The sequence below is a fragment of the Nicotiana sylvestris genome, chromosome 1, assembly GCF_000393655.2.
Source record: "Nicotiana sylvestris chromosome 1, ASM39365v2, whole genome shotgun sequence".
NCBI lineage: Eukaryota > Viridiplantae > Streptophyta > Magnoliopsida > Solanales > Solanaceae > Nicotiana > Nicotiana sylvestris.
The window spans coordinates 85,539,336-85,611,424 of record NC_091057.1 but is presented as its reverse complement, the minus strand read 5'-3'; the positions used below and the strand labels follow the sequence as shown (position 1 = coordinate 85,611,424).

At 41.6% G+C, this 72,089-nt stretch overlaps 1 protein-coding gene across 1 annotated transcript; it reads right to left on the bottom strand.

Annotated features, from left to right (window-relative positions):
• Positions 1–46,414: 46,414 nt before the first annotated feature.
• LOC138872064 (uncharacterized) lies at positions 46,415–47,332 on the bottom strand. The gene has a single exon (XM_070150025.1). It carries the CDS (start codon positions 47,330–47,332, stop codon positions 46,415–46,417), a length of 918 nt encoding a protein of 305 aa, XP_070006126.1.
• Between the last annotated feature and the right edge of the window lie 24,757 nt (positions 47,333–72,089).

Here is a 72,089-nt window from a genome sequence, read left to right as displayed (position 1 = left end):
TCGGATTAATCGGCCCAATCTGTCCAACCAATCGACTTTCAGTTGTCGTACTTCATTGCCCCAGAATTTCCATGACCTGATTACTTTACCTAAACCTTGACCTTGTTCATCCTGCAGTGCCTTGAAAGGTTTTCACTAGCAGATCTCTTTCATTCGTTCATCTCTCAACTCACTTTCGCCTTACGGTGCCCGTGAGGGTCTTCACCAATAAGACTCTCTCATTTTAATTCCTCTCAACTCCCATCGCCTTACGATGCCCGTGAGAGTTTTCACCAATAAGACTCTCTCCTTTTATTTCTCTCAACTCCCATCGCCTTATGGTGCCCGTGAGGGTTTTCACCAATAAGACTCTCTCATTTTATTTCCCTCCTTTCTTGAACCAAAGTGTTGCCCCCGACATGAATTACCTTTACCTTCTTTACTTGGCATTTCTCAAATACTGATCGGAAGGTCTTTCTTTGGACCGTAATGTGGGCTTTTGGACAGGGTTAAAAGAAAGGGTATAAAAGGCTCAAAACAATTCAAATGGGTTAGAATTACAACTTTCGTAATCAGGTTTCTTACAACAACCACAACTTCTGCCCCAATTTCTTGCTTGGGGACTTTTGGATTGATTTTTTTTTATGAGACCGAGCCGTGAGGCTGCCTACGTATCCTTAAAAGGAATCAGGTCGGACGTAGTTCATGTCATAGAAATTACTTCGTTGTTGTGATTTTTCTTTTCTCTCTTTCTTTTCTTTCTCTCTTTTTCTTCTGTTATTCTTCTTTTCTTCTTGTTTTTTTTCTTTTCTTTTTTTTTCTTTTTTCTTTTCTCTTTTCTTTTCTTTTCTTTCTCTTTCTTCTCTCTTTTCATTTTTCTTCTCCTTTTCCTTTCTTGTCCACTCTTTCTTTTTCCTTTCACTTACTTATCCTGCGCACTTGCGTTTCTGAATTGTGCCGTTGATCCCGAAAGAGGGGTATGAAAGAAAATAAATAAGGCTCAAAAAGGGGTGATAAGGGATAAAGTGTTTAGATAGTAGAACAAAACGCCTTCGTCTTTTCAATCTTCAAAATATGCCAAATACAAACAAGTATAATTAAAGAAAGAAATCATACATAATATCTTTTGACTGCATCGGAATTAATAGCCATTTCTACACATTTCCCTTCCACATCTGTCAAATATAACGCGACATTGGACAACACTCTAGTTACAACAAATGGCCCCTGCCAGTTTGGGGCAAACTTTCCCTTTGCTTCAGCCTGATGAGGCAAGATACGTCTCAACACTAACTGACCCACTTCAAACTTCCGTGGACGTACCTTCTTGTTATATGCCCTCGCCATTCTCTGTTGGTATAATCGGTCGTGACACACTGCTGCCAATCTCTTTTCATTGATCAGACTTAATTGTTCCAAGCGGGTTTTGACCCATTCAACGTCAACAATATCTACCTCAGCGACAATCCGAAGGGATGGGATTTTGATTTCTGCGAGTATCACCGCCTCCGTGCCATACACCAACAAATAAGGAGTGGCCCCTACCGAGGTACGAACAGTAGTACGATAACCCAGCGATGCAAACAACAGCTTTTCATGCCACTGTCTAGAACCTTCCACCATTTTTCGAAGTATCTTCTTTATATTCTTGTTGGCTACCTCGACCGCTCCATTCGCCTTATGGCGGTATGGGGTGGAATTGTGATGCATAATCTTAAACTGCTGACATGTCTCTGTTATTAGATGACTGTTGAGATTAGCGCCATTGTTCGTGATGATTACCTTCGGAATCCCAAACCGACAGATGATATTTGAATGCACAAAGTCAACCACGGCTTTCTTGGTCACAGATTTGAACGTTTTCGCTTCAACCCACTTAGTGAAATAATCAATGGCTACCAGGATAAACCTGTGTCCGTTCGATGCTGCCAGCTTGATTGGCCCAATGACATCCATGCCCCAAGCAACAAAAGGCCATGGTGTAGACATTGTATGTAATTCAGATAGTGGAGAATGAATCAAATCTCCATGCACTTGGCACTGATGGCATTTACGCACAAAATTGATGCAATCCCGCTCCATAATGAGCCAGTAGTAACCTGGTCGGAGAATCTTCTTTGCTAGAACGTACCCACTCATATGTGGTCCACAAACTCCGGAGTGTACCTCAGTCATGATGATTGTGGCTTGTCTGGCATCTATGCATCTTAGCAATCCAAAATCTGGAGTTCTTTTGTATAACACCCCTCCACTGAAGAAAAATCCGTTTGCCAATCGTCGAATTGTTCTTTTCTGATCACCTATGGCCTGTACCGGATATACCCCCATCCGGAGGTATTCTTTGATATCATGGAACCATGTTTCCCCATCAAGTTCTTCTTCTACCATATTACAGTAAGCATGCTGATCACGGACCTGAATCTGCAAAGGGTCCACAAAAGCCTTATTTGGATGATGTAATATTGACGCCAGAGTAACCAAAGCATTGACGACTTCATTATGGATCCTTGGGATATGCCTAAATGCTATCGACTGAAACCGCTGACAAAGATCATGCAAACATTGTCTGTACGGTATGAGTTTCAAATCCCGTGTTTCCCACTCTCCCTAAATCTGGTGCACCAAGAGGTCCGAGTCACCCAAGACCAAGACTTCCTGGACACCCATATCCACATCTAACCTCAAATCCAGAATACAAGCCTCGTACTCAACCATGTTATTGGTACAGTAAAAATAAAGCTGAGCCGTAACAGGGTAGTGGTGCCCTATTTCAGAAATAAGTACCGCTCATATGCCCACACCCTTCATGTTTACAGCCCCATCAAAGAAAAGTTTCCATCCTAGCTTCTCGACTTGTTCCAACTCATCAATGTGCATCACCTCTTCATCAGGGAAATAAGTTTTCAAAGGTTCATAATCTTTATCAACCGGGTTCTCGGCCAAATGGTCCGCCAAGGCCTGTGCTTTCATTGCAGTTCGAGTCACGTAGACAATGTCAAATTCTATGAACAGGATCTGCCACTTTGCAAGCCTCCCTGTGGGCATAGGCTTCTGAAATATATACTTCAATGGATCCAAGCGAGATATGAGATAGCTAGTGTAAGATGACAAATAATGTTTCAGTTTCTGCGCCACCCAGGTTAGGGCGCAACATGTCCCCTCAAGATAAGTGTACTTGACCTCGTACGGTGTGAATTTTTTGCTAAGATAATATATGGCTTGCTCTTTCTGCCAGTGATATCATGTTGACTCAATACACAGCCGAATGAATTGTCCAATACCGTCAAATATAGAATCAAAGGTCGCCCTTATTCTGGCGGGACCAACACGGGTGGATTTGACAAATACCCCTTTATCTTATCAAATGCCTCCTGATATTCATCTGTCCACTTGACCGCAACGTCTTTCTTTAACTGCTTGAAGATAGGCTCACAAGTTGTCGTGAGCTGAGCGATGAACCTACTGATATAATTCAATCTCCCCAACAAACTCATCACTTCGGTTTTGTTCTTCGGAGGTGGCAATTCCTATATGGCCTGGATTTTTGATGGGTCCAATTCAATACCCCGACAGCTGACTACGAACCCCAACAACTTTCCAGACGGAACCCCGAACGCACATTTGGCAGGATTAAGGTTGAGACTGTACCTGCAAAGCCTTTGGAAGAACTTTCTCAGATCCCTAACATGGTCAGACTGCTTTCTAGACTTCACGATCACATCGTCCACGTACACCTCAATTTCCCGGTGTATCATATCGTGGAATATTGTTGTTATTATCCTCATGTAGGTGGCCCAAGCATTTTTCAAATTGAATGGCATGACCCGATAGTAGTACGTTCCCTATGGCGTGATGAATGCCGTATTTTCGGCATCTTCCTCGTCCATTAAGATCTGATGATAACCCGCGTAACAATCCACAAAAGAACCAATCTCATGTTTGGCACAATTATCAATCATGATATGGATGTTCGGCAATGGGAAATTGTCTTTTGGACTTGCCTTGTTGAGGTCTCGATAATCAACACACACCCTGGTTTTGCCATCATTCTTCGGCACAGGCACTACATTGGCTAACCAGGTGGGATACCGGGTGACCCAAATGACTTTGGCATCGAACTGCTTGGTGACCTCTTCTTTAATCTTTACACTCATATCCGTTTTGAACTTTCACAGCTTTTGTTTGATCGGAGGGAATGCCGGGTCAGTGGGCAATTTGTGAACCACTAAATCAGTGCTTAGACCGCGCATGTCGTCATAGGACCATGCAAAAACATCTTTGTATTCAAACAGTGCTTTAATTATCTCCTCCCTGAGTTGAGGTTCCAGATGGACACTTATTTTAGTTTCACGGACATTATCTGGATCCCCTAGATTAACTACTTCTATATCGTTCAAATTAGGTTTGGGCTTTTCCTCAAAATGACTTAACTCTTTACTAATTTCTTCATAGGCCTCATCATCATCAAATTCCAACTCGTCATCGCACTCAATTTCTTGTATTATTATTTCAGAGTTAGATTGGCTTTTAAAACTGGGCCGAAGATTCCTCATACATGTCATGTCATTGATATCAGCATAAAAAGAACTGTACAAAAGAAGAAAACAAAAATAAAATTAGAAGGAATGAAGGAAAAGGGACAATTGCATTTCATTGAATTTAAAGATAACAGGGTTTTAACACATCCAATTGGACGGAACATAATATCTGAATTACAGACCCTGATATAATCCAGACAACTAAAAAAAATCAAAACCTACTACCAAGACTCCATCCGGAAAGGAAGAGGAGTAGCTTCCCAGTTGTTGACTTTTGCACATGGTCCCATGAATTGCACATCTGCCTTGCTTGACCCTTCCCCAGCCTCAACCACGTTAACCTCGGCGAATAACCTTTCGAGCCCCTTCTCCAAGTCTCCATCAGCACCGATCAATGATCCATGAACTTTTGACAACAGCTGCTTGCTGGTACCCGGCCTGACGAATGATCTGGACAGACGCGGGATTGGCTTTGGCAATGCCCATGCTTTCTGTTTCATTTTGCGGGCTCGTCTCACATCTGCAACTGTAGGCTTGAACCCCAAACCAAAAGTATCCCGATTCTTTGGAAGATAAACTAGCTGCACAATACCTTGCAGAGATGCACCTAAACCCTTGCCCGGTACAAAACCATTTTTCAACATTTCAACGGCTACCATGACTGACGCCACAGCCATTTTAGAAGTTGGAATGCACTTTCCTTCCGGAATTTTCTCTACCGATACTGTGTCAAAAACCTGATAAACCCACGACCCCTTGTCATCTTCAACCTCTATGAGCGGAACAATGGCATTATTGGGCACACACAAATTATCTTCACCGTGTACAACAATTTCCTGTCGATCCAATTCAAACTTGACAACTTGATGCAGAGTAGACGGGACTGCCTTGGCAGCATGAATCCAAGGTCGTCCCAACAGCAGATTGTAAGAAACAGCCACATCGAGTACCTAGAATTCCATAGTAAAATCAACTGGCCCTATGGTGAGCTCAAGCACTATGTCCCCAATTGAATCTTTCCCTCCACCGTCGAATCCCCGAGCGCAGATACTATTCTTGTGAATTCTTTCATCATCCACCTTCAACTTATTCAGGGTGGAGCGAGGACAAATGTTTGCACTAGACCCATTATCAACCAGTACCCGAGTAACCACGGAATCTTTGCATTTCACCATCAGGTAGAGGGCTCTATTGTGCTCAGTACCCTCCACGAGCAACTCATCATCAGAAAAAATGACTATGTTTACCCCAAATATCTTGTTAGCTATCTTTTCCAAGTGGTTTACTGAGCTTTTTTTAGGAACGTGAGCCTCGTTTAAGATCTTCATCAAAGCCCGGCGGTTCTCATCGGAATTGATCAACAATGACAATAATAAAATCTGAGCCGGTATTTTCCTCAACTGCTCCACAATGGAATAGTCTTGCACTTTCATCTTTTTCAAAAATTCCTCTGCTTCTTCCTTGGTCACAACTTTCTTCACCAACACTGGGTTGTCTTTGGAAGTTTTAGCTTTTCTCAACTCTTCGGGGGCAAAGCATCTCCCCGATCGAGTCAAGTGATGGGTCTCACACACTTCTTCTCTAACCTCTTTCCCCTGGTAAGTTACTGTTACTCGTTCATAATTCCACGGGACTGTCTTGCTGTTGACTATCGGTAATTGAGTTGCTGGTTTGATGATAACAGGCTTTGTGCGAGCACCCTTCACGACCACAACAGGTTTACTTATAACCCCTGGTACCACCACTTTAGCTTTCTCCGGTTTCACTGCAACAGTACTTGATGACCCTTTCTCGGCTACCACAGCTAGCTTGTTGTCTACCTCTTTCCACTGGACCACTGATTTCCCACTAGTTACCTTTTCCTTTGAACTGGTTTCACTGGAACAGATCATCATCACCGTCTGCAAAGGTTTCTTAGGCTCCCTCCCTTGTGTATCAACTCAATCATATGGGTCTCATGGTGAGCTGGCAGCGGATTCTGGTTGATATTTGGTGTTTCTTGGGCCTGAACCTCGATCCGACGAGTATCAATAAGCTCTTGCACAACTATTTTCAGTTTCCAACATTTCTCTGTGTCATGGCCCAGGGTCCCTGAACAATACTCACAATTCACCGAGCGATCAAGATTTCTAGGAAGGGGATTTGACATTTTGGCCTCGATCGGATTCAACATACCCAACTGTCTCAATCTGTGGAATAGGCTGGTATATGATTCTCCCAATGGAGTGAAAGTCTTCTGCTTCTACAACCTCTCATTCTTAAAGGCTCGATTAGGTCGAAAACCTGTTCTAGGAGGGTTTTTGTAGGCTTTTGGGGGTGGATGGGTATTTTGTGGAGCTTGGTAGGGACTCTGTGGAGCTGGTGCACGCCATTGTGCGTGAGTGAGAGGTTGGGTATAGGTTTGTATGTGATAGACAAAAAAATGGGGATCTGGCGGTGGGTAGTAGTGTTGTGGTGGGCTATATGGAGTGTGGGGGTATGTTTGGGGATAGGGTCGAGGCTTGTTGTAGAATGGTGGAAGGTTCCTAGATCCACCCCAAGCTGCCGACTCGATCGTTGCAACATCCTCTTTCTTCTTCTTTCCGAGTACACCCCCAATACCGTTTTGAATGGTCTGGGTGGTTGCTTTGATTGTTGAGTAACTCATGATCTTATTGGAATTGAGTCCCTCCTCAACCATGCCTCCCATTTTCACAACTTCATTAAAGGACTTGCCCACTACTGACACCAAATGACCAAAATAAGTGGGCTCCAAAGCCTGCAAAAAATAATCAACCATCTCGCTTTCTTTCATCGGAGGGTCAACCCTCGCCGCTTGCTCTCTCCAACGGAATCTATATTCCCTGAAGCTCATACCGGGCTTCTTCTCAAGTTTTGTCAACGACAGAAGATCTGGGATGATTTCAAGATTATACTGAAAATGACAGGCGAAGGCTTGGGCCAAATCATCCCATGTGTACCACTTGCTATGATCTTGTCTGGTGTACCATTCTAGTGCCGACCCACTCAAACTTTGGCTGAAATATTCCGCCTGCTCCTCTCATTTTGCTACAAAATCCTCTTAAGTGTGCCACCGGGTCACCATGCCCATCGTACAGATCAAACTTGGGCATTTTGAACCCTGCTGGCAACTGAACATCTGGGAACAAACACAAATCCTTATAGGCTACACTCACTTGACCTCCCAGCCCCCTCATATCTCGGAACGATTGCTCTAAGCTTTTGACCTTTCTGATCATTTCTTCATGCTCGGGATTTTTGGGCGGTTTCTCGGCCTCTGCCAGGATATCAAGATGAGGAGTGTAAGGATATGGTTCTGGAACTTTGAAGGTGGGTTCAGGGGATAGTACTGGTTATCGTGAGTTTGGAACAGGGGTTCACTGGAAGATCGGTGTAATGTAGCAGGTGGAGGTGCCTCAAAAACATGTGTAATTGGTGGGGGAGGGTACGAGACTTTTTTGGGTGGTGGAGCTTGAGAAGTATGGGAAGTGGTGCCTTGGCATTGTTGGTAGAGGGGAAAGGCTGGAGATGAGTTCACAGTGGGAGGTTTCTGAGGTTGAGCTAATGGTGGGATACAAGCGGGGTTAGTGGGATAGACTGGCGGTGGATGCCCCTTCGCCCAAGCTTGGTACATTTCAGCCATCTACTATTTTAGCTTATACATTTCTTCCCTCATTGCATTAACGCCCATTTCTTCCACCTCTTTTGATGGGTCGATAATACTTGTTTCTGGTTCCTGGTCGACCATATTCAGCCTGTCTTTCGATTGGGTATTGTAGGAGTGAGTTTCCAGAATGCCAACCAGCTAACCACCTGCCTGAACTGAATACATCAAACAGACAACCTAGTTAGCGATTACGCTTTAACAGATTGGTAACCGCACATTGGGCATGAATGCACCTAAACAGTTAACTGTCTCTATTATGTATTTGATCAGTTGCATGCGTCATCCCGGCCTTTTCTTTCTTCTAGTTGCAAACATCCCCTTTTCTTTTCTTTTATTTCCTTTCCTTTCATTCTGGCCTCTGTTCTCTCCTTATTTTTACTCTCTCTTATTTTCTCTTTTTTCTTTCTTGTTTTTTCGCTCTTTCCTTTTCTTTACTCTCTTATTTTTCCTCTTATTTTCTTTCCCTTTCTTTTTGTTTCTTTTGGTTATGGTCGAATCCTATGGAGATTGCCTACGTATCATGACCCAGCATGAATCAAACCGAGCATATTTCTGGAAGATAAGTGTGAAAGTAAAATAAAACATTTTTTTGGGATTTTCAGTTTTATAAACACAGATGCCTCGAATACAGAGGCTCAATACTTAAAAAATTTCAAAAGACGAGCAGACTCTGATGTAAAGACCAAATACCGACTCCGAAATTAAGTTGTCATACTCCAAAAAAATACAGACTCAAAACAGAAAGAAAATACAAACCCAACATGACTTATAGACTCTGACAGAAAAGGAAATACAGACTCAACGGAAAATCATGAGTACATCAATGCTACTGGTGCCCGCGGGACATCATTCGGTCTCGCCACGGGCCTATGTGCAAGCTCCCTTTAAAGTCGATCCAAGTCGTTCATTATCTATTTAACAAATGTCATTACTGCTGCAAAGAAGGTAGTGCGAGTCATATCTTCACAAATCTGGCACTTCAAAATGATGTAGTCGGCAATGCTTCTAATATTCTCTCTTATGGCGCCCTTTTCCTGTAATAGACGCCCATTCTGCTGGGCCCTGGCCTCCAAAGTTTGCTCAGCAACATAATTTTGTTCCTGAAGCTGATGCAAATCTATTTCTAACTGCGCCAGTGCTGTATAACAATGTTCCCTTTCAACTTTGAAGTCTTTTGCCTGCTTGATCATTTTGTTTTCTGTGGGGATGGCCTTTTCTTTAACCCTGCGACCTCATCATCGTACCTTTCTCTCAACTGCTTAACCAGGCGTACCCGTTCGTCTGCATTTTTAGCCCATTATTTTTTAGCCTTGGCTAGTTCACTTTCTGCTTTGTTCAAATCGAAACTATAGTCACTCACTTTCTGCCTTAGGTTAGCTATGCGTTTTTCATCCCTGTCGCTTCGGGATGGATTTTCCACCGCTACTTTCATCTTCTGAATTTGAGCCCGAAGAACTTCATTTTCCTTGGCTAGCCTTTTCTTTTCCCCTTCATCCACCGCAATCTGCAAGCTACTCTCGAATTGAAGCTCCCTAATTTGTTTTTCCAATTTTCCTATTGTGGCCCTGTACTCACTCGCCTTAGCCACCCAAGCCCACTATTCTTGTGACGCTTCAACGAATTTCTGAACGTGAGGCTTTTTGGCTAGTCTTTCTGGTTCAGCCCTTGTAGTGTTCTTATTTCTATACCAAGCAAGATAGGCGGGTGAGACTTCGCCTCTAGATAAATCATGCACTCGAGTGTTTAGTGTCAAGTGCTAGCATTCATTCCAAATAGAACGAACTGTCTCTTCATGAAATTGACCGTCAGAACTAACCTCGACCGCATGCGTACTAATATCTTCATCTGGATGCATCACCTGACATCTTCCCAACTGTCTCATCGCCCGGTAAGGAGCGTAAGGCTGAATACCTCGCAGACCCATCAGGAGAAAATAAGGACCAGTGGCGGTCATATACACAATTTCTTCAACAAGAAGCCAACCCAATGTCCACTCTATTTGCCATGCAGTAATGGAGCGAAGGCAGGATACTCATTCTTCAAAACCCTCTGGCAACTTAAACCCTGCAATTCTTGTGCCAAACTCTTCAATACAACTTTTCTCTGTGGATCCATAACTCATATACTGAGGGTGATGGCACAAGTGCTCGATCGTCCACATCTGTAATAGCAAATTGCACCTCTCAAAGAAATCTGCCCCAGCTTTACATGTTGTGAGAGCTCGGTATATCTCAGACACTATCATAGGGGCAAGAATGCTCTTGGCATTGGTAATCAGGACCTTGACGACTCCAGCCACCCGTAAATCGATATTCTCGTCTTTTCGGGGAAATACCACAAGGCCTAAAAAAGCTACCATGAAGGAGAAACGCCTATGATCACATTTTGTTCGGTTTCCTTTGCTACAAACCCCGCTTGTCGGATCATTGAACCCTCCTACTCGGAGTACGGTACTCCCTTGCTTATCTTTAGCAAATCCATGAACTTGTGAGAGTTAACGGCTCTTGGAGCGATCAGATACTTATGCCTCAGCCCTTCAGTACTTCCCATATAACCTGCTATCTCTTCCAAGGTTGGGGTGAGTTCAAAATCCGAAAAGTGAAACACGTTATGGGCCGGGTCCCAAAACGTAACCAAAGCCTTTATGACATCTCCTCTGGGCTTGATTTTTAACAAACCGGTGAGACCTCCCAAACGTATATTAACCTTATCTTGCTCCGACTTTCCTAGATCTTCCCACCACATATGTAACTCCAAAGGGATCTTGTTGATGACTGCTATCGACAAACTTGGACTCGTGCTCATTCTGCACATTTGTTAGGGTGATTAAGCAAAAATCAAGACTCATTTGACTCAAAGACAAAATTGACACACTTTTTCTTTTCCCTTTTTTTCAAAAAATAAAATCCGGTTTTGCAAATACATCCTTTCAGCACCTCGAAGACGAAGATTTTAAGGCTGTGTTGGCTAACCGGTGAAAACCTTGAAAAATGACCACAGGCAACTGTTCTTGCAAAAACAGCCTTCCGGCGCCCTTTTAGGGACATTCGGCTATTTCTGACAAGAATGGCATCACCCTAACTATTTTCAAATAAAAGTAAAATTTTTGTTCTTTTGGATTATTTTTGCAAAAAGGAAGTTGGACCAGATGGGGGTTGCCTACGTATCTCACACCCTGTGAGAATCAAACTGGCGTAGTTCGGGCAGATAAAACAAACTATTTTTGAAATTAAAACTTTTTTTTTCATTGGCAAATAAAACAAACTATTTTTTAAAACAAAAACTTTTTTTTCATTGGCAAATAAAGCAAATTATTTTTGGAAACAAAACTTTTTTTTCATTGGCAAATAAAACAAACTATTTTTGGAAACAAAAACTTTTTTTTTTCTTCTCTTTTTTTTCATTTTCTTAAAACATTCGGCAGAGTTTAGACGCTATTTGGACATTGTTTTTTTTATAAAACAGGAGATTAACTCTCTATAAACCTCATACTGCTATTTTTCTTTCCTCAACTTTTTAAATATTTAAAAGCCGGTCAGCATGCAAGTCGGAAGCGAATAAATGCACAAGTAGCAAGTAAGATGAATCAGGATGGTCATTTTCCATTTTTGGTACACCTGTCCTAGACAGACCCAACCCCTGTGTTGAGCCTCCAAAGTCAAATGCACATGATGCAAACAAAAGTTCCTACTAGGGATCCGGCATGAAGCTGAGTTATTCTAGGTTCAAAACCTGGTATTTGTTCTAGACTGTGTACCCGAGCGGACAACTCGAGCCGAGGAGGGGGCTACGTACCGGGAACCAAAAGGCCATCCGGCTTAGTAACTTGTCCCAACCTCTTTCTTATTTCAAGGTATGACACTAACAGAATAGGGAGTCTCGACCAGCGAGCACATCCCCGAAGATGAGAAGAGAAGGGTTTCGTAGCCGTTTATATACAGTTCCAGATAATATCAAAGCGGTAAAAGCAACATTTTGCACATTTAGGCCAAAACATGTAATAAAATTAGATAATAAATAAAGCCAAATAATAACAATTATTCTAAGCTCGAATTCTTGCACCCTGAACCAGAGATTCTGGGTTCGATCGCCGTCAGAGTCGCCAGAGCTGTCACACCTCCTTTTTCACCTACACCCCCGGGAAGGGTGTATATAAGGGAGTTTTTTCCAACTTAAAGTGACAATCGAAACGGGATTATTTCATTTAAAGATTCAAAGTCGCCACTTGGGAGATTTATCGTGTCCCAAGTCACCGGTTCCAATCCCGAATCGAGGAAAAGATTTACTCTGTTTAACAGTTCGCGAACCAGAAAATCGGGTAAGGAATTCTGTTAACGCGGGAGAAGGTGTTAGGCACTCCCGAGTTTTGTGGTTCTAGCACTGTCGCTAAACTGTTATATTCGGCTTAATTATCTGATTTTAAACAATTATGAACCTATATGCCAATTTTAACTTTAATCGCTTTTATTTATTCTTTAAAGAAAATTGCAACGTTATTAAAACACGTCTCGAACCACGTCACATAAATGCACCCGTGGTTTTGACATATTTTAACATCGTTGAGATTTGGATTTGGGTCACATAAATGCGCACCCGAGTTTAGGAAGGTAAATTATTAAAATAACGTGCCTAAAGCAACTACGCGTTTGCAACTTTGCGAGGGTCATGAAAAATTCGCTAAATGGCGCGCCTCAATTTCTAAGGATTGTCCTCAACTAAATCAAGCTAGAGAAGTTCATATTTAAAACTAATTTGATGTTTCAATAAGGCTATTAATTATACACATGCTTAGGGTGATACACTAGGCGTTATCCAACTCTATCTAGATAATGAAAATTTATGAAACTATAACAACTTAAAATGAGGTAAAGCTATAAGACCAAAACAGATAATAACTCCATATTAGTACATCTCTTTTAGTTAGCCAGAGATGGCCTAGAGACTCACGATTTTCCCAGTTGCTTCAGTGATCAGTTTTGACAAAAATTTCATTTTCTCCACAAGACAGTATTGAGCAACATTCGATTTCCTTCTTTGGAGTACTAATCGTGGCAGTGTTGCTCAATTACATTCCTATTTTTCATAATGTTTCCCAAGTAAGACCACAATTCCATGGAATCAAAATGACAGATGTACGCCTACTCCAATTAAAAGAAGTGAACTGGCATGCTGGAAAATTCAACAATAGGTTACTGTTAATAGTATATAAAGATAACATCACAAACAAAAGCGCTTCTAATGAAAAATTAACCCGAGCATGATGATGACAAAGGTCACTGATCAGCAAGGTTCAATTAAGTCAAATTGTCCGCTGACCAGCGAATCTGTTGGGGTAAGGAACATACAGGAGTGTGAGGGTAAACAACTCAAAGCTGTTTAGCAAATGGCTGAAGAAAAACTTATCTTACACAACTAGCAGTCAAAGTTAAAACCTCAATTAGATACTAAACTATCCAGCCACCAAACCAATGAGAGCCAAGAGTGCAGAATTTGCACCCAAAAGACTGTGCATCTGCTGCTCAAACAGCGCAAAACAGGGCAAATTTTCAGCAGGGATAACAGTCTGGACAAATGTCCAAAATGCTGCACGTTATCAGCTTGAATTACTGCTTAAATCGACCTCTTCAGTAGCTCGAAAAAGCAGAATTCTTATAGAAGGAACAAAGAAGATACGTTTTCGAGCAAGAGTAAAAAAAAACAGAGCAAAACTGAACATATACAATTCGCAAAACAATTTATCTTCAACACCACTTTAGACCATGATCCAATAAGAATGAATCGTCGAGCAACATACCAAATTCACAAGTTTTTGTAGGAAACAAAGAATCCTACTGCTCGTACCATTTAACATGAAGAAACCAAGAAAAACCAACATGGGTCTAACTCAATACAACACGAACCAATGCAGCTTTGCGCCGAGTTTTAAATCAAACATAACATGATACTACGTGGATCGCTAAGACTCAACCCATACACTATTACGATCTTAAGAACGTAAGAAGAATTATCAAGACTTAGTTTTAGGATTCAAGTAACTCATTTCAAGTACAACCTCAAGAAAATAGGCAAAATGCTCAACGTAACTGCTTCATGAGTACAACAGATGCATACTTTTTACAGCATGAAGATCAGAATGCCCTTCGACATGAAACAAAGAAGCAGTTTGATGCAAAGTAAGATCATGCTCTTTTTGAAGGAAGTAGGATCATATTCTCAACCAGCGGTCATGGTCGGACTCAAATCTCACCGCGAAGATGCTACCAATGCAAATATTCAACTCAAATTTCTCAGGTAAAAACACTCGATGAATTAAGACTAAAGTAGAAACGAGAAACTATTTTCCAATTCCCAGAACTTCAAGGTTGAGCTCAACTCACACAACTGGACCTCAGCCTCTAGTTTTAAGTCCAATTAATGTCAAACAAACAGACACGAACCAAGTTCTCAGTCACAACACATCAAAGAAAATCGACATAGCTCAATAGACTTTACAAAAAAAAAATCTCAGCTAGTCACAAATCAATAAGAAACTAAACTCGAATTCACTGATTCGATCCCACAAAAACTTAAATGACAACAATATAGAGATGCAAACTCAGAAATTCTATAGCTCAAGAATAGCTAAAACCAGAGTTATATGTGAGAAAGAAAACCAAAATTGAAGATACGAACTTCTTTTAACAATTAATGCCTTAATAATACACCTCTTGCCTTCGAATACTAGCGAAGTTCAGCAGCAAATCAACAGAACAACCATAGAAATCCAAGCCTGAACTTCAACTTTTATCACCTTGAAACTCAAATTCGGATTCAGAAAAATAGAAAAATTTGTACCTATACCTCTGTTAAACCTTGAAAGGACTCTTCAAAGAAGAATATAAACCCCGAAAACCATCAGTTCAATAAGCTTTTTAACCCTTTTTTTTTCAGAAAATTCTTTTTGAGTCCCCCCTCACAAAATCGGATAAGGCTTCTTTTGAAGACCAATCCTTGATGAATGTGGGGCTCGGATTGAGTGAAATCAATCCAACGCCTCACACTCATCCAGCATCTCATCTCTAGAGTCTTCCAATCGTGCGATAAAACTCGAATTCGAGCAAGTGAGAGGAGAGGGAAATCTTTAGTGTCAGAAACCGTTAGAAATGGTGATGAGGAGAGAGGGGGAACACGTGAGGTGAGATTTGGGACTCACTCGCCCGAATTTGCACTGAATTTGGGGCTTGTTTCGAGTGATTTTGGAGAAGAAGAACAGTAGGCATCGGTTTGGGACTTAGGGCTCGTCCGCTTGTTTCATTTGGGTTTAATCCATTATTTGGGGAGCGGGTCGGGTTGCAGATGGGTTGGCCGGGCGGGTTTGGCGTAATTGGGCTGGGGTGAAAGATTTCAATTTGGGCTTGGACAAGAAAATTGGAGATTGGTCCAATTGGTATTGCTCTTCTTTTTATTTTCACCTATTTTCAATTTTTCCAAAAGTTCTCTTTGTTTTTGTTTTTTCTTTCAAGATTAAATAAAAATCTAAATTTATTCCTAGAACTTAATTCACCTAACAAACACTAATTAAACCTAAATGATAATTGTCACAATTAAAAAAAAACAAATTAAAGGGAAAGCTACTTAAAACCAAAGTTAAAATTAAAAATGCAAATTAAACTATTTTTGTGTAATTTTCCTTTTATAAACAACCTAATTGCTTAATTAGCCATAAAATATTAAATTAAATCCTAAATACAAACGCACATATATTTTTGTATTTTTCATTAATTAAAATACACAGACAAAAAAAATGCAAACAATTAACAGAAATGCTACAAAAATCTACGAAATTTGCAAATAATGAAAGAAATTATTTTGTTTTGAATTTGTGGGAGTAATTCATATAGTTAAAAAATCACATGCTCACAGAGACCAAGCGCGAGCGTCGGGAGAGGAAGATGATGGCCGTCTTCGGGAAGATGTCGTCCAAATACCAACGGTATTGTGCCAAGCACTGTGCAATGGCTGATATTTACAATCAGGATCCTGAGTTTCAGCTGTTTCGTGAAGGGCTCAAACAAAGGGAGGACCAATTGGAGCGCAAGATCGAAGAGCTGAGGGAGTGGGACGAGGAGCTTGTGAAGGCTGTCGCCCGTAACAATGAACTTGAGGCCTCCCTTAAGGTGAAAGAGGACGAGCTCGAGTTGAGTAGGGGGGGTGATGGCCGAGAATGCCAATTTACAAGCAAAGGTGGCCAGTTTGACCACTAAACTGAGTGCGAAGGCGGTGGAGATTGAGGGACTTAAGGGCGAGCTGAACGTCGGTGCTGATAAGCTGGCTGCAGCTATTTCTGGAACGACGTCTTTGGAGAATGCCCTCCGTGTTTGTAAGTCGGAGCTGGCCGAGGAGAAGAAGGACTCTAATATTAAGGTCATAGGGCTTGAAGGGCGTGTTAGGGAGTTGGAGGCGGAGCTATCTATGCTGAATGGGCATGTGGCCTCGCTGAGAGCGGAGGATGCAAATTGACGCTCTCAACCTTCTACGTTTCATGCCTCGGCCTACCCGGTCATTCCTTGTCGTTTATATGAGTTGTGGGTTTTGGATGAGGCCCAGCTTGATGTGTACAAGGCTTTCCACGCCGAGGGGAGGGCAACTGAAGTGGAACTTCAAATCGTACATACCGAAGCTCGTGCAGCTCGTAAGGCATGCGGGTATGACCCTCTTACACCTGACGGAGATGACATCAATTATGATGATGCGAACCGCCTTGCTTTGGATTCTTGGTCACTGGGGTAATGTGTAATCTTTTGTTAGTACTTACTTTTGTCTTGGGCTTCTGTAGGGGGCATGTTTGAGTCGGTTTGTAAGGACAAATGTAAATAATATTTTGATGCAATGTAGAATTTTATTTTGTCGATTTGTTGGTGTTCTTTGTAGTGTTTATGGTATCCAGGATTCCTGTAGAGCTTATTGAGTCGATTAATCTTTTGGGCGAGGATGGTTCCTCCCCTTTTTTATGATGGCCTTGGCCATTGGGATGCCACTTCGAACTATCGTCGTAGTTCGAACGAGGTCGAACTCACATTTTCGTCGATGGCCTTGGCTCTTGTGATGTTGGTTTGAACTGTCGCCGAAGTATGATCCCATTGTAGTTCGAACGAGGTCGAACTTATATTTTCGTAGATATCCTTGTCCATTGGGGTGTTGCTTCGAACTGTCATCGAAGTAGGATCTCGTCGTAGTTCGAACAAGGTCGAACTCATTTTTTGTCGATGGCCTTGGCCATTGGGATGTTGCTTTGAATTGTCGTCGAAGTAGGATCCTGTCGTAGTTCGAACGAGGTCGAACTCATTTTTTGTCGATGACTTTGGCCATTGGGATGTTGCTTCAAAGTGTCATTGAAGTATGATCCCGCCATAGTTCGAACGAGGTCAAACTCATATTTTCGTAGATTGCCTTGGCCATTGGGATGTTGCTTCGACCTGTCTTCGAAGTAGGATCCCGTCGTAGTTCGAACAAGGTCGAACTCATATTTTCATTGATGGCCTTGGCCATTTCAGTTTGGAGGTTTGATCGTATTCCCGTAGGAAGATGCATGTTGACTTTGCTCATATAATGGAGATTTAATTATAATCTTGTGAAAATCACATGTCAACTCTGTACATACAATGGAGATTTGATTATATTCTATCCAGTCCCTTCATTACTTCGCCCCGGAGATCATGTCGACGGGCGGGGTAATGAATAATACTTCGAACCTCGAGACATTTCCCGTGCTGCCTCATTAAAAACCTCACCAGGAAAACCCGATTGGGACAAAACCCGGATGAGGGAAAAATAGTACGACTTAGGTGGCGCCTTCTTTTAGAAGTGGAAATATTTGAGATGGGCGACATTCCAGTTGTTTTGGAGTAATTTTCCCTTCATTGTCTCTAACTGAAATGCTCTTTTGTTTGCTGCGGCTGTGATTTTATATGGTTCGTCCTAGTTCGTTCCTAGTTTTCCCTTATTAGGGTCTTTCCCTGCTTGTGTTTTAGCCTTGAGGATGTAATCTCCAACTTTGAGCAGTCGCACTTTGGCCTTCTTGTTGTAGTTTCTACTTGTTGCTTTTGGGCCACCATTCTTATGTGGGCTATGTCTCTCCGTTCTTCGACTTCATCCAGATCTTGTAGCCTACTTTCGTCATTGATTGGTCCGCTCTTGTTGGAGTATCTCAAACTAGGCTCTCCAACCTCAATAGGTATAACTGCGTCAGTCCCGTAGACTAGTGAGTATGGTGTCTCGCCTGTGCTAGTTTTTGGTGTGGTGCGGTATGGCCATAATACTTCCGATAGCAGTTCAGGCCATAGCCCTTTGGAGTCTTCAAGATTCTTTTTTCAATCTACTCAGTATTACTTTATTGGAGGATTCGGCTTGACCATTACCGGCAGGATGGTATGGCGTGGAGAGTATTCGTTTGATGTGCCATTTATCGAAAAACTCGGTCGTTTTCTTTCCGAAAAACTGAGGTTCGTTGTCGCAGTTGATTTCTTAGGGGATGCCGAAGCGGCATACTATGTTTTTATATATGAACGCGATAACCTCTTGCTCACGTACCTGAGTGTATGCACCTGCTTCCGCCCATTTAGAAAATTAATCAGTTAAAACCAAAAGGAAACATACCTTACCTCGTCCAGCTGGGAGGGGTCCGACTATATCTATCCCCCACTTTATGAATGGCCATGGTGAAGTGATGAAATGAAGGAGTTTCCCGGCTTGATGTATCATGGGGGCGTACTTCTGGCACTGTTCACATCTCCTGACGTAGTCCGCGGCTTCTTTTTTCATGGTGGGCCAGTAGTATCCGGCGCGGATAAGGAATCAGACGAGGGCATGATTTCCCATGTGGGAGCTGCAGTGGCCTTCGTGTGAAAATGGTAACAACAATTAAATTTGTAAAATGGGATTCTTAAAATACATGATCTATTTTTATGCTAGTTGTTTAGAGCAGTTGATGCTAAGAAAATGAAGTTTAACGAAGAGATACAAGCTAAAACGGAGCAGTAATCAAACCGAGGGGCTTGCCACCCAAGCCTCGGACTGGTCGATGAAGAAGCCTCGGGGTCAATATCCAACTTGATCTCGAGCTATCGGGGGTAATCGGGAATGAGATAATAGTTAAGATATGATCAAATAAGGCTCTTTATGGATTATGCCAAGGAATAAATGAAGAACAAGTATGAAACTAATAAATGCTAAGAGTGGCCTCGAGCTAGTAAGAACGAGCAAGTTAGAGAGAAGAAAGAGAGAGATATTATTGATATTGTGGAGAATAGTTAGAGCAACATCAGCCCTTTATAAAGTAGTGTGGGTTCCCTTTATATAGGAGGGGAACCCGATTATAGTATAACATGCATTAATTGTAAAGTATGGAGATGGGACGGCTAGACATGACGCTTCGACGTAGGCTATGGATAGGCCGGCTCTATCAGACAGAGCCGCGTGCCTTGGGAGTTTTCCCCTTTGCTCTTGCCTCGGTGTTCGTCTTCTTTGAGTCAGGCCTCGACGAGCCCCAAGGGAGGGGACTCGGTCGCAACTCCACATCCTCGGGGTCTCGAGGTATTCTTCTGAAGGGCTTGATATAGAGAAATTAAATCCTCTGATTTCACCGTATACAGACAGATAACTAGCTTTACGATGTAAGCGTAGGCCAATGTTAGGCTGCCCAAATAGACTTAATCGATTCTGGATTCATTCTTCGGAAGCTTCCCATGTTTGCCAGGGTTTCGACCGATGATATCCTCCACTGGGTATCGACAGATCTTGAGGGAAGTGACCGGCTCGAGGTCCCGAGCCTCCGGGGTGACCTACTGAAGCAATTCTATCAAGGAGAAATTGGTCCTCCGATTTCACCGTGCACAGATAGTCTTCGCATTTCTTATAGGGAAGTAATAAGAAATGATTTTGACTCTCCACTTTGCGGGCTCCCGTAATGATGTCATGCTGATGGCGCAACCCTTTTTACAAGTGTCGAGGAATTTCACCCTTTTGCTTCTTCAAGGTCATCTGATGTGCTGTGGATACTCGTTCTCTGGGGTCATAATATTGCCGTCGATTCAGTTTCTATGAACGCATTGATTGCGCCTGTTGTTACGCTTTTTAAGGGCGGTAATGGCGACGTCGGTTACTTTTCCCTCCCCCTATAAATGGGGCTTCCTGTGATCAGGTTTTATCCAAGCATTATTTGATAGCCATCCTTTCCTTCTTTCTTGCCATTTTTAGTCTTTGTCGTCTCGTCATGCTTGAGTCCCACGGCCTCAAGGCCTTACGTCAATGTCATGTACGCTATGGCCCTACTCTCGATCTTTCTTCGGTTGGACGAAGTTGTGCTGCTGTGATGTTATTGTCGTTGTTGTTGTTGTTGTTGTTGTTGCTATCTCCATTGGCTTGGGGCGATGAAGTAGAGGACCGATTTTCTCCGACCTGGGGAGATACTTGGATTATGCACCGCTTCTCAAGAGGGGGCTCGGATTATACACCGCTGCTCACCCTCCTTCCTCGTCTTGGCGTGTTACACCCCCTTTGGATTCCTGGGTGTATGGTGGCAGTGTCTATTGGCTGTTGCCTCCCGGGCTGAGGCAACGTCTTAATAAGTGTCTTTACAATGGTAGTACTGGCGGAGTTTGTACTAGCCAAAATTTTCACCCAGCCACTTCTTGTCTTCTTCCGGTCTCTCCTTCGTTATTTTTCTATTCTCCTTCGCTTTCCTCTTCTATGTCCTTCCTTTTGAATATGCCATTCCAGGAGGATCGAGATGAGGTCCCCGAGGGGATTGGACATGGAAAATATTGTCTTTGAGGTAATACGCTTGAGGAGATGATGCCGGAGATGCCGCACTTTGGGAATAGGCTGGATTCTTAGACTATTGTTGTATGCATACCCTTGAACTTCTTTATTTCTGTGTAAGGATCCCCTTGCGGTCTTTTGTAATCATATGTAAGCCCCCCCCCCCCCCCGAGGGTAGTTATAAACGAATATTTTTTTAATACAAAGATATTCCCTTGACTCCTGCCTTTGATATTTGCTGTATTTCTTTATGCTTGCGACAGCTTTGAATGCATGATCCTGTCTTGTCGTTGCTAACACTGGACCCGGATGCGAGCATTCCTTCCGGCCTTCAGTTGATGGAAACAGCTTTGCGCGGGGCCTTTCGTGGTTCCTTGAACTGAACCCGAATAAGGCCAATAATCTCGGGCCGCCGGGACCCTGACTTTACGTGGAAACAAGGATAATGTTTTGGGCCTCATAATAACCTTTGAAAAGGAATTTTATCAAGGACCCGTGGACGGGGGATGCTGGTGATTTCCTAAAATCAGCCCCTGAACGGAGGCTTGCTCACACTCAGACCATCCTGGACAACACCCGGAGCCCAGTTCGTACAGGTGACATTCAAAAATGCTTTTTTCTTCATAGACTGGTTTCCCTTGATGAAGATCTTCGAAGTTGCGTTCCACCCTTGTGTTAATGAAGGCGTTGTTGGCTTTATGGAGCACCTCCTTACTATGATGGAGGTCTTTGGGATCAGGTATCGCTTTGAGGCTGGAGATGGTGCTATTAGTTAGCGTCTTTGGTCAGTTTCGAATCATCGCCACTCTTCCAATGTATGATATGAAGTTGTTTCTGCGCTCCCATGGATTCCCCTGCCTTACGTAGTTGCCATTTTCTGCGCCATGTTTCTGGTATCAACACGCATGTACGTCTCTTCGCCTTTTAGTCTTTCAACTTTGCGACTGTTATGGCGGAAATGAGGGGATTAATCTGACAGGAGGGGGAGAAGCTCCCCCTCCGGTTTTTGGGGCCATCGGGGTGTGCCGATTCCACGGTGCCGGTTGATCACGCCCTTAATCGCTGTTGCCGGGGACGGTAGAGACCGGGCATGGATGAGTCGCTCTGCTCGAGCACTGACCGTTAGTATTATACCTTAGTAGCCCGTATTATTTGTTTGGAAAATGGATCAATATTCTTTAGGCGGCGCACTCCGCGCTTTGCAAGTTCTGCCTATGGCGGGAGCGAACTCAGTAACTGTGTTTTCCTTCTTCCGTCATGTTTATATGGGCATTTGTAGGTATCGGATTGTCCCCCAAGGGCGAGGTTGTGCTCCTCCGGAGAGAGGGAGGAGTGTTAGGCTTCCGAGCCAGGGGAAGATGGCGATAAATGGGATATGCACTCGTTGTGTGATTGAGTATTTAGCGGGCCTAAATAGGTCCATGTCTTCGGCGAGGGAACATCGTCCGAGCCTGCTGTTCTTGAAGTTTTTGATACCGGAGTGGTGGTTCCTCCGAGTGATCATGCTTCAACCGATGTCGGTTCTTTCCAAGGCCAAGTGGTCTAGGCCAACAGGGATGTGCTTCGGCCTTCGTGGAAGTCCGCCAGCCTTACTTCGTGGTGAGCTTCGACACAGTTCTTCCGCATCTTGTGTCTTCTCTTCCTTATCAGGTTTTCTCCTTGCAGGACTTTGATAGGCTCAGGTTTGAGCTCCTCTGCCATGGGGCTAGACCTCGGAGAGCTCTGGATGAGGGTAAGACTCTTAGGCTCCTTAACGAGGAGAAGGAGGTTGTGTTGATGTACTGGCGATATGGGGCATACCGGAGCTCGAATTATGAGAGCTATTTGATGGGGTAGGTGACCTCTTGTAGTAATCGTTTTTGCTTTTTAACCTTTGAGGTTAGGACTTTGCTCATTCTTTAGTTGCAGAAAAAAGATGAAGGCTCACGAGTACCTTAGGGGTGAAGCCGACCGAGTTAGGAATGCTTGTGGTGAACTGAGGGCTCCAGGTGCTTGGGATGGGCCCTTGATCATGAGAAAGGATCGAGGAATACGTTTGTTGTAGATCCCGAGGAGAGGTGCTTGAAGAGATCAACTCTAGGGGTTTTGTTCTCCTGGAAGAGTCGGCTTGAGAGAAAGAGGACGAGCGTGATGCTCGGTTTACTTCTTGCCGACGTCACGGTGAGCAAAACTGCGGCTGGTAGGTCGTAGCCTTCTGGAGTGGAGAATAGATTGTGCCACTTGGTATTTCTCATTCGCAGAGCATGTTTGTATATGGAGAATGCACCTTTTGCATATGATAAAAGAGAACTTGAAGATCTATTTCTTTTGCATTTTTTTCTGCATTGCTTTTGACTAGGCAGGCCGGTTTCGGTGTTTAGCGGGAGCCCTATGGATCCGGGGCTCATTAGATAGGCCCGGAGGCTCTCGAGTACGATCTTTGACGCGAGTAGGCGGTAGAGCTTTCGTGCTTTGCCCAGTTGTTTTGTGTTCAGTCTCCGAGTCGGGATTTGACTCGAGCTTACCTGACCTTCAATCTTCTGTGCGTGCACGGGCAGATGATGATGGTTTTTATTCCTTGCCCTTGAGCATTTGTATTTAAGTATTTTGTGTTCAGTCTCCAAGTCGTGTCGCGACTCAAGCTTAATTAACCCTCAAGTTGTTTCGTGCCTGCACGGGCAGATGGCGATGGCTCTTGCATCTCGGGTCGAAGCGACCTTTTAAGTGTGTGGCCCTGAGGCTCGTTTGGCTGGCGATAATGGTACCTACGTCGTGCCCTTAGGCATGTGTAGTTAACTATTTTGGATCTGGTCTCCGAATCGAGTTATGACTCGAACTCATTTTAATCCTCATGTTTTCAATTTTCAAGCTGGCGACACTGCCTCTTACGCTGTTTGGTCATTGCAACCTTTTAGTGTGCGGTCCGGAGGCTCGTTTGGCTGGAGAAAATGGCTCTTACGCTTTTTCCCATGGACATATTGTAGGCTTTGTTTTCCTCTCGTTAAGGTATTTTTGAAATATTTTGCCTGACCCGTCGTCGGTTCGGGAAGAACCTCAATTTTAAGTCGTTAGCGGCGATGTTCGAGCACCTTAGAAGGCTTTTTTTTGTAGCTCAAAGCCTTGTGATTTGGAGCTGACATGGTCGAAGCTCGTTTGCTTGTTGAGGGAAGCCTGTTTTAATCGGTTCTTTTCTAAGTAGATTCGAAGTAATGTCCTGCAATTTTGTTAGCGACGGTCGAGCATCCCTGAGTCGCATTAATTTGGCTAGTGCAGCCGTTTTGACCATAGTCATCTGTTTTGCTGGAGCCATTTTTGATCCCGAGTGATAGTTTAGGTGTCTATACCGAGGGTATGCCCTTTCGGGATTCTTACAAATGCGACGTATAGCCTAAACTTTGGGATTGAGTTTTATACCTGTAGTAAGGTCTTACAAAATTTTCATGCCTGTTGAGGTCTTACAGTTTGTCATGCCTCTTGAGGTCTTACATTTTGTCATGCCTCTTGAGGTCTTACAGTTTTTCATGCCTGTTGAGGTCTTACAGTTTGTCATGCCTGTTGAGGTCTTACAGTTTGTCATGCCTGTTAAGGTCTTATAGTTTGTCATGCCTGTTGAGGTCTTACAGTTTGTCATGCCTATTGAGGTCTTACAATTTTTGTTGCTATGTAAAATAGAACTGGCTAGACCGAGTCTGCCCGCTCGGGGTCTTACGTCCTCGGGTTTTCTAGTATATGGCGATTGATGACAGTCTCCAAGTCATCGAGTTTGCTTAGGCTCAAAGGCCATTATTCATGAGCCCGGAGTTGCTTTTCTGGGGCCTTATGGGCTTGGAGTTCCGACCTTAGGGTCATGTAGGTACCAAATTGTTGCCACTAAGTCTCCGAGTATTTCGGGATGCATTCGGTGGAGGGAACCCTACCGTGAGCGTGTTGAAATTTCCTTTTTTGGAGTACGATATGCTAAAAGATATTCCTTTATTTCTTGGCATAAATACATGTCTCTTCATCGTTGTAAGCTCGGCTTGCACGGGCGCGGATCCTTGTACCATTTGGTCCGGTACATGATTCCCTATTGAAACTCAGTTTGCCGTTCCCCAGCCCTTCCGGGTGGTACCTTCAGGGGGAGTTGCCCTTCATCATTTGATTGCAAAATAAGGCCTGTGATCTTGTTGGATCCTTCTTAGGGGGTACGTTGCTTCGCTAAGAACCTTGCTGGCGAGACCCTCTTCGGGGTGGAAGTCCGACCGAGGGGAAAGAGCGCGGTGGGTTCTGTTAAGGACTTGGGGTCTTCGGGCAGGGTTAGCACTTCTAAACGCCCTGGCCGAGTGTTTGCATATAGATTAGTGAAAAATAACGAAGGAGGGGGGTAGTTTTTCTTTACCGCGGGATGTGCAGACGATGTTCCGAAGTTTGCTATGTTCCTACTGTTTCGGGGTGAGGAATCCAATATAGCCCTCCACCGTGTTTAATCGGTCTTGGTCGAAGATGTGGTTCTCTTACCCTTTGACTCTTTTCAAAAGTGGAGGTATTGGTGCTGACGATGCATCATGTGATGCGGAATTTCCCCTTGCCGCATATTGCTACCTGCAGATGGTTTTAATTCCATCCTTTGCATGGAATTTCATCCTTTTGGCATAGTGGGGACAACCCTATATTAAGGCAGTGCGCCCGTGTTATCTGAATAAAGCATCCGTGCCTTGCGCCTCCTTTGATGATATGGAACTCGACGTTCCGGTTTGGGCCAATCATGTTGTACTGAGAGAATGGTCTTTCTCCTTATCGTAGCGATCGCTGTTTGGAATCCGTCAAAGATACGAGAGGTGGTTGTGTTTTGACTCGGTGGTCTGAACCGCCCTATCATCCTAGGCCTGACAGCATTGATCGAGCCACCTGAACTTATGAGCACATATTTTATTTAAAATGGTCGAGTGAGGAAGAAGGTTACCAATGCGTTAATGGGAGGTCAATACAAGGTCTCGGTACCCTCTTTGCTGAATGCAAGGGCGTCCTTGGGAGTATATCCCTAGGTCTGCCTTTCTCTGGTGACGAGCATTTTTATTCTCCCTTTTATGAGTCTTTGAAGGGTGTCGCCGCTCCTCCACTATCGTGGCAATACGTCGCGACTCATTCGCTTTGCTCTTCCTAGCCGCCTTCCTTGCTCGGAACTGAACTCGAGCCTGATCGCTCAGCAGTTCTCGGCGGTGATTTTTATTGAGTAGCACTACTGTTTTCCTCCTGGGATGGCGGTTATTTTTGGCTTTATGGTCGTGCGCGTTATACAGTTCACACATCCAGTTGTGGTTCCTCTTATAGGAATTCTGCTAAATAGGCCTGGGCCACCCAATGTCTCTGGTTTTGCTGACGATGAATACGATGTCTGATATAGCGATGTTGAAATTGTATCTTGATGAGAGAGGCATCCTCACTGGCTTTGTGTCCCCGTCGAATCTGGCTCTATTAACGATTCCTCGAGGATATTGTCCTCGATTTATTCTCCGATCATTGCGAGGTAGATTGCGTCTCGGGGCGGTCCTCCTTTCTACGGCGTGCATGCGATATCTTTCTCTGTTTGTCATTGGTTGTTCTTCCAGGAGCCTGCTTTGGTATACTGAGCCCAAGGGGGCTCCTGGACGGTCATCCTCGATCCTGATTTGTGACTGGTGCCAGATATGAACATCCTACCATATCTTAGCTGGGTACCCGATAAAGTTTTGTTTCAACTGCCTTGAAATCATTGGACTTGGTTTGTTTAGGATTTGAGTGAAGAAATCTGTATCGCCCAGTAATCCGAGACCGGGGATAATCCCATTCGTTCCATTAGGGAATGAGGTACGAATTCCCGTAACATTTCATTTTCCCTTTGTTCGGCTCTGGATGTGTCGGGTTTTCTCATCGTTGCTTTGATGGCATCGGCGTGTGCCTTTATGGATGAATCTGCCGGTATGGTAAGTAGGTTTATGGGGCTGGGTGCTAGGTTATGATGCCTCATCATGGTCCCTTTCGAGAGTGTTTCCCCGAACCTCTTCAATAAGACGGGCTCGATCTCATCATCATTTGGGTCGTTGCCTTTTTCTGCACACGTATAGGCAGTGATGTGTTCGTTAGGATCTGAGGTCCCGTAATACTTAGGGAGTTCTGGCATTTTGAACTTCTTTGGAATAGGTTCCGGGGCCGCTTCATCGGTGAACGACCACTGCACAAATTTCCACGAACCTGATTCGATCCTTTTGGTAAGATCCCCAAGCATCTTTGCTATGGCAGGGTCGGCTACCGATCTGTTATTGTCTGATCTCTTGGGCACTTGTTCGGCGAGGGGAGCCGTCACAGTGCTGGGAGTCTTCGGATGGTTTTGCAACTGAGCGATAGCCAACAGCTATGCCTGTAGCATTTCAAAAAATATCGTGAAGACTAACTTCTTATACTCCTCGAGCTGGGGTTTTTTGGGCTTCCAGTTGGTCGCCATGCTGTATGTTTCCGTCGGTGTGTGAGGTTTCATCGACCCGCTGCGCGTTTCGCAAAACTGCATCCGCTAGAATCGGTCTAGGTGCGTTATCGGGGTTCTACGGGGGCTCGCCAACGGCTGGAATAGCCATATTGTTTTCGCCGTGATTTTCGAGGTAGTCATTCTCAACCCTGTTTACCGAGCCAGACATTTCGACCTGAAATCAAGAGATCTTGGACAAGAAAAAGTGTGAAAGATAACTTGCGTTTTTGTAATGAAATCAGCAAGAAAATAATCACTATTATTTTTATCCCCATAGTGGGCGCCAAACTGTTTACCGTGAAAATGGTAACAACAATTAAATTTGTAAAATGAGATTCTAAAAATACGTGATCTATTTTTATGCTAGTTGTTTAGAGCAGTTGATGCTAAGAAGATGAAGTTTAATGAAGAGATACAAGCTAAAATGGGGCAGTAATCAAACCGAGGGGCTTGCTGCCCGAGCCTCGAACTGGTCGATAAAGAAGCCTCGGGGTCGATATCCGGCTCGATCTCAAGCTATCGGGGGTAATCGGGAATGAGATAACAGTTAAGATATGATCAAATAAGGCTCTTTATGGCCTATGTCAAGCAATAAATGAAGAACAAGTATGAAACTAATAAATGCTAAGAGTGGCCTCGAGCTAGTAAGAACGAGCAAGTTAGAGAGAAGAAAGAGAGAGATATTATTGATCTTGTGGAGAATAGTTGGAGCAACATCAGCCCTTTACAAAGTAGTCTGGGTTCCCTTTATATAGGAAGGGAACCCAGTTATAGTACAACATGCACTAATTGTAAAGTATGGAGATGGGACGGATAGATGCGACACTTCGACGTAGGCTCTGGATAGGCCGGCTCTGTCAGACTGAGCCGCATGCCTTGGGAGGTTCCCCGTTTTCTCTTTTCTCAATCTTTGTCTTCTTTGAGTTGGGCCTCGATGAGCCCCGAGGGAGGGGACTCGATCGCAACTCCACGTCCTCGGGATCTCGAGTTATTCTTCCGAAGTGGCTTGATAGCGAGAAATTAAGTCCTCTGATTTCGCCGCATACAGACAGATAACTAGCTTCATGACGTAAGCATGGGCCAATGTTAGGCTGCCCAAATAGACTTAATCGATTCTAGATGCATTCTTTGGAAGCTTCCCGTGTTCGTCGGGGTTTCGATCGATGCCATCCTCGGCTGGGTATCAACAGATCTTGAGGGAAGTGATCGGCTCGAGGTCGCAAGCCTCCATGGTGACCTACTGAAGCATTTCTGTCAACGAGAAATCGGTCCTCCGATTTCACCATGCATAGTAGTCTCTGTTCTTTGATTTGGAAAGTCCCGGTGACTTTGTTCACCATGGGTTGAGAGTCACACTGGAGGACGAGTCATCGGGCGCCGTATTTGAGGTCTAATTTCAATTCTGCAATCACAGCTTCATACTCGGCCTCGTTGTTAGTCATCTCGGGGCATCGTATGGACTGGAGAATTACTTTGCCCGTAGGAACTTTGAGGACGAGTCCCGGCCCCGATCCCGAGGCATTAGAGGCGCCGTCGGTGTAGAGGACCCAGAGGTCGGTGTGTGCAGAAGAGCGGAGCGCTTCCTGCTCTACTTTAGCTAATATTTTCGCACTGAAATCAGCAACAAAATCGGCGAGCACCTGCGACTTAATGGCAATTCGCGGTTGGTATGTTATACCGTGCTCTCTTAGTTCTATGGCCTATCTAGCTAATCTACCCGATAACTCGGGTTTGTGTAGGACACCCCTTAGGGGGAGGGTTGTCACCACTTTTATGGGGTGACATTGAAAATATGGTCTAAGCTTTCGTGAAGCTACGACTAATGCCAAAGCTAGTTTTTCAAGGTGACGGTACCTTATTTCGGCATTGATTAAGGTTTTGCTGATATAGTAAATTGGAGATTGCGTAACTTCGTTTTTGCGGACCAAGACTGCACTTACAACGACTACGGAGACCGCCAGATACACAAGTAGACATTCACCTGGGTTTGCCTTGACGAGTAGGGGTGGAGAAGATAGATAAGCTTTCAGTTTTCTCAGGGCATCGACGCATTCTGCATTCCATTGCAGTCTGTGGTCTTTTCTTAGCACATTGAAGAATTTATGGCATATATCCGATGATCGGGAAATGAACCTCGACAGCGAGGCTATTCGTCTTTTTAATTTCTACACCTTTTTTTGCTGGTCAGTACCTCTGGTATTCCTTTGATGGTTCTGATCTGGTCCGGGTTGACCTCGATACCCTTTTGTGACACTAGAAAACCAAGGAACTTTCCTGAAGTTACGTCGAAGGCGCATTTTCCGAGATTCAGCTTCATCCCGCATTGCCTCAATATCTCGAAGGCCTCCTTCAGATGGCCAATGTGATCCTCTTTTTTTGTCGATTTTACTAGCATGTCATCGATGTAAACCTCCATGGTCTTACCGAGTTGTTCTTTGAACACCTTGGTGACTAACCTTTGATATGTCGCCCCTACATTCTTGAGTCCGAACGGTATTACCTTGTAGCGGTATGTTCCTCGGTGAGTGATGAAAGTGGTCTTTTCTTGATCTTCTTCAGCCATTAAGATTTGGTTGTAACCGAAATAGGCGTCCGAAAAGCTTAGTAGTTTGTGCCCTGTTATTGTGTCGATGAGCTGATCGATGTGTGGTAACGGGAAGGAATCTTTCGGGCATGCTTTGTTCAGGTTGGTGAAGTCAACACACATTCGCCATTTCCCGTTCTTCTATTTTACCATGACCACATTGGCGACCCATTAGGGGTATTTCGACTCTCTGATGGAACCATTGGCGAGTAATTTATCAACCTCCTCGCTGGCGGCCTCATTGATAGTGGCATTGAACTTTCTCCTCATTTTCCATACCAGAGGCTAAAGAGGATCAATGTTCAGCCTATGTATGGTGATATCCCTTGGGATTAATGGCATATCATAGTGGGAAAAGGCAAACAAATCGGCGTTGTTAGTTAAGAACTCACGATATTTACCTGGTTCCGAGAGGTTGTGTCCAATATATGCCTTTTTCGTGCTATCGGTATTGTCCAGTTGAACGGGATCAAGATCTTCTACGGTTGCTTTGCAAGCTTCTATGATGTCCGAGTCTTTGATGGCTTCTACTTGCGCGTCGGGTATGGTTCCCGACATGGCTGATTGCTATGCTTCCACACTTGCCCCTTTTAGTTGATTGGTGTGTGTGCAATCTTGGGCTATTTGGTAGCACTCTTGGGCGGTGCGTGGCTCGCCTCGGATGCTGAATATCCCCCATGGGGTGGGAAATTTGATTACTTGATAAAAACTTGACGGGACGGCACGCATGGCGTGTATACATGGTCGTCCTATGATGGCGTTGTAGGTTGTTTCTTGGTTCATGACATGGAATGTCGTTTCTAAGGTGACTCCTTCTGCCAGGACAGGCAGCACTATTTTCCTAGAGGTTCGTTCCACTGCATTATTAAAACCCGTTAGTGTTATGCAACGTGGTATTATTTTATCCTCGAGCCTCATCTGCATGAGAACTCATAGGTGAACAATACAGATGTCGCTTCCGTTATCCACCATTATTCTTTTTAAGTCGGTATCTGTGATGCGTAAAGTTATAACCAAAGTATCATAGTGAGGGAAAGACAAACCGTCGGTATCCGACTTATCGATGATAATACTGTCTTTAAGGTCGTCATATCGTTCATGGGCCACCATCCATTTGAGTTTATGTGTGGTGGTGAATTTCACATGGTTGATTATCGTGTCGTCGCTGCCTCCAATGATCATTTATATGGTGCGAGCTGGTGATGGTGGTGTTGGAGGTCCTTGAGGTTGATCGCGTCCACGAGCGAAGTTGGCCCGTCTTTGGTCTCTCAGCAGTTCTTTCAGGTATCCTTGGTTTAACATTCTTACCACTTTTTGTCGTAGACCTATGCACTCTTCGGTTTTGTGTCCTCTTTCCTCATGGAATTCACATAGAACGTTTGACCTCCTGGTGCTCGGATCCAACTTCATCATTTGCAGCCACTGCACCTTTGTGCCAAGCTTTTTCGGTGCGTACACCATTTCTGAAGGAGAAACACAAAAGTTTTGATCAGATAACAGTGGAGGCATATCTCTTTCATTTTGGGGAGGTGTGGTGTGTCGAGGCGTGGCGTTTGCATGTCGTGGAGGAGGTGGATTGTTTGTTTGGATATAGGGCTGGTGCCTTTCTCGGTTGAAATATGGTAGTTTATCCCTTCGACCGTCATTGCGGCGATCTTTCCTTGTCTCGGTTTGGACTGATGTTAACCACAGGAGCGGACCATTCAGGTCATCCTCGTCTTCCCTTACTTCGGCGCAATAGGCATTATGGATTTCTTCCCACGTGGTAGGGGGGTACTTCATGAGTCTACTTAGTAGTTTTTTGGTTGCTCTTGACCCGCTTCTGTTTAGCCTATTTTGAAAGGCTGCTACTGCCATCCCTTCTGACATGTTTGGTAGGCTCATCCTTATCCTGTTGAATCGGGCTAGGAAGTCCCTCGCCCGTCATTTGCCTGACAGTGAAGATATCATTGACCCTGACCTATGCCTTTTTCGCCCCCGCGTGAGCGGTGATGAACTTATCTGCCATATCTTCGAACGTTGATATCGATCGCGCTGGTAGTTGGGAATACTATGTTAATGCTCCCTCTGTCAGAGTTTTGCCGAACTTTTTCAGCAGTACAGACGACACCTGCTCCTTCGATAGATCGTTACCTTTTACTGCGGTAACATAATGGATTCAGTGATCCTCCGGGTCCGTGGTGCCATCATATATTTTCAAATATGGCGGCATTTTGAAGGTCTTCAGGATGGAATGGGGAGCTGTACCTTCGCTATATGGCTGTTCGACGAATCGGCCTACATCACGTTTTGGTAATAACTTCGAAGTGCCTGGTATCTTATCAACCCTTTCTTGATGTTCCTTCATCTGGTTGCGGAGTGTTTTGTTCTCGTTTTCCATCTCTTCCATTTTATTTAAGATGGCCGTAAGTGCATCGTTGCCTACATCAGCAACAGTGCACGTGTTACCTGTTCGTGTAGTGTCTGGCTCATCGGTAATAGCTGCGGTTTCTGGGGGTAATGTGTCTTCAATATCTCTCTGAACGGGTTTATCGAGCATGCTGCTCAAGGTGTTTGTCAACCATTCTTCTAATAGCCTTTTCATGGACGGTGGCGTCTCTCTGTCTATGGATGTTAAGGTTTCCCTCTCGCACAAGATCGTTAGATCATCGTGCGGAGGAGGTGAGATCTCTCCCTCCGGTGTAGCACTTGATGTTGCAATTTCGTTGTCTTCTCCACTAGCGTCGTTGAGGGAGTTCATGAGGTTGTTCGTGACACCTGCTATTGCCTTTAGCCTTACTTCTCCCTTTCCTGCCATTGTTGGCTTTTATGGAGCTAAAGAGTGGTGATTATTTCTTTTAAGAATCTAGATGAAAACTACGATTTCAGCTATAGAAATCCCCACAGACGGCGCCAAAATGACTCAAAAGATATAGAAACCTCTTTGGACAAATCAATCAAAAGTGAAGAGGGTAATTCTTAGCTAAGTATGATAATCTCTAGATTGGAAGATAAGTGAGGAGAAGACGAACAATAAGATTTCTTTATCGATATGAATTTGTAGAATTCTTTTTGGAAGACTTCTCATTCATAAGTAGAATTATAGTTAATATTCTCTCCAAAATCCCCCTTTTTACAAGGTTATTGTCCTTCATATATACAAGTGTCGAAACACTTCTAAGTTGTAAAAGACAAGTTACAAGGAATATTCCTAATGTCCCCTAATAGGCCTGCACTATTGCAAGGGTCGTACAGTCTCTTGTTTGCCTTAAGGTCATCTCCCATAGGACATCGAGTCAAGGAGACCCCGTCATTCGTTGTACTCGTTGTTGGTCATGATTGATCAAACTTGGACCCATACAGAGTTAGCTTAATTTGATATTAGGATTATGAACTACTTGATCGAGAGTTATAGATGAATTGTATTGTTGCTTGAAACACTTAAAGTGGCTTTTATGGGACTCTTCCTCTTGGGGATTATTGTATGGTTTAGGGTTCATTAGGATTTAAATTGAATGGTATTTCTGTTTGATTTCAAATTTTGCTAATTAGTTTATGGTTAAATTCTATCTTTCTATAGTTTTATTTGTATTCTTGTTATTTTTAATTTTATTTTCATATCATCTTATTATTAGAACGAAGGTTAAAGGATTTATTTTTACAAATTCCTTATTATTTACACCAATTTTCATATTAGAAAATTAAAAAAAATAGAAATCAAAAAACAAATTGGTAGATCCGAACTTGTTTGATGAATCTTTGGAGGATTTGGAGCTCTATTTGAAGATTTATGTGGTGAATCCGAGTTGGAATTAAATCGAAGTTTCATTTGGTGATTTGTATTTGATTTGAGCTCAAAATTGAAGAAATAAAATGAAGAACTTTGAGCTCCATTTTTAGAAATTCCAATATGAATCTTTGAAGGGTGCTTTAGGCCATAAATATTTTTTTCACTTTTTCGAATTTCTTTTACTTTTTTTTTTTTGAAATCATATGAAAATTTTCAATTTTATTTGAAGTTGAATTGCAGAATTTTTCGAAAATTTGAAAAACTCCGAAAAGCTCTTTTTCAAATTTTCACTTCATGTCACTCACAAAAATTCAAAAACATCTCTAATTAGTATTCATATCCAAGAACAACTCTAATTTTCAAATACCATTTTCACTTGAAAAGATCACTTTTTTTTGGAACTTCACAATTCTTATGTCCAAATGCCCACGAAGTTTTTTTGAATCTGAAAGGTGAAGAAAATATGGCTTCCAAATTAAGGTAGCTATTGTTAGGGTTTGAAGCTTGGAAGAAGAAATTTGAAAATGGGTTTCGAATTTTTGGTGATGATTTGGAGATTGATTATTAGGGTTTGTTCATGGAGTTGTAGGGAACATGTGTCTCAAATTTAATGATGATTTAAGGTGTTTTTGGTTGGATTTGGAGTTGAAGAATGAATAATGAAGAATGAAGAAGATTGCTAAATTTTCAGATTTTTGTAAAAATATCTCAAATTCGTCCACTTTGCACTAGTGGTTACCTTGTTCTAGTAAATAATTTTCTACCTAAATTTTAAATATATCCTTTTCGTTTGTTTTCTTTCCTTTCTTTTCTTGTTTATTCTAGCTAGTTTACGTATTAGTTCATATTTAGTCATTAACAAGTTTTTGTGTGCTCTCTTTTAGTTCGTGCTTATTTTATTTGTGCTTTTCTTTTTAGTTTTGTTATTAATTTCTTGTTTCCATTATTCATTAGTTATTTTAGCTTCTTTGTTTAGTCCTATAAACTCCATTCTCACCCCGAAGTTAGAAGAACCACTTGAAAGTCCCTTGATTGAGTCTGACATCAATTTTAAATATTCATTCAAGCGTGAAAAAGTCTTGAGCGGTGAGATTTTTTGAGTGTGTGCTTAAAGTCCAAGTGCACAAGAGTAATAAATGATAGTAAATATTGAGTACAATCTTTGAGGGATACACTAAGAGAGTAAATTAGAGAGATCCTTTTACTTTTAATTTATTTTCTTTGTCGTAAGTAATATATCGTTAAATATTAGAAATACTACAACTTCAAGGGAGGGGATCCTTAATGAGACCATCTTGGAGGCTTTACAAGCTATGATTATAAAAATTGATAACATATAATAAGTGGTCAACTCTCATGACAATTTCTTTAACCAATGGTAAGACTTGACACCTAACCGAACAAAGGAGTGTGAACTAGTTCAATACAATAAACTAGTTCTACTCTAAGTGTACGCCACATTAAAAGCTAATCAATCAACGACAAGTTGCTAACAATGAAGTGCCAAGATGAGGTCTACTTTCACAATATAGACAAGTAATAATTATGCCATAAAAATAACCTTTTAGCCCACAATAATCGCAAAATGTCTTTGACGATGATTTGGATTATGGCGAGTAATATTATGAACCCGTTAAAGTCTAACCTAGAAGGAATGGACAATGAGCCTTTAGAGAGAGAAATGAAAGGCATGCTAGGGATTATCAAGGTAGAAACATGAATAATTACTTATTATTATGGTTATGATGAAAATTTTGGTAACAAAGAACACGATAGAATGTGGAGAGATGAAGAAGACAGGGGTCTTAACAATATCAAGACTTCACTTCCTACTTTCAAAAGAGTAGTGATCCTGTAACGACCCAATCGGTCTTTTTGCTTTATAGATCTATGTTCCCATGTTTAAGACTTCCCATACGTGCATTTATTATTTATGAATTGCAGAGATGATTGGTTTGATTTTGGAAGGGGTTGGATTGAATTCAGAGCACTTAGTTTCATAATAGAGTCCTAAGGTGGATATGTTTGACTTGAGTCAAAGCTTTGAGTAAATGATCGCAATATCAGGATTTGAAGGTTGCAATAGGTTTGTATAATAATTTTGGACTTGTGCGTATATTCGGATCGGGATTCGAGTAGACCGAGAGCATTTCAACGCTTATTGTTGAAAGTTGGAATTTTGAAGGTTTTAGAATCTCCTAAGTTTGAGTTGAAGTAGATTTTGGTATTATCGATATCTGTTTGAGATTTCGTTCCTTGGAATAGGTTCGTATTGTGATTTATGACTTGTGCATAAAATTTATTGTCATTCCGAGTTGTCTAAGTATGTTTTGCCGCGTTCGGAGTTGGTTGAAATGAGTTTGAAGCTTTGAAGTTGATTAATGAAGTTTTGAGGTACGATTCTTGGTTCAGGTGTTGTTTTATGTGTTCTGAAGCTTCGAGTAAGTCTGTAGTATGTTTATGGACTTGTTAGTGCATTTAGAGGGTGTCGCGATTGGCTCGGGTGTGTCTCGGACCACCCGGAGCATGTTTGAACTTGCTGAAATCGCTGGTGTGCTGGTGTGCTTCACGATCGTGAAGAAGGCTGATGGAGGGCCCTAAAGTTTAATCTTTGTCAACGCGGCGAAGGACCTGGTCCTCCTTCGTTAACGCGTAGGCCTGATCGCGAACGCGAAAAATATTGGGAGTAGGATGGGCTGAAAGGCAGAAGTTCTTTTCAAACACCGCTGGTGGAACGCGAATGCAAATGGCATGGTCAGTTGGGAATCGCGAATGCGACCATGACGTCGTGAACACGAAGGGTTCTTGGGCAACTGGGAAAAATTGGCCTTCGCAATTGCGAGGCATTTTCCGCAATCGCGAAGAAGAGCGTGCCTGAGTAGATTTGATTTTAATACAGGATTGGCTCATTTTCTCTCATTTTCACTTGGGTTAGCCGGTTTTGAGAGCTCTTTTGAGAGTATTTTCATCAAGCATTACAAGAAAAGTAAATTCTACCAATTTTTTAGTTAAATACATGGATTATGGGTAGATTTTAACATGAAAATTAGTAAAAACTATGGAATTTGGTTAGAAACCTAGGGTTTGGTAGAAATGAAATTTGATCATGAAATTTATTATGGAATTGAGAATACATTATATATTTGAGTTTGTTAGGTCATAGGTAACATTTATATTTAAATTTTTTTGAAATTTGGGCATGTGGGCCCGGGGCTGACTTTTATGGACTTTCCAAGTTTGGTTGGAAAATTAGCTTAATAGTTAAATTATGAACTTTTGTGCATATATTGATTAGTTTCAGATTGCTCAAAGTCGTTTGGGGATTTCTAGTGAGGTTAAGAGCTGGATAGTGAACTTGGAAGTGAGGTAAGTCTCTTGCCTAGTCTTGTAATAGGGAATTCTCCCATTAGGTGAATTAATTATTGTGTGTTACTTGTTGTGGGAGCTATGTGCACACGAGGTGATGAGAGTCCATATGTAGCTATATTCATATTATGCCCGGGTAGACTTAGTTTCACATCATGCCTTAAACGAATTATTTGTATTCACCTTATTTATTGATCTTCCTTAATTTATGACTGGGTTTGTGGTTAGAACAAAATATCGAGTGAGTCTCTTACTTGAAAAATTATGGAATAATTGTTGTACAATAAATTCGTGTTCTCTCAACTCGCATATATCTTCGTTAGTGAAATAGTTTCTCCATTCTAATGGGATCAGACAGTTCGCTTCGGCATTATGGTAATATTATTTTTATAGGATTGGACTATTCACCTCGGCAATATGATACACTACTCATATAGGATCGGGTTATTCGCCTCGGCAGTACTATGTATCACTATTCCTATGGGATCAGGCCGGACGCCTCAGCAGACTCGTGCTTAATACTTGAGATTTGATTTGGTTTTGATATCAACTGAGTTCGTGCCTTCGAGGTTGATTAAGACATTTTAGTGACTTTATATAGATCCATGTTAGGAAATTTACTATTAATGTTTTATCTGTTTTATTGCTATTTGTTGTACATTCCTCCATGTCTACTTTATGTATGTTATTACTGTTTGACCACTAGTAAGTGTTATGCCGACCCCTCATTACTACTTTTTTGAGGTTAGACTAGATAGTTATTGGGTGTGCGATGTTTTACATACTCACGCTACACTTCTGCACTAATTGTGCATGTACTTAGACAAGTACTTCCAGTGGTCACACGGGCGTGTAGGCGCACTTTCACAGAGACTTAGTGGTGAGCTGCTTGCCTTGTTTCGATCTACAGCATCGGAGTCTCCCTCTACCTTATTTACTATTTCTGTCTATTCTACTTCAGATAGTACTTGTAGTAGTTTTGTATATTTCCTAGATTGCTGATGCACTTGTGGCATCGGATTTTGGGAGTTACTTGTGTTTATGCACTGATGTACTTATTATTACTATCATCGTAGTTTATTTATTATTCACACTTGATATTTTTGAGAAAGAAGTATGAACGATTCCATGAGATTTTACTTTTATTCGGTATATTTAAGGAAATTTCTGTTTTTTTAAAAGTTAAAAAAGGAATAATTAAATTGGTGATTCACCTATGGGCTTGCCTAACAGCGGCCAGGGGCGGCTCAACAAGATTTGAGGCGTAAAGCGAAAATTTAATTGGAGGCCTTTGTTGAAACAAGACCTTCGTATATATTTTTATTTAAAATCTATTTTTTCTAGCTTTTTGAGATGTAAAGTTATTAATAATTTCTTTCACAAACCATTTAATCACTCTTAGGATATTCTTGATCTTAGGAAATAAAACTAGATTCAAAATGTTGATAACTTGATATCGAAATAATTATTTGATTTTTCAATATACTTGTTGTAATGCTTGAAACCTGCAGAGGAAAAAAATTTAGAATGTGAAATAAAGAGTATACAATAGTATACTGCAGCTCTTGTTTTTAATGAAAAAAATAATCTTTTTTTTTTACAAAACATTATAGCTTATCGAAAACTTGAAATTTTGCAGAAATCAAGAAAGAAAATATAAAAGTGTAGTACACGTTATCTGATGAGAAATATAAAAAATGAGATTTGGACAATTAGAGATATTAAAATAGGGACTCTAAAAGTTTATTACACGTTTTCTAGTGAGAAATATAAAAAAGAGAAAGATAATGTAAGTATTTCACTAATGATGTCATTTGTAAAATGTAAATACACAATTTTATATTCCGAATAAGGGTTATAGGGAAGTAATTCTCTTTCTTCATTTTTTGCTCAAACAATTATATCAATAACAAACTAAAAGTTGTCTTTACTTTTATAAAAAGATTTTACTTTTCTATTTTTAATACTCAATATTTTTTAAAAATATTAACTTATAAATCTATTATTGATAAAAGTTGGGCTCCACCTCCAAGGATTGTGGTGGGATGGATACCATTTAACCTACTTTAATAAGATATTTCGGGTTTGATCCCTATGGATGATATCATGTTAGAATGCGCTTCAATAGAAATTCAAATTAGCCGGGTGTAACGATTCGACCGGTCGTTTTGAGCTTTTGCACTTCACTCACCACTTCTCGGGCATGACTAACCCCGTGTGATGTATTATGACTATGTAAATCATCGGTTTTGGTTTTCAGGGTAATCGGAATGAATTTGGAACCCTCATTGGCCTTGTGTTCCTATCGACTCTGGCTCTGTTGATGAGTCCTAGAGGATCCTGTCCTCGGTCTATCTTTCGATCATTGTGAGGTGGGTAGCGCCTCGGGGCGTTCCTTATGTCCTCGATGTATGGCTGATACCTTTCCTTGTTTGGCTTTGGTTCCTTCATCGGGAGCCTGCTTGGGTATACTGAGCCTGAGAGGGCTCCCAGTTGGTCATCTTCGGCCCTGATCTTCGACTGGTATCGGTTGTGGACGTCCGACTAGGTCACGGCGGGATACTCGATCAAATTTTGTTTCAACTATTTTGAGGCCATCGAAGTTCATTCATTCAGACCTTGAGTGAAAGCCTGCACTGCCCAGTCGTGGGAGACTGGTGGTAGCTCCATCCGTTCCATTTGGAAGCGAGACACGAACTCTCGCAGCATTTTGTTCTCTCTCTACTTGATTTTGAACATGTCGAATTTCCTCGTTGCTACTTTGATGGCACCAACATGTGCTTTTATGAAGGAGTCTGCTAGCATGGAAAACGAATCTACGGAGTTACGAGATAGGTTGTGATACCACATCATGGCCCCCTTCGAGAGTGTCTCCTCGAACTTCTTTAGTAAGACGGACTCGATCTCATCATCATTTATATCGTTGTCCTTCACTACACAAGTGTAGTCAGTAACGTGCTCGTTGGGGTCTGAGGTCCCGTTGTACTTTGGGAGTTCTGGAATTCTAAACTTCTTTGGAATGGGTTTCGGGGCCGCTTCCTCAGGGAACGACCTTCTTATGAACTTCTTCGAATCCATACCTTCTTATGAACTTCTCGCCTGACTCGTTCTTTTTGGTGAGGTCCTCGAGCATTTTTACGATGGCGGGATCGGTCATCGACCCATTATTGATCGATCTCTCCTGTGCCTATTCGGTCGGAAGAGTTGTCCTTGGTGTTACCATGCTGGAGGTTTTCTAGTGACTTTGCAGCTGAGCAATAGCTAGTTGTTGTACCTGCAACATTTCAAAAATAACATGAAGGCTAACCGCGCGCTCTTCCCTATTCGGGGTTTTTTGAGTTTCTTGTGGATCCCCTTGGCGCACGCCCTTATCGGTATGCGAGCTTATATCGACCCGTTGACGTCGCGTGAGATTGCGTCCATAGGGACTAGTTCTGATGCGTTCCCAAGGTTTTTTAGTGGCACATCAATAGCCATTTTGACCTGAAATCAAATATCTTGGACGAGGAAAAACTTGAAAGATAACTTGCGTTGTGTGACGAAACCAGCAAGAAAATAATCACTATTATTTTTAGCCCCACAGTGGTCACCAAACTGTTTACCGTAAAAATGGTATTAACAATTAAATTTATTGATGGGACTCTAAAAATAAGTGATCTATTTTTATGCTAGTTTGTTAAGCAGTTGATGTTGTGTGTGAAGTTTAGAAACGAAATAAAGTTAAGGAGAGAACTATAATCAAACTGATGGGTCGATAATCGGGGCTTCGAGCTTGTCGATTCTTGGCCTCGAGGTCTATCCCAGGGCTCGGCTACGAGCTATTGAGGATAATAGGGGTAGGGCTAACAGTTATATTAAAATCAATGAATGTTTTTTATGGTCAATGATAAGCTGTCATGCCCCAACCTTGGGAGCGCAACCGACACTCAATCGAGTGAACCCAACTAAGCAAGCCTTATTAAACATTTTCTACCCAACTCAATATGATTAAGGAAACCATGCTTTCGCTTATTTGAACAATAGAAAAGATTGTACATTCAACATTGTTAGTTTATTTTATATCACAACCTTAAACCATGGTTAAGTTTCCAAGATTTCATACGGTTACAATTTAGAGAAAACAAGAGTTTAGAATTACAACATAGTCTAGGGACCCATCCAACACCCGTATATAACACACACAAACTTCTACGAAGCCTCTAATTTGTACAAAAGATAGTTATGATAACGTCGGCAACAAGGCTCTGGCTATACCTCAAAAGTGGAAATTTTAGAACAAAAGGTGTACAACATAAACCCTGAAGGAAAGGGGATCACCAAGACTTCTGAGAGGAGAATACTCCACTACCTGCGATCGGCACTGTCCACTATAGAACTACCTACATTCATTTAAAAATGTAGCGCCCCCGGCAAAAGGGACGTTAGTACCATGGAATAGTACTAGTATGTATAACTAAACACCATCTTATTAGAAAGAACTATCATACAATAACAAAGAAATCACAAGGGACAATCAAAAGCTTTAACCGAACACCACATCATCAAATAAAAGAATGATATATCTTTCACATAATTTCCATAGCTTTAGTTTGGGCATTTAATACTGTTTATCATCATTTACAATACCACCGCTTTCTTGAGCGGAGTCCGATCACGACTCGATCGACTAGCTTGCCTCATTTGAGACATGTACATCAATCACAATCTTCATTCTCACTTTTCAGAATTCAATATCAGAACAATACCACCATGTGTGTGTCATGGCGTCTGATCATGGCCCGATCAGCTAGGCCGCCAGACCAAGACGTTGTTCCTTTCTCATTAATTATCTAATTTCAATCTTTATTCTACATATATCAATTCATAGGCACTTAGGGCCACAATTATCACATCATTTCCACTTTCAATGTTAACCTTGCAATTTAGGATCATAAGCACATACAAAAGCAATTCAAGTTGTAAGAATAGGTAAGATTTCACATAGTTAGCATGACAATCTCAGTTTTAATCTTGACGTGAAGTTTAGGCATTTCAACACATGGTTCATATTCTTCGCACATCTTTAAATATCTAGAATAGTACATTGCACACATTGAGGCACACCTTTCATGTATTTATATATAATTTCAAAACCAATTCATATGAAATAACAATCAACACATCGATCAAATTTTAGTCAATACATCAATCGAATTTTAGTCTTACCATATTTGCATAGACACTAACGAAGCTTAATTTCTAAGAAGAGGGTTTTTAGCCATTCATACCTCGATAGAGTTTTCCTTAAATTCTTACGAAATTCCGAAAATCCTAGCAACTTCGATCTATTTTATGAGAATTACAAATTGAACCAAGAATTAGAGACATGATTAAGATTCTAGCTCATTTGAGTATATTATCAAGCACTAAGTGTGCATTGTGATTTTAGGACCCTTTTGTGAGAGATTTTTATCATCTTACACCCCAATTGCTATCTTTTTAGCTCACAATCTCCCCATACCCCATTATCACTCATGCATGCAACATAATCAACCCTTATACCCATGAACCCACTTGTTAATCACTTATTTTAATAGAAATTTCGAAATCATAGATTAGGGCACAAGTTCTTACCTCTTAGGATGTAGGCCTAGCAAATTTTACTTGTAAGTCTTCAAAAATTTGGGCAAGGATTGTAGTGACTTGGTGAGAGCTAATTTCTCCCTCTAGAACTCCCTCTCTCACTCTATTTGTAGTAAAATAGCTTAAAAAGAGTCTATGGGGTGTTTTTAATTGGATGGGGTCGGGTTTTAAAAGTTAAAAAATAGGACCCCAACACAATCTGCGATCGCATAATGGACATGCAGCCCGCAAAAGGGACCGCAAAATGGCCCCCAAAACCTGAACAAACTGCCCGGGTATGCGACAAGAATGCGGTCCACATACATGTTCTGTAGTAGCATAACGTACCGCACAACTGCCTCTCACAAAATTCCAAGGAGATTATGCGATGACTATGTGTCCCGCATATTGATTATGCGATCGCATAATTGACCGCATAGTTGACCTCAAAATTAACATCAAACTGCCGCGCTCTGCGGCGACTATGTGGTCCACACAGCTATTATGCTACCGCATAATAGACCGCAGAAATGCACTTTTCTGAAAAATACTATTCCTAAACTTTTTAATACACAGATCAATCCAAAGGGTCGGAACCACAGCGAGCTTGCTAACACATGTTCCTAACTTGGCACTACGAGATCTCGGGTTTTTGAGCAAAACTTTTCATGGGGCCTTACATCCTCCCCCACTTAAGATCATTCGTCCTCGAATGAGGATCAAGGTTCACTCATTAGCTATCCTTATGCAACTTCAGATTTTTCACATCATGAAACATATAAAATCCCCAACAACATATACACAATCTATAGACATGACATAACTTGTAGCGACACCAACCATGGCCGCATAGGCAACATACAACCAAAACAGAATAGTTTTACATAGACCAAACCAAAGGATACAGAGTTCATAGGAACCAAATTCATAAAAGCTATTACATGTCTATACAAATAAATGTGGTTACTTCCTTTTCATTTCTCCCTCCGCTTCCCAAATGGCTTCCTCCACCAGCTGGTTCCTCCATAAAACTTTTATGGAGGCAATTTCCTGATTTCTCAATTTCCGGACTTGCTTGTCAAGAATGGCAACTGGAACTTCGTCATATGACAGTTCTTCATTAACCTCAATAGTTTCAACCGGAACAATAGTGGATGGATCTCCCACTACCTTCTTCAACATAGACACATGGAAGACTGGGTGTATCAATGACATCTCGGGTGGCAGCTCGAGCTTGTACGCAACCTGACCAATCTTCTGAATGATTCTGTATGGTCCGACATACCTTGGAATAAATTTTCCTTTCTTTCCAAACCGTATGATACCCTTCATGGGGGAAACCTTCAAAAATATCCAATCATCTTTTTTGAACTCTAAATCTCTGTGACGAATGTCCGAATAGGACTTTTGGCGACTCTGAGTAGTTTTCAACCTTTCCTTGATAATCTTGACTTTCTCCATATCCTGATGCACAAGGTCCGACCCTATCAATTCAGCTTCTCCAACTTCGAACCACCTAATGGGAGATCTACTCCTACCATACAATGCTTCAAATAGTGCTATCTGGATACTAGCATGGAAGCTGTTGTTGTAAGAAAACGCTATGAATGGCAAATGATCATCCTAGCTACCTTTGAAATCAAGAACACAAGCACGCAACATGTCCTTAAGCGTCTAAATAGTCCACTCTACTTGCCCGTCGGTTTGAGGACGAAATGTTGTACTAAGATTTACCTGCATACCCAAACCTTGCTAAAATTTCTTCCAAAACATGGCCGTGAACTGAGCCCCTCGATCTGAAATAATTGAAACTGAAGTTCCATGAAATTTGACTATTTCTTTGATATACAACTGAGCATCTTGTTCCGATGTGTCGGTAGATTTGACTGGCAAGAAGTGCGCTGATTTTGTGAGTCGATCCACAATCACCCAAATTGAGTTGAACTTGTGTGGAGAGAGCGGTAATCCCACCACAAAATCCATGTTGATCATTTCCCATTTCCACATTGAAATTTCTATGTTTTGAGCCAATCCACCGGGTCTTTGATGTTTGGATTTCACTTGCTGACAGTTCGGACATCTAGCCACAAAGTCCGCTACATCCCTTTTCATGTTGTTCCACCAATAAACTTCCTTAAGATCATGATACCTTTTTGTAGAACCTGGGTGAACAGAATACCTGGAAGTGTGAGCTTCTACCATGATCCTTTCTCGAAGACCGTCAATATCCGGAACGCATAGGCGACCTTGGTACCGTAGGGTACCATCTTCCGTGCCAAAAGAAAAAGATGTGTTCTTGTATTTATGAACCCCCTACTTCAGCTGTGCCAATAATGGATCGTTGAATTGCTTCTCTTTTACCTCCGCCACAAGCGATGACTCAACCCTATTCTGCACAATTACTCCTCCTTCATTAGAGTCCGCAAGGTGAACTCCAAAACTAGCCAACTGGTGAACCTCCTGGAACAACGGCCTTCGATATGCCTTCAAATGAGCCAAACTTCCCATAGATTTCCGTCTAAGAGCATCCGCCATAACATTGGTCTTTCCCGAGTGGTAGAGAATATCGATATCATAGTCCTTGAGTAACTCTAGCCATCTTCTTTGTCTCAGATTCAACTCCTTTTGTTTGAAAATATATTGAAGTCTCTTGTGGTCCATAAATACATCCACATGGACCCCATACAAATAATGTCGCCAAATATTTAGTGCAAACACCACTGCTGCAAGCTCTAAGTCATGTGTTGGATAGTTCATTTCATGGTTCTTGAGTTGCCTAGAAGTGTAGTCTATGACCTTGCCGTGTTGCATTAGCACACTCCCAAACCTGATCCTTGAAGCATCATAATACACCACAAACCCTCTGTACCCTCTGGCAGGGTTAATACTGGTGCTGTAGTGAATCTTGATTTCTATTCCTGGAAACTCCTTTCACAATCATCGGACCACTAGAACTTAGCTATTTTCTGCGTCAATTTAGTCAATGGAAAGGCAAGAGTAAAAAATCCCTCCACAAATATTCTGTAGTACCCGGCCAACCCCAAGAAACTACGAATCTCTGTTCGAGTGGTAGGTCTAGGACAATTCTTCACTGCTGCAATCTTTTGAAGATCAACCATAATTCCTTCCCTGGAGACGACATGACTGAAGAACGCGACAGATCCAAGTCAAAATTCACATTTTGAAAATTTTGCACACAATTGGTGCTGCTGAAGAGTCTGCAGAACTGCCCTGAGATGGTCGGCATGATCCTCCCGATTTCGGGAATACACAAGAATATTGTCAATGAAAACTATCACAAAGGAGTCTATAAAAGGCTTGAAGACTAGATTTATATATCCATGAAAGCTGCCAGGGCATTTATTAGCCCAAAAGACATTACTAGAAATTCAAAGTGCCCATACTGAGTCCTGAAAGCTATTTTTGGAATATCCTGCTCCCTTATCTTCAATTGATGATACCCGGATCACAAGTCAATTTTTGAGAAACATGTAGCACCTTCCAATTGATCAAACAAATCATCTATTCTTGGTAGAGGGTATTTATTTTTGATTATGACTTTGTTAGGTTGCCGGTAGTCAATACACATCCATAGCAACCCATATTTCTTCCTTACAAACAAAATCGATACGCCCTATGGTGACATACTCGGTCAGATGAAGCCTTTCTCTAGCAAATCCTTAAATTGTTCCTTTAGCTCTTTCATTTCTGTCGGCTCCATTCTGTAAGGTGGAATTAATATAGGTTGCGTGCCTGGCATCACGTCGATCCCAAAATCAGTCTCGTTGTCTGGTGGGATCCCAGGTAGCTCATCTAGAAAGACATTCAGAAATTCATTCACAACTGGTACAGACTCAAGGCTAGGTGCCTTGGCATCGGTGTCCGTAACCCGAACTAAATGATAGATACACCCTTTCTTGATCATCTTTGCGGCCTTAAGGTAAGAAATAAACCAACCTTTAGGAACTACATTATCTCCCTTCCATTCAACAATGGGCTCATTAGGAAACTCAAGCCTCATAGTTCTAGTCTGACAACCAAGTTTTGCAAAAGATGAATAAAGCCAATCCATTCTCATTATTACATCAAAATCGACCATCCCCAATTTAATAAGATCAGCCATGGTATCCCTACCACGCACCGTAACAACACAACCTCTATAAACTCGAGCAGCCGTAATAGAATCACCAACCAGAGTAGACACCGAAAATGGCTTATGAAGCTGATCCGATTCTATCCCAAATCCCATAGCAACAAAAGGGGTAACATAGGACAAGGTGGAACCGGGGTCAATAAGTGCATACACATCATGAGATTGGACAGTCAGAATACCTGTAACAACATCTGGAGAAGCCTCTGTGGTCTGGAAACCACTCATAGCATAAAACTGGCTGGGTCCTCCCAAACTTTGTACACCACCCCTAGCTACACCACGCTCTGTAGGTGCTGGGGTACCTCGAGCTAGAGAGGGGGATGAAGATATAGCAGCTACGGGGTTGACTGGTTGTGTTGTGCCCCTACCCACTCCCTGGGGGGATACAGGACAATGCCTCTGAATATGACCCCTCATCCCATATCCATAGCATACGGGTAAGTCAAAGTAGCAAATTCGTGAGTGCATCTTCCCGCACCTGGGGCATGGGGACCTCTGTTGCTGTTGGGATCTCTCTCCTGACCGACCCCACTGGTGGGATCTTCTGTTGCCCTGACCGGGCCTGAAATGACTCCATTATTGTTGCTGGCTGGGCCCTAATGGAGGTGCACTGGCTGAAGACTGTGCAACAGGCTGAGACGGCCCTGATGATCCTCCCCTGAAAGATGATCTTCCCCCACCTAGGGACTCTCCCATGTTGCCCGTAGACCGGGCCTTGCTGTTACCCTCTCTCTCCATTCTGTTCTTCAGTTTATGATTCTTTGTGGCCTGAGCAAATGCCACCATCTTCCCATAATTCATGTTAGATTTCAAGGCAGCTATAAACGCCTCATTAATAGTCAAATGATTAAGGCCTTGAATAAACCAGTGCACTCTGGCCTCCATTGTGGGAAACATGTGAATAATATACTTGGACAGGCGCACAAACTCCATGTTGAAGCAACCGCCCTTTACAAAGTGGCAAGGATCCCTTTTATATAGAAAGGGAATCCCATCGTAGTAAACCGAGCATTAATTACAAAGGTACGGAGATGTGACAACTAGATGACACCCTAATTCGGGTCTTAGAGTATCCTTTTAAGCTCTGTCAGTCCTAGCCACGTGCCTTGGGAACTCCCCATTTCTATCGTGGACGTTGTTAACATTATCCTAAGGTTGGGTGTTGATGAACCTCAAGCGAGGAGACTCGATCATAACCTTGTAGCCTCTAGACTTTGAGATGGTCTTCCGAGGTGCTTTGATAACGAGAAATTGGACCCTCCGATATCTCCTTATACAAAGGTTTTGCATGATGATGCCAGATAGGTGACTATTGGTGATGATGGGGTATTGAGTATACAGGGCCGGATATGTGTGCCTAATGTGGATGGACTACGGGAGTTGATTCTTGAGGACACCCATAGTTTACGGTATTCCAACTATCCGGGTGTTGTGAAGATGTATTAGGATTTGAGACAACATTATTGGTGAAGGAGAATGAAGAAAAATATAGTTGGATTTGTAGCTAGGTGTCTCAATTATCAGCAGGTTAAATATGAGCATCAAAGATCGGGTGACTTGCTTCAGCAGATAGAGATTCCAGAGTGGAAGTGGGAGTGGATCACCATGGATTTAGTAGTTGGACTCCCACAGATTTTGAGAAAGTTCGATTCTATCTGGGTGATTATGGATCGGCTGACCAAGTCCGCGCACTTCATTCCTGTGTGTACTACCTATTCTTCAGAGCGGTTGGATGAGATTTACATCAAAGAGATTGTTCACCTTCATGGAGTGCCAGTTTCCATCATTTCAGAATGAGGCACACAGTTTGCGTCGCGGTTTTGGAAAGCCGTGCAACGAGAGTTGGGTGCTCAGGTGGAGTTGAGCACAATATTTCATCCTCAGATGGACGGGCAGTCTGAGCGTACTATTCAGATTTTGGAGGACATGCTATGTACTTGTGTCATTGATTTGGGGGTTCATGGGACCAGTTTCTACCACTCGCGGAGCTTGCTTACAACAACAGTTATTGATCGAGTATTCGGATGGCTCCATATGAGGCTTTATATGGGTGACGGTGTAGATCTCTAGTAGGTTGGTTTGAGCTGGGCAAGGCTAGGCTTTCGGATACAGACTTGGTACAGGATGCTTTGGACAAGGTGAAAGTGATTCAAGAGCGGCTTCGTACAGAGCAATCGAGAAAAAAGAGTTACGCTGACAGAAAGGTTCGGGATGTGTCTTATATGGTTAGGGAGAAGGTTCTACTGAAGGTTTCACCTATGAAGGGTGTTATGAGATTTGGCAAGAAGGGCAAGTTGAGCCCTCGGTTCATTGGGCATTTTGAGGTGCTTCAGAGGATTGGGGAGGTGGCTTATTAACTTGCCTTGCCACCTAGCTTTTCGGGTGTGCATCCGGTATTTCATGTTTCTATGCTCTGGAAGTATATCGGTGATCTGTCTCATGTTTTAGATTTCAGCACAGTTTTGTTAGATGGTGCTTTGACTTATGATGTGGAGCTAGTGGCTATTTTGGAGCGGTAGGTCCGAAAGCTGAGATCAACGGATATAGCTTCAATGAAAGTGCAGTGGAGAGGCCGGCCCATGGAGGAGGCTTCTTGGGAGACCGAGAGGGAGAAGTATAGCAGATATCCATAGCTATTTGAGGCTTCAGGAATATTTCTAGACTCGTTCGAGGACGAACATTTGTTTAAGAGGGGGAGGATATAATGACTCGGCCGGTCGTTTCGTGAGTTATAGTCCCGTTTCCCCCATTTCTGCTTCCTTTTGTGATCTTCAGCTATATTTTATCGTATCGTGTTGGTTGGTTTGGGTTCGGAGTGGTTTTAGAGTGGAATGAGACACTTAGTCTTCTATTTAGAAGCTTAAGTTGGAAAAGTCAACTGGATGTTGACTTATGAGTAAACAATCTCGAATTTGGATTTTTATAGTTCAGTTAGCTCCATTAGGTGATTTTGGACTTAGGAACGCATCTGGAATGTAATTTGGAGGCCCGTGGTAGAATTATGCTTGGATTAGCAAAAGTTTGAAATTTTGCGATTTTTGTTGGCAGTGGAAAATTTGATATTAGGGTTGGAATAGAATTACGGAAGTTGGATTAGGTTTGTAGTGTCATTTGTGACGTGTGTGCAAAATTTGGGGTCATTCGGATGTGATTTGATAGGTTTCGGCGTCGTTTGTGAAATTAAAAGTTTAGAAGTTCTTAGGCTTGAACCGAGGGTAATTTTGTGTTTTGATGTTGTTTTGAGTAATTCAAAGGTTTGACTAAGTTTGAATGATGTTATGGGATGTGTTGGTATGTTTGATTGTGGTCCCGAAGGCCTCAAGTGAGTTTCGAATGGTTAACGGATCATTTCTTGGCTTTAGAAGTAGGCAGATTTTTTGTTATTTTGTTGCAGAGTTTTTCTTCATCGCGTTCGCGAGGAGGCTACCGCATTCGCAAAGGGTTAAGGTGAGTTAAGGAAGTTTTGCTCTTCATGTTCGCGAAGAAGGGGACGTGTTCACGAAGGTTCAGGGGTGGAGTGCATTCTGAACGCGAGAGGAGTATAGCGTTCGCGAAGAAGAGAAGAGCCAGCTGGGGACCCCAGGTCCATTGTTCTACGCGTTCGCGATGTTGTGGTCGTGTTCGCGAAGGTTGAGCTAGTAAGGCATCACGTTCACGAGGAGCGTGTCGCGTTCGTAAAGAATAAAGTGAGGAGGCAGTGGAGTTGTTCTACGCGAACACGAGAGAGAGGTCGCATTCACGAAGAGTAAAATCTGGGCAGACAGTGTTATATTCAAAATCGAGGGTTTGAGCCCATTTTTCATATTTTGAGATAGACCACGGATTTGGGCGATTTTTGAAGGCATTTTTCATGGAGTTGATTGGGTTAAGTGTTCTTCACTTGATTTTGGTTAAATTCCATGATTGTATCTTGATTTCTATCATCTAAATTGAGAATTGGGGTGAAATTTTGGGGGGAAAATGGAAGAGTTCTTGAGGAAGTAATTTGGGCAATTGAAGGACCAAATGAGGTCAGTTTTTGATGAAATTAGTATGGGTAGACTCGTGAGTGAATAGAATTTCAAGTTTTATAATTTTTTGTCAAATTTTGAGACATGGGCCCGGGGGCCGGGATTGAGTCAATTTTGGGTTCTTGGTCTAATTTGGTAGTTGTTCTTGTGAAAATCATTCCTTTAGCATATATTGATGGTATTGTACTGATTGTGAATAGATTCGGAGCATTTGGAGACCGAGTCGAGGAGCAAGAGCATCACAGAGTAGAGATTTGATCGGTTTGAGGTAAGTAACGATTGTAAATCTAGTCCTGAGGGTATGAAACCCCGAATTTTGTGTCGTGTGACTATTTTGAGATGACGCACATGCTAGGTGACGGGCATGCACCATTGGGGATTATGACTTGGTTCATCCCGTATCTACTGTAAAGTTGAATATTTTGTTGAAACTACATGCTTCTCACTTGTTTTAGAAAGAATTTCCGTAAATCAGGTTGGACGCATGTTTAGGCCTTATTCCAATGTTGTTTGGACCTTAGAGGTCTTTTCTTGCTATCCTCTCATTATTTTCGATTGAAAATCTATACTCAGTCATGTTTATACTTATTGATTTCATAACTCAGTCTCTATTACTCTACTTTTGATGCATCATATAAATGTTGCTTGGGTTGAAAACTTTGTTAATCTGAGAGCCCGAGAGGCTGGAGAGATTTATGACTAAGTGAGGCTGAGGTCCTGATATGTGAGGATTTATGGGATCGGGCTGCATGCCGCAACATGTTTTACTAATTCATGACTGAGTGAGGCTGAGGGCTTGATTGATTTATGCTATTATTGGCTTGTTATAGCGCTTGGGCTGAAGGAGCCCCTTTGGAGTCTGTACACCCCCAGTGAGTGCAGGCACCTACTGAGTGCGAGTGTTGAGTGTCGAGTGCTGAGTGATTGGGAGGCATGAGTGATGGTGAGGTTTGCTCGAGGGAATGTATAAGAGCGATGGTGAGGTTTGCCCGAGGGGCTGTATATGAGTGATGTTTTCCCGCTGGGTTGTTTATGATTTCATCAATTTCGCTCACTTTTGCATTGAGCCTTTGTTTGAAAACTGTTGAAAGATATTTTAAAAAGATTTTATTTGAACTGGATTTAAAGAAGCTGATTTTATTCAAACTATGGTTTTAAAAACGTGTCGTACTTTACTGAATTTCTGTGATATGAACTTTATTTGCATTACTTCTCGTCACTACTTCTCAACCTTTATTTATTATTGTTACTTACTGAGTTGGTGCACTCACATTTCTCCGTGCACCTTGTGTGCAGATCCAGGCGTATCTGGATATGGTAGCGGTTGTTGACTATTCCAGTTGCAGATTTTCTCGGAGATAGCAAGGTAGTTGCTTGGTGATCACAGCCCTGCTCTTCTCCCTCTCATCTTCCTTTAGTTGTATTTAGTTATTTTCCAGACTATGTTAGTCTCGATATTGTAAGACAAATTTTAGTAGATGCGCATGACTAGTGACACCCCGATTTCGGGATTTCATTTTTTGCACTTTTGTTTTGATTTGAACTCCTTATGAAGGTTTTATATTAAATAGCTTTGGAATTATCTTGAAAATGAAAATATCATTTTGTTTTGGTAATGTGTCGGCTTACCTAGTACCACGTTAGGCGCCATCACAACAGGGTTAGTTTTGGGTCGTGACAAATATAGACTTATGTTTGACGCCCATGAGTCTCAGTCTAAATTTCTCAGCATTTCATAAAAAGTTGAAGCCTCAGTTATGAAAATCAGTTTATTATGAATACATGTCTCAGTCTAGTCCTATTCAGCATTTTAGTATCACGTATCTCGGTATTATTCAGTATTTCAACATCATGTATTGTTGTATGATTCTCAGTTCCTGATTTTAAATTCCTGAGTGTTGAACACCTGTATTTGGGCTTGAGGCCATAGATATGTATACGTATACATGGTCCCGAGGCTGCAGTTTTTGCACATATATATTGGCCATGAGACCTCTGTTTATTTATTCAGCTAAACAGGTAGTTCATCATTTAGAAGAAGGAGTACTCATATATTTACTTCCCTGTTCAGTTCAGTTAACAACTATCAGTTATTAGTTATCAGTTCAGTTATCAATTATTAGTTACCAATTCAATTTCAGTATTTATAGTTATTTCTTTCAGTTACTTTACATACTACTGCAATTCAAATATATTGAAGTCCCTTTCGCCCAGGGTCTGCATATCATGATGTAGGTAAAGATTTACAGGTTGAAGATTCGGAAAGCTTGGATTCTCGTACCAGCTATTTGGTGAGCCCCAATTCTTTTGGGGCATTATCATTACTTTATAGTCTTTCAGTATTTTCATACAATCAATATTTTCAGTACTTCATTAGAGGCTTCATAGACTAGAGTAACAGTTAGAGATAGCCGCAGGCTTTTCATGTTAAGCAATGTTGACCACATATATGTTTAAGACTTGTATTAGTATTTTTGCACTTTGATTTATATCATTCAAACTTTCAGTATATAATTATGTGTTAGTTTTTCTTTCGAATTCAGTATGTTATGATATCATATGTTGATTTATCACAATAAGAAGGGTTTCAATTTTTCAAACGAAAATTTGAAGACCTATTGATTCTAACAACTGATTGTAAAGTTAATCATTAGGGCCTTTCAATTCATAGATGTAGATCTTGGACCTATGAATGAGTATATTTCCGAAACTCACACAGAAAAAAGGAAGCGAGTTAGACAAAAAGAAAAGCAACTCGGACAAAAAAAAAAGACGAAGTGGCTTAGACATATATTTTTTGTTGATAACCCCAGACCAATCAATCGAATATTGATTAATAGTAATAGATCGAACACTACTTGAAAAGCTAGTCGGTTCGCTCGGTCACATGTAGTCAGGCACTGAGCGCCATGTTACGTCTAGGCCAAGGTTCGGGGCGTGACATAATCACCTGACTCTAGAGGGACAGATTAATATCCAAGCATTATTGTAGCGTGCAATCCGGTCCGATCATAATATCGTTGTGGTATGCAATATGATCCAATCATAATACCACAAGTAATCAATAACCAATATCTGCTCACAATATCCTGTGTGTCAATATCCTTAAATTTTTTTAATATCCACTCTCCAATTCATGCACGCATCTGAAATGATATAATAAAGACGCACCAGAACATAATAATAAAATGTGAAAGAATATTTATATGAATAATATATGTTTATGGATAATCGTGTATTTTACTTTTTATAACAGTTCAATATGATTATTTAACATTCTTAAGTCTAATCATGATATCAACAAGAACAAAGTAAGCCAATAGCCATTAAATCATAAATCAAGTAAGGTATTTTTATGACTATGACTAAATTAGGAAGCTCAACACGATGAAGGAATTCTGTCATGTCTAAATAAAACATTTATAACCCTAGCATGATGTCAAGTCATGATTAAGTTTCATCACTTAATCATAAATCAACGAAACATGGATAAATATTCACATAGTCCAAATAAGGCAATTCATAAGCCTAACTCTATCCAGGTAATTTTATAACCTAGTTACGCATACACACTCGTCACCTCGCATATACGTGGTGCCTAAATCAAGTAACAAGTAGCAAATAAATCACCTCCAGTGAACACCTTCAACCTTCCTAAATTGTTTTTTTTTCAGATCCACCTACAAATGAATCAAATATAGTCAAATATTACTTAATTGATTCAATACAGGCCTTAGAAATTTATTTCATATAAAAAAAATTAATTTTTAACCCAAATAAAAAATTCAACCTTGAGCCCCAGGCCCGAAATCTGAAATCGATCATAGATATAGATCACATAACCACGCGATTACAAATATATCATTAGATTTCAAATTCAAGTCCACCCTCAAATCTCCAAAATTCAGCCTCTTAAATTGCAGACAAAGATTTCAAAATTTTCTTTAAAATTCCATATGTTTGATGTAGAAGTTCATGGAAAATCGAGATATATGATTAAATCTAGGTAGAAATCACTTATCCTCAAAGTAGAAATAAAATATCTCTTAAAAAATTTCGCCTCTTATGCCCTCCAAGTCAAAAATAGAGAAATAAATCTCTTCTTGAAAGTCTGGACTTAAACTAACCCTGACATAAAATCCTTCAACGCATTTGCAGCCTTCAACCCTTCGCGAACGCGAAACACAAATTTCCACTGTCAACTTAGACCTTCTTCACAAATGTGACATATCCCTCATGAACACAAAGTGAGCTGGTCAGCAACCTTCGTGAACGCGATGCACCTATCACAACCATGAAGGCCAAACCTCCATACCGCCAAGAGCCCTACGTGAATGTGGTGCACCTCCCGCAATGGCGAATCACAAAGGCTACTAAGTCCAAAATATTCTTTGCGATTGCGACACACCTCCCCCAATCGTGATGTAAAGACACCAGAAAACCAGCAACTGAAGCCAACACTATATGGTCCGAAATCACCCAAAAACTCACCCGGGTCCACCGGATCACATCCAATCATATCATGAGGTCTGAAAACCTTATCTAAACTTATTCAAAGACCCAAACATACCACAATTAACATCAAAACTAAGAATCAAAGATCAAAATCTATTCCTTAACTTTCAAACTTTTCAACTTCGCCAAACGCGTTCGAATCACGCTTAGACATTCTAGGTTGCGGCCAAACATTGAACACAAGTTCATATAAATAAATAGGACCTATCCAAGGTATCAAAACCATAATCGTAATCCAATAACACCAAAATCAACTTCTGGTCAAACCTATAAACTCTCCAACGCTTCAAATTGCCAACTTTTGACAAATAGATCCAAAACCTTCTAGAAACCTCCAAATCCAAATTTGAACATACGTCCAAGTTCAAAATTTTCATACGAACCTACTGGAACCACCAAATCACCAATCCGAGATTGTCTACTCAAAAGTCAAAAATTTGTAAACTCTTCAAACTTAAAGCTTCCAAATTAAGAATTACTCTTCCAAACTACTCCCGAACCTTTCGAATATCAAAACCAACTATACTCAAAAGTCATAATGCATCTGTAACGACTCGACCAATTGTATGTATATTCCAAATCGATTTTTTATTTGTTGTTTTCTATATTCTTGTTTTTTATTTTGTGATTTGTAGGGATTTGGCTTGGTTTCAAAACAGTTTGGCAATAAATTTGAATGCTTAGTTCTATGGTTGGAACCTTAAGTTCTAAAAGTTAACCAATGTTTTACTTTTATGTAAACGACCTTGGATTGGCGATTTGATAGTTCTAATAAGTTTGCACAATGATTTTGGACTTAGGTGTATGTTTGAATTTGATTTGGAGGTTCCTAGGATGTTTTGGATCTATTTACTGAAAGTTGGCAATTTGAAGGTTTGGAGAGTTCATAAGTTTGATCAAGAGTTGAATTTGATGATATCAGATAGAACTTAAAATAGGGTCATTTTGTCATTTGGAACTTGTGTGCAAAGCTTGCATATTATTCAGATTGGTTAGGCTTGAATCAGACACTTGGTTGGAAGTTTAGAAGTTCTTGAACTTAAAAAAAGTTCAGCTTGTGTTTTGATATTTGAATCATTGATGGGATATTATCGTATGTGTTTTAAGGCTTTGGATAGGTTCAAGTAGTGTTTATGGACTTGTTGGTATGATTGGACGGGGTCTGGGGTGGCTCAGGTCAGTTTTGTATCACCTAGAGCATGTTTGGAGTTTGCTAATTTTACTGATGTATGGTGTTCATCGCGTTTGCGAGGGAAGCATCGCTCTCACGATGAAAGATTTGGTGTTAGGGAGGACTTATTCTTTGCGTTCGCGCCTGGGGAGTCACGTTCGCGGTGGCTAGTGGGTTGGCCCTTCACGTTCATGCTAGGAGGGTAGTTTTTGCATTTTAGATCTAGGAGCTGGAGGATTGGCCTTACTGTTCTCGAAGGCCTGGTCGCAATCGCATAGTGGAGACAGGATGGTCATCGCATTCGCAAGGGATGTTCCGCAAATGCGTAGAGTTATTTTGTGGATAGATGCTTTTTTGCTTCGCGAATGCGATGCACGTGCCGCATTTGCGAAGAGTACCTATGGGCAATGCATTTAAGTTTTGTATTTCTGGTTTTTAGCCCATTCTTTCATATTTTGAACCTTAGACTAGGAGAAGGGCGATTTATCTTGGAGATTTTCTTAAAAGACTTCGAGTTAAGTAATTTCTACTCATTTTTGGTATTATTTCAAGAATTTACATGGATTATTAACACCCAAAACATGAAATTTTAAGGTAAATTGGGTCCCTCCCCTACAACTTGAGAGAGTGAAAAATTGAAGGTTTGATCTATGATTTGGGCTTGGTTTTGGAATCTAAACACATATTTAAACTCGTGAGGTTATAGGTAGTCGGGATCTACCCCTTGATTTGAGTTTTGACCATGTAAACCCAGGTTGACTTTTGTTGACTTTTTACAAATTGAATAAAGATTGAAGTTTTATTGTTTGGATTTGATTCCTATAGCTTTATTTGATTTTATTGAGTTGTTTTTGGCTAGATTCGAGATATTTGGAGTTGATTTATAAGGGAAAGACGATTTTAAAATGTTGATTTGGGCTTATTAAGGTAAGTATCTTGCTTAATCATTTGTGAGGGAATCCTTAGGATTTGACCTGATTAGTTTAATTGTAATATGTGAAAAGCGACGTGTATGCGAGGTAACAAGCATATACACGGGTTCTTTGGGTGATGTATGACTAGATTAGACTTTAGGTTCCTATTATGCCTTATTTTGATTATGTGCTTTCTATGAAACACATTTAATCATTTGTATGATCGCATGAATTTATCATTTCATGCTAAAAATCATACTTAGGCTTTTTATCTCCTAATTAGCCAAGATGGGCTATTGTAGAATTGTTGCTATAATTGATTTAGCTGTGGTCATACTTCATATCTTGAGCATAGATCCGCAATTTATGATAATTATGTCCTTGTGCACTATATTGATGAATTGTGAGCATGTGTCTCTTTATGATAAATTGGTATCTTTGAATGTTGTGTATTTGCACATATGGATATAATGAGCAGATTCATTTGTTGTTGCCACGAGATCCCGTCCGTGCAAATATTGTGGTGTTGATGATATTGTGGCAGGTATTTGTCGTACAGTTATAACGATGTTGTTACTGTTTTGCACGAGTATGTTATACTGCGTAGCATATGGATTTGGATTCATTCCCCTAGGGTCTCCCTCTCCCTCTTATGCTTCTCTCTTGATGGCGTACATGCAAATTATGGTAAATTGATTGATGTTGGGATATTCTGATATAGAATGCAATGATGGTGAGTTTCGAGCATAAATGTGGAAGCTTAGACCATGCAAATGAATCCTATATGTCTTTATCTTGAATTCTAACATACTACTCTATGCCTCTGTTTTGTTGATGACTTGATTGTCAAGACTGATTTATCTATGCTGAGTTGATAGCTCTTGATTTGATTATTGAAGATTAATAAGAAATATTTCACAAGTTCTTTGATTAGTGAGTATCACAAGACTTGAACTACTTCACTATTTCATTGAGGTTAGTCTTGATACTTACTGAGTAAACATTTTCTCGTACTCATACTACACTTGTACATATTTTTGTGCAGATCCAGGCACTGTTATTTATATATTCAAACAATATTATACTATTGAGACATCTCTTGTATTCGATTTTAGAGCTCATGACTCTGTACTACCTAGTTTTGGGATTTTGGTATTATGGTATGTATGTGTTATCCACTATTCTATTAATCTGGACATATTATATATTGTCTAGTTGTTTGAAATATTATTGTATGATTGACTTACCTAGTCTTGGAGGTTAGTGCCATCCTGACCTTTGGTGGGATGTTTAATAGTAACAAATTGGTATCAGAGCCCTAGGTTCATAGATTCTACAGGTCATGAGCTAGTTTAGGTTAGTCTTGTAGATCGGTACAGATGGTACAGAGATGTTTGCACTTATCTTCGAGAGGCTACCATACTATTATGAAAACTTTTCTTTCTTTCATTCTTTATCGTACGAATTTATTTATACTGAAGTTTGAACCTTTACTATTCTATATTTTCATAGATGGTAAGGACACATTCTTCTGGAGTAGCTGAGCAGGCACTAGTACCCATGTCTGAGCTGCGACAGGCCATGGAAAAGCCCGAGGTGGAGCACGAGCCGCATGTAGAGATCCTGCTAGTGTACCTGGTGTAGATCCACCAGTAGCTCCAGTGGAGGAGCAAATGCCCGATCATATTAAGCCAGTGGGAGAAGCCCAGGCACCTGAGGGACCTATTACTACACCTAGACTCCAGGAGACTTTGGCTCACATCTTGAGTGTGTTTGAGATCTTGACTCAAGCGGGTATGATCCCGATTGAACCAACTACTTCACAGGCTAGAGGAGGAGCCCACAATCCTACCACACTTACACTAGAGAATTTGGCTCATGGTTATCACACTCAAGGGTTATATAGATATAACCAGTCATTATCATTTAGCTTGAGATTAGGCTAACGTTAATCGTCGAGGAGCAGAAGAGGATGGAGAGTTTTCGGAGACTTCGTCCTCCCCATTTCAGTGGAGAGCATACTTGTTACATCTTGTATTTTCGTACGTTAAAAGTTTCATCGTCAGTTAATCGATGTAGACTCAGGGATGAGATTATCTTGAGGTTAACGTATTTACGTTAATTATAACAAGCGATAAGTAAATGTCATGAAGGATAAAGGGTACATGAATTAAAGAAAATGAGTTTCGTTGAAAGTGGCCAATTTGGAATAAAATACGGGTCAAACGATAATACCCGATAATTATGAACTAGTACCATACAAAGTACCGTATAACCACGATAGTATAATGTATAAAATATATTAAAAATGAGTAGTATTTTTAGGTAATTTGAGATAATTCTTAATTATACGGGTAATTGGTTAATTATCGAGTAACATGACATTTCCTAGTTAATTATTAAAATATGGGATAAAGATTAATCCCCCCCCCCCAAATAAGCGTAGCAGCTAGCCACATTTTAAAACCATGACTCTTGATAGATTTTCATTAGGTGGAAACTTAAGATACTACTTAAGGGACACTTCATCAATTTGAATATAAGACTTGTAAAGTAATAAGTACACTTTGGAATAAAGAGACCTACAATAAGAATGTTTCAAACGTTCTTAACTGTTAAGAAATTCATATGTGAGCTTTTCACATTGGCAATGAAATTACTTAGCAAAGTCCTACAAAAATCCTTCAAAACAGAACGTGCCATTATAAAATCTTCAACAATGTTCTGATTCTACACAAGGTTCCAATGAGAATTTTTAAGAATCGTAGCAACGTAAAATTTTGCGGGTCTAAAGGTATACGGTGCAATCTTCTCCAAGAATATTATACGCATTTTTCCTACACCAGGTATGTTAAAGTCATTCATTCGTTCTTTTTGGCATAATCCAAGTTATACAGAAGAAACGAGCAAATATACAGTTTTCATAAACAACTATATTCATAGAAATACTAGGGGTCTCTATGTTCTTGATTCCCCATATGACATATTATTATATCTTCTATTCATGGGTCTCAGAATAATACGTAGTTGAAAAAGTTTATCCAAAAGGAATATTTGAGATTATTACATATTTTTCATGCATTTCATTCATTTATACATGTGCATTTACCCATGACTAGATGACGTTATATATATGGGAAAAATGTTATATATGGGAAAAAGGTTATGATGTTATATACACACCACCACCTGATCAGTTCGTATATATTGATGATGTTGCCCATAGTGGCCGAGACGATATGATGGGATGCCCTATATATATATATATATGGGAAAAAGGTTACGATGTTATATACGCACCACCACCTGATCAGTTCGTATATGTTGATGATGTTTCCCACAGTGGCCGAGATGATATGATAGGATGCCCTCAGAGGCTTGATGATATTATGCACACCTACACCTATGCATGACACGACATTTATATGCACATGCATGACATTATAAATGTTTCGGGATTTATAAAGTTATTCAGATTTACAGATGGATTTCTCTATTCCATGTTTCATCTATGTCTCTTATGTACTAATTTTCATGCCTTACATACTCAATACATTTTTTGTATTGATGCCCTATTTCACGGGGCCTGTATTTCATGCCCGCAGGTGCAGGTAGGCAAGTTGACGGTCCTCCTTCTTAGGATCCTTGATCAGCGAGAGTTGGCGTGCTCCACTTGATCTGGAGCTGCTTTTGAATTTGCTGTGATATATTTGTATATATATGGGTATGATGTGGCTCAGTACCATCTTTGTACCGTTATATTTCTATTAGAGGTCTGTAGACAGTATGTCTAGTCGGATAGTATGTGGCCTTGCCGAGTTCTAGTTTTGAGGTATATAGTTGTCTATAGCAGCCTTGTCAGCTTGCCCTACGTATGTTGCACGTATATGTACATATGCCTTTTGGGCATGTTTCCTTCATGTATATTATTCTCGTAATTCAGCAGATGTTATTCAAGTTTATATCTTAGACACATGCTTAGGGGTGTTTAACAAGTAGGACTCGGGCACCCGTTGCAGCCCGTCGGTTTGGGTCGTGACAAAAGTGGTATCGGAGCAGTTCTATCGTAGGGTTGTCTACAGGCCGAGTCTAGTAGAGTCTTGTTTATATGTGTGTTGTGCACCACACTTATAAATAGGAAGCTACAGGACATATAGGATGTTATCCTATCTTTTTGTATAAGATCGTGTGATATAAGAATTCATGTTCCTAATGATATGTTATATTTTCTCCGATGCCTCCAAAGACTACAACAACCCAAAAGGGAAAGTCCGTGGCTGGTGAGACTACTAGTCAAGCGCCACGAGTTACCAAGGCTTGGGGAGATTCTCATAGTGAGATTCCATCTCAGGATTCACATACCCCGCCCTTTCCAGAATAGTTCAGAGGGGCACCAGCTGCAGCGCCCGTCCTTGTATGTCCAACTCCTCATCCGGATGTACCGGGTCAGGATATGAGAGATGTTATTCGGCTATTAACCCGATTAGTAGCCATACAGGCTCGGCATCAGAAAGTTGGTATTAGCCATACAGATAGGTCCGTCAGTGCGAGGGTTCGTGACTTCATTAATTTAGACCCTTCGGTATTCATTGGGGTAGATCCAAATGAGTACCCTCAGGTATTTATTGATAGAGTGCAGAGGACGTTAAGGGTAATGAAGGCCACTGCGACTGAGTCAGTTAAGCTAGCTTCCTCTAGACTCCGAGATGTTGCAGTTAATTGGTACGAGTCTTGGGAATTTTCCAGAGGTAAGGATGCCCCTCCAGCAATATGGAAGGAGTTTACAGAATCTTTTCTTTGTCATTATCTACCACCAGAGCTTAGACGGTCCAGAGTTGATAAGTTTTTGACCTTTCGGCAGAGTAACATGAGTGTTCGGGAGTACAATCTTTAGTTTGATTCGTTATCTAGGTATGCTCCCACTATTGTATCTAAGATGGAGGATCGGGTGCACCGGTTCGTGATGGGATTAGAGCCTTACTTGCTTAACGATTGTATGTCAGTCTCACTTCAGCCAGACATGGATATTTCTCACATCTAGGCATACGCTAAGGGCGTAGAGGAGCGTAAGAAGAAATAAAGGGCCAATCGTGAGCATGATAAGGCCCGGAATAAGAGAGCAAGGTCTTCGGGTCCTTCTGGTGAGTTTCGAAGAGGTCAAAGACAACAGTACTCGAGATATACAGTCCAGCCATCGGCTAGCGCACCCCCTCAGTTTGGCAGTAAGAGATCCAATCGTTCTACATATTCAAGGTCTGGTCAAAATTTCAGGGCCTCAGGTTCTCAGTATAGAAGTGAGTCAAGTTAGATGAGGCCGCCCTTGCCACAATGTGCTCAGTGTGGTAAGTAGCATGCTGGGAAGTGTCGTATGGGATTGGGTGTTTGTTATAGTTGTGGTTATTTGGGCCACATTATGAGGGATTGTCCGATGAGAGATGATGCAAGCATAACTCAGCCAGCGGGATCTATAGCTGGTTCGTCATCATAGTACGCCCCCCTTGGCAAGGTCTACAAGCACCAATGAGTCATGGTAGAGGCAGAGGTGGAGCATCTAGCTTAATCAGTCCTTAGAACTGCATTTATGTGTTGGCAAAACGATAGGACCATGAGTCATCGCCTGATGTTGTTACAGGTATATTATCAGTATCCTCATATGATGTATATGAATTAGTTGACCTAGGTTACACCTTATCATATGTTACTCCGTTAGTTGCTAGTAAGTTTGGAATAAAACCTAAATTGGTTAATCTTTTTGAGGTGTCTACACATGTTGGGGACTCAGTGATAGCTAAGCGAGTATATAGGGGTTGTATAATAGTAGTTCATAGTCGATCTACCGTATCGGACCTAATCAAGTTAGATATGATAAAATTTGATGTTATAATAGGTATGGATTGGTTGGCTTCTTGTCATGCAAATGTTGATTATAGATCAAAGATAGTCCGATTTCAATTTCCAAGGGAGCCTATTTTGGAATGGAAAGGTAAAACGGCATCGCCGAGAGGAAGATTTATTTCCTATCTCATAGCAAGGAAGATGATTGGAAAGGGTTGTATTTATCACTTAGTTCGGGTTCAGGATGTGGAAGTAGAGTAACAACCCATTCAGTCTATCCCTATGGTTAATGAGTTTCCCAATGTTTTTCCCGATGAGCTTCCAAGTCTTCCGCCAGAGCGAGAAATTGAGTTTGCTATTGACCTACTACCAGATACTCATCCAATATCCATTCCTCCCAATAGAATGTCCCTGCCAGAGCTGAAAGAGTTAAAGGAACAACTAAAGGACTTGTTTGAAAAAGGCTTTATCAGGCCTAGTACATCACTGTGGGGGCACCTATGTTATTTGTGAGGAAGAAAGATGGTTCCTTATGGATGCATATTGATTATAGACAGTTGAATAAGGTGACAATCAAGGATAAGTACCTCGCTTCCGAGGATTAATGATTTATTTTATTTGTTGGAAGGTGCCAAGTGTTTTTCAAAAATAGACTTGTGGTCCGGGTACCATCAGGCAAGGGTTAAGGAGGAAGATATTCCGAAGACAACATTCAGGACCAGATTTGAGCACTTAGAGTTTCGTGTTATGTCATTCGGTTTTACCAATGCCCCAGCAGTATTCATAGATTTGATGAACCGTGTGTTCAATCCCTTTTTGGATCTGTTCGTAATTATATTTATCGATGATATATTTTTGTATTCCAATTCAAAGGCTGAGCATGCAGATCATCTGTGTACTATGCTCAGAGTTCTACAAAAAGGGAATTTTTATTCAAAATTCTCTAAATGCGAATTCTGGTTGAACTCTATAGCTTTCCTTGGGCATATCATTTCGGGTGAAGGCATCCGGGTCGATACAAAAAAGATTGAGACAGTAAAGATCTAGCCTAGACCCACAACACCGATGGAGGTTCATAGCTTTCTCGGTTTGGTAGGTTATTATAGGAGATTTGTAAAGGGATTTTTTTCCTTTACAGCACCTTTGACAAAGTTGACTCATAAGGGAGCAAAGTTTCAATGGACTAATGCTTGCGAACGGAGTTTCAAGTCATTAAAGGGAAGATTAACTTCAGCGCCAGTTCTAAAGCTCCCAGAAGGGACCGATGGTTATGTGATCTATTGTGATGCTTCAGGCGTTAGATTGGGTTATGTGATGATGCAGCCTGGTAACGTTGTAGCTTATGCTTCTAGACAACTAAGAAAGCACGAGAATGTGACGACCTGGCTGGTTGTGAATTAACACTTTGATCCCCTATTAACTGCTTTCCCCAAGTTTATTTTTGCTATTTTATTTTGTCGGGATGTTCGATTTTGAGTTTCGGAAAGTTTTGGGACACTTAGTCCCTAAATGAGAACTTAAGTGTTGGAGAGTTGACCGTAGTCAAACCAGTGTGAAGACAACCTTGGAATGGAAATTTGATGGTTCCGTTAGCTCCGTTGGGTGATTTCGGGCTTAGGGGCGTGTTCGGATTGTGTTTTGGAGGTCCGTAGCTAATTTAGGCTTGAAATGCTGAAAGTTGAATTTTTGAAGTTTCCGGTTCGATAGTGAGATTTAGATCTGAGGGTCGGAATGGAATTTCGAAAGTTGGAGTAGCTCTGTAGTGTTAAATGTGACGTGTGTGCAAAATTTTAGATCATTCGGACGAGGTTTGATAGACTTTTTGATCGAAAGCGTATTTTTAGAGTTTTTGGAATTCTTAGGCTTGAATCCGATGAAAAATAGGTGTTTTGATGTTGTTATGAGCGTTCTGAAGGTTGGAACAAGTTTGAGTGATGTTTTAGGATTGGTTGGCAGGTTTGGTTGAGGTCACGGGGGCCTCAGGTGAGTTTCGGGTGGTCAATCGGACCATTTCATGATATTTGGAGTTGCAGAAAATTGCAGATCAATGCTGCAGAGAAATGACCTTTGCGTTCGCGAGTGGGTCCTCGCGTTCGCGAAGGGTTAGCTGATGAAGCTGAGAACTTAAGCCTTCGCATTTGCGAGGAAGGCTATGCGTTCAAGAAGGGCTGGGTGATTGGTCATCACGTTCGCATGTGGTGGATCGCGTTCGCGTAGAAGAAAAGTGGTCAGCTGGGTTTGAGGTATTTTATTCATCGCGTTCGCGAGAGGGGGAATGCGATCGCGAAGGGTGGTCTAAATAAAGCATCGCGTTCGTGGTTGGAAGGTCATGATCACGAAAAAGGAAATTAGATCAACGTCAATATGTGCTTCACGAATGCGAGGCTTTGACCGCGTTCACGAAGAAAGAATTAGCTGGGAAGAATGTTTAAGTTCAAAATCAAGAGTTTAGCCATTTTTGTGAAAACTTAAGCTTGGGAGCTCGGATTTGAGCGAGATTTTGAGGGATTTTCAGAGATATTGATTGGGTAACGATTCTTAACTCCTTTTTACTTGTAACCCATTAATCCAAATATGAATCCATCATTTAATTTCAGATTGGAGATGAAAATTGGGAAAAAGTTGGAAGAAAGTTCTTAGACTTAGAATTTGACTTTTGATTGAGAATTTGACTTTAGATTTGGATAATTTTGGTATGCATGAACTCAGAAGAGTGTAAGGATTCTGAAAATATAAATTTTACCCGATTTCGAGACGTGGACCCGAGGGGCGTTTTGGTCATTTTACCTAATTTTGCGTATTAGCTTAGAATTGCTTTGTAGGATCAGTTACTTGAAGTGTTATTTACATTATGCAATTGAATTGAATACATTTGGGCCATTTGGAGTCGAGTACTCGTGGCAAGATCGTGGTTTCGGGTTGATTTTGAGTCGGTTCGGGGTAAGTGGCTTGTCTAACCTTGTGTGGGGGACCTTATCCTTAGGATTAGTTATATTTGGTAATTGAAATGCCTTGTACATGAGGTGACAAGTGCGTACTTGTGCTAATTGTTGGAAATTCGGTTTTCTTTAAGTAATTACTAGTATATTTCCTTTCATGTTTCTATTACTTGCACTATTAAGCCTGTTGTTAGCTTAGGAAAGCATGTCTAAGTGACTTAATTGCTTTACTTGGTCAAACTGCCTTACATGAATTATGTGCAGCATGCTAGGCTAGGATTACTTGTTTGCCTTAATATGAAATTTGCCATTTCTGAATATTTTTCCTGTTGCTGCTGTGTATTTACATTGGGACTACGGATGTGGGATTCCGGTAGCTCTCCCTTGTCTGTTTATTTTGGGACTACGGATGTGGGATTCCGGTAGATCCCCCTGCCAAGTTATATGGAACTACGGGAATGCACCTGGTAGATTCCCCCAGTACTGGTATTTACATTTGGGACTAGGGAACAGGATTTCGGTAGATCCCCGCGCACTATGAGTTGGACTACAGGACGGGATCCTGGGAGATCCATTGGATATGTACATATGGGACTACAGGACGGTATCCTGGGAGATCCCCAGTTTTGTTTTGGTGCTAAGTCGCATTTCTTTCCGTGTTTTGCCTTGTTCCTATAATAGTTGTTGTTGCCCTTTTTATATCTTGTGTTACTTTTACCGCTGTATTTATTTATATTGTTCTATTCTACACTGTCAAATTTTATATTTTATTTAACCTCAGTAGGGCCCTGACCTTCCTCGTCACTACCCGACCGAGGTTAGGCTTGGCACTTACTGAGTATCGTTATGGTGTAATCATGACCCTTCTGCGCATGTTTTTCATGTGTAGATCCAGGTTCTACGACTCAGTCCTATCCCCCGTGAGGCGAGGCGACTGCTCTAGAGACTTCGAGGTACATCTTCCGCGTCTACAGACCGAGGAGTCCCTTTCTATTCTAGCTTTTAAACATTTTCCCTTCGGTATTTCTTTTCCTTGTTAGATATTCTGGAGTTAGACACTCTTAGACATTCAAAGGCTTGTGGTTCCGTGAGTTTCTGGGTTTTGGGATAGTGTATTAAATTCTGAGAAGTTGTGTTGTATATGCCAAGCGGCATTTTAAATATTGTTTCATTCGGTTATTTTTGGCTTTTGATTATTTCTTCCGCAAGTTTCATTTATTTTCCGCATCTGTTAGGCTTACCTAGACGTAGAGACTAGGTGTCGTCACGATGGTTCACGGAGGGCGAACCGGGGTCGTGACAAGTTGGTATCAGAGCTCTTTGTTCATAGGATTCATGGATCACAAGCCGGGTTATTAGTGTCTCGCTGATCGGTATGGAGACGTATGTACTTATCTACGAGAGACTATGTAACCGTTAGAAAAATTCCACTTCATTTGATTTCCCTGTTGTGCGAGATTTTTGACATCACGAATTTAAAACTTCTATCTTCTATTCTCTCAAGAATGGTTAGGACATGCGCTACTTGAAATGATCAGGCACTCGCGCAGGGAAGGCGGGGCCGGGGTAAAGGCCGAGGACACGCACGTGGTGCAGCCAGAGCACCTGCGCAAGCTGTCGCCGAGGTACCACCAACAGTTCCAGCCGGAGTCCAGGCACCTAACACGCCTACTGCTACTACTACTCCAGCTCTTCAAGAGACTCTGGCACAGTTCATGAGCATGTACACCACTCTGGCTCAGGCGAGGTTGCTTCCCCTTGCTGCAACTACATCTTAGGCCGGGGGAGGAGAACAAACTCCTGCCGCCTGCACTCCTGAGCAGCGAGTGCATGTTAAGCAAGTCCCTAAGATTATTCCTGTACCGCCTGTAGTGCCAGTTCAGCCTGAGGGCAGGGCAGCGGCTTCCGAGGAGGAGCAGCTGAGGCTTGAGAGGTTCAAGAGGTACAAGCCTCTTGTATTCAATGGTCTAGCATTGGAGGATGCTCTTGGATTTCTAGATGAGAGTTACCACATTCTCTATGCCATGGGATATCAGGATCGAGCGGGGTTTCCTTTACTACCTTCCAGCTTCGAGGAGCTACCTATGAGTGGTGGTGCACCTATGAGTTAGACAGTCCGAATGAGGTTGCTTCACTGACTTGGACTCGGTTTTTAGATCTGTTCTTGAGAGAGTATGTTTCTCAGAGCCTCCGGACGTATGGCGCGCAGAGTTTGAGCATTTGCGCCAGGGTGGTATGACTGTCTCAGAGTATGCTGTCTATTACACTAGTTTGGATAGGCATGTACCAGCCTTGGTTTCTACTATTAGCGAGAGGGTTCGTCGGTTTATTGAGGGCCTTATTCCTAGTATCAGGTCTAGCATGGCTCGTCAGTTGGAGATGGATATTTCTTATCAGCAGGTGGTGAGCATTGCAAGGAGGATTGAGGGTATGCATGCTAGAGAGAGAGAGGAGAGGGAGGCCAAGAGGTCTCGAGAGTCGGGCCATTTCTCTGGTGCTCGCGCTCCAGCAGCAAGTCGTCACGGTAGGGGTTATATGAGTCACCCTGTTCATTCAGCTCTTCCAGCAGCCAGTGGTATTCCAGCTCCTCCTAGACCTCAGGAGCCTTATTATGCACCTCCGGTATCTAATGCGCCATCTGTGCAGGGTGCTTTCAGAGGTTAGTCCAGCAGACCTGGTCCGAGCCAGTCATAGCCACCACGTCCTCCCAGAGCTTGTTTTGAGTGTGGTGACACACGTCATATGGTGAGGGATTGCCCCAGACTTGGGAGGGGTGCACCTCCACAGACTTCTCAGTCACAGCATGCCCCGCAGAGTTCTTAGGCTAAGGTTACAGCTCCAATTGCTACCCCACCTGCTCAGCCAGCCAGAGTTGGAGGTTAGGGAGGTAGAGGTCGCCCTAGAGGGGGAGGCCAAGCCAGATACTATGCCCTTCCTGCCCGTACCAAGGTTGTTGCCTCTGATTCTGTCATCACAAGTATTATACTGGTTTGTCACAGAGATGCATCAGTTTTATTCGATCCAAGCTCCACTTATTCTTATGTGTCTTCCTATTTTGCTCCGCATTTGGGTTATCTCGGGATTCTTTGAGTTCCCCTATTTATGTTTCTACTCCTGTGGGAGATTCTCTTATTGTGGACCGTGTTTATCGATCATGTTTGGTTGCTCTTAGCGGTTTTGAGACCAGAGGCGATTTATTGTTGCTCAGCATGGTAGATTTTGACATTATCTTGGGCATGGACTGTTTGTCGCCCCATTATGCTATTCTTGATTGTCACGCGAAAACAAAAACCATGACACTGGCTATGCCAGGTATAACGCGTGTTGAGTGGAGGGTTGCTTTAGATCACACTCCCAGTAGAGTTATTTCTTTTCTTAAAGCTCAGCGTATGGTTAAGAAGGGGTGTGACGCGTATTTAGCTTATGTGAGAGATGTCAGTATTGATACCCTTTTAGTTGATTCAGTTCCAGTAGTACGGGATTTTCCTGATGTGTTTCCAGCTGACCTTCCGGGCATGCCGCCTGATAGAGATATTTATTTTGGCATTGATCTGTTTCTGGGCACTCAGCCCATTTCTATTCCTCTATATCGTATGGCTCCTCCTGAGTTGAAGGAGTTGAAGGATCAGTTACAAGGATTTGCTTGATAAGGGTTTTATTTGGCCCAGTGTATCACCTTGGGTGCTCCTATCTTATTTGTGAAGAAAAAGGATGGTTCTATGCGTATGTGTATTGATTATCACCAGTTGAACAAAGTGACAGTTAAGAACCATTATCTTTTGCCTCGTATTGACGATCTGTTTGACCGGCTTTAGGGCACATGGGTGTTTTTTAAGATTGATTTGCGCTCAAGTTACCAGCAATTGAATATTCGGGAGCCATATATCCCGAAGACTGCTTACAGGACTTGGTATGGTCATTACGAGTTCCTTGTCATGTCATTTGGGCTGACCAATGCCCCAGTAGCCTTTATGCATTTGATGCATAGTGTGTTTCGACCGTATCTTGACTCGTTCTTCATTGTCTTTATTGATGATATTCTGGTGTATTACCGGAGTCGGGAAGATTATGAGCAGCACCTGAGGACTGTGCTTCGACAAGGCCAGCCGACACAACACCCAATTCCTTTTAACAATTAAAAATACACAATTTAAGTCTTAACATGATTAAATCTCAATTAAACAGTGAAAACAGTACAATTTGCGGAATATAAAACCAACACAGCCCGACATCGGGGTGTCACCAGTCATGAACATCTATCATAACAATTACAAGTCTTAAAGAGTCTACTCATTTATTACATAACCAAAAAAGAAGAAAATAAGATAGAGGGAGAAGCATTGGGCTACGAACGCCGAGCAGCTACTTAGTGAATCTCCAAAGTCTGCTAGAAGCTCTCAACCCTCGCAAGCAGGACCTGAAGTGCCTGAATCTGCACACGGGGTGCTGGGAGTAAAGTGAGTACTCCAACTCAATGAGTAATAATAATAAATGTAGACTGAGCAATAAGAAATCACGTAAAGGCACATCAACAGGCTATAAAGAAGTAGTAAAAGCTAGTAAAAGCAATGAAACAGTGAAAATATGTAAAGTCACTTATGTTCAGTTTAAGCTTCTTAAAATTTGCCTCTTTAAACAATTAATCAAGTAAAAGACAGGCAACTAGAAAAGGTAAACTCATAAAGAACCACCCCTCGGGCACAATACGAATAGAATCAGCACATCGGGCAACACATGGAACAATACCAGCCCCTCGGGCTTTATCTCATATCACAATGGGTATCCGCACTTACTGAAGGTGTGCAGACTCCTGAATGGGCCCCTTATAGCCCAAGCGCAATATCAAGCCATCTCATGGCATACTCAATAGGCTCTCGGCCCCATATCAACAAGCTACCTCGTGGCATACAAATCTCAGGCCCTCGGCCTCAAAATCATTAATCAGTATATCCTTACAACACAGGCCCCCGGCCTTACTCAGTTAAAATCTCATAAGCCATTTAGGCAACAGTAAAACATGATGCTCAGCCCAGTTTATCATTTAAAATGTCATTTAATGTATTAAAACAGAGTAGACATGGCTGAGTTATGAAAACAGTAGAAAATAGCATGACTGAGTACAAGTATAAAGTCACAACAGTGAGGAAATATTAGTAAAAATCTCCTAAGGGTTTAAATAGTTGGCACGAGGCCCACATATGGCATTCAGCCCAAAACATGATGGTAGCAAATAGTTTTCAATCAAATACGCGGTAAAACAGTTATTCGGGATGGACTAAGTCATAATCCCCAATGGTGCACGACCCCACGCTCGTCATCTAGCGTGTGCGTCACCTCAATATAGCACAACAATGTGCAATCCGGGGTTTCATACCCTCAGGACAACATTTACAATCATTACTTACCTAAATCCGGTACAAACTCTAGCCCGCAACGTCTTTGCCCCTCTAATCGGCCTCAACTCGTGTCAAATCTATCCAAAATTAGAATCACGGCGTCAAAATACGCTAAGGGAACGAAGCCCATGCGAAAATAATCAATTTACAACACAAATCCCGAAATTACCAAAACCCGACCCCCAGACCCACGTCTAGGAATTTGATAAAATTTACATCAATAGATTCCTTACCTCCCCATGAGTTCATACATATCAAAAGTCCCAAACTCCGACCACAAATGGCCCCTCAAATCCTCAAGTCTACGTCTCCAATACCAAGTCCTAGTTTCCCCAATTTTAACCCTTAATCTCCACTAATACCATGATTAACCAATGGAAAATTATCATAAACT

What these genes read in the sequence shown, in the direction of transcription:
- LOC138872064 (XM_070150025.1), bottom strand. Translation starts at nt 47,332, where the DNA reads ATGAGGGGTCATATTCAGAGGCATTGTCCTGTATCCCCCCAGGGAGTG.